The sequence below is a fragment of the Hylobates moloch genome, unplaced genomic scaffold (assembly GCF_009828535.3).
Source record: "Hylobates moloch isolate HMO894 unplaced genomic scaffold, HMol_V3 SCAFFOLD_13, whole genome shotgun sequence".
NCBI lineage: Eukaryota > Metazoa > Chordata > Mammalia > Primates > Hylobatidae > Hylobates > Hylobates moloch.
The window spans coordinates 40,715,336-40,787,424 of NW_026652288.1; the positions used below are offsets into that span (position 1 = coordinate 40,715,336).

At 44.6% G+C, this 72,089-nt stretch overlaps 1 non-coding gene across 1 annotated transcript; it reads right to left on the bottom strand.

Annotated features, from left to right (window-relative positions):
- Window positions 1-15,216: 15,216 nt before the first annotated feature.
- LOC116481324 (small nucleolar RNA SNORD83) lies at window positions 15,217-15,293 on the bottom strand. Its single transcript, XR_004251491.1, has one exon. It is a non-coding gene; the product is annotated as a small nucleolar RNA SNORD83 (small nucleolar RNA).
- Window positions 15,294-72,089: the final 56,796 nt, after the last annotated feature.

Sequence of the window (72,089 nt, forward strand, 5' to 3'; positions counted from 1 at the left end):
TGCAGGGGTTTGTTATATCATTCTCTCTCAGGTTAACTTTTTTTTTTATTTTTTTTTTTAGACGAAGTCTCATACTGTCGCCTGGGCCTGGAGTGCAGTGGCGGGATCTCGGCTCACTGCAACCTCCGCCTCCCAGGGTCATGCAATTCTCCTGCCTCAGCCTCCCGAGTAGCTGGGATTACTGGTGCACACCACCACACCTGGCTAATTTTTTGTATTTTTAGTAGAGACGAAGTTTCACTATGTTGGCCAGACTGGTCTCAAACTCCTGACCTCGTGATCCGCCTGCCTCAGCCTCCCAAAGTGCTGGGATTACAGGTGTGAGCCACCGCGCCCGGCCAGGTTGCCTTCTATAATAAGAGGTTTTAAAAGAAGTAGCTGCCCACTTTTAATAACTCCACCAGAACACAATCACCATCCCTCATGTCATTTAACACAAAATCAGGTGGGACCAGAATTAATGTGAAGAAACCTCTTAGCATCCTTTCATCTTCAAAGCTCTTCAAAAACTCTTAAAGATAAGGTTTCACTGTGTCATTGAGAAGAGTTTCAGTTAATAGCTGTATTTCTACAGGGAGAATTAGATAACCGGAGTACAATAATAATAGTTTGCTGTGTCTTAGTTGATGCTCTTTTAAATGCTCACAGCACTTTCTCACCTAGTTATCTCACTGTTAACCTAAAGGGTCTGTAATTACTGCCACGTCACAGATGAGAAACTGAGTCTTGGTGAAGTTAAGTGATGGGTCCATGCTCACAGCTGACCTGCTACTGAGACCGGGGTTTCCTATCAGCCAACTGGCTATCAGATACTAGTGGATGGTTGGTAGTCAACTACCAACTATCATATACAGACCACAGAGGAAGTTAACATCAAGAGATGAGATTAGAATTCATATTTTAGCTTTTACTCCAGCACTCCAGTTAAATAGTATACATATTAGAAAGATCACCGTTAAACCCTAAATTTCACATGTAATAAATAGTCTAAAACTACTTAAAAATGTTTGCGTGCACATATGTGTGTTGTGTGTATATGTGTTCATCTCTCTCCCTTGTCAACACTACAATAAAATGAAGAGTGTCTCTTCCCCTTTATTTGAAAGTCAGGTTCATGGGCTCATGTCTACAAAGTAATCATGGTAGAACACAGTGGTTATTGAATGTTTTTACTGTTTACTGTCTTGGCCTCATTCCTTCCTATAGAGAAGGATTGAGCTTATAAGTTAATGTTTATTTAATAGTTACAAAACACATTGTTACAGGGCAAGCCTGTCTTGAACATCATTCTTTTTTTTGTGTGTGACAGGGTCTTTTGTCACCCAGGCCAGAGTGCAGTGGCTCCATCTCAGCTCATTATAGCCTTGACCTCCCAGGCTCAAGCGATCCTCCCACCTGAACCTCCAGAATAGCTGGGACTACAGGTGCACACCGTCATACCTGGCTAATTTTTTTTTTTGAGATAAGAGTCCTGCCATGTTGCTCATGCTGGTCTCAGACTCATTTTTTTTTTTTTTTTTTTTTTCTGAGACCAAGTCTTGCTCTGTCGCCTAGGCTAGAGTGCAGTGGCATGATCTTGGCTCACTGCAACCTCCGACTTCCGGGTTCAAGCGATTCTCCTGCCTCAGCATCCCCAGTAGCTGGGGTTACAGGCATCTGTCACCATGCCCAGCTAATTTTAGTATTTTAGTAGAGATGGGGTTTCACCATGTTGGCCAGGCTGGCCTCAAACTCCTGACCTCAAGTGATCCACTCATTTTGGCCTCCCAAAGTGCTAGGATTACAGGCATGAGCTACCACACCCAGCCAGGTCTCAAACTCAAGCTCAAGTGATCCTCCTGTCTTGGCCTCAGAAGTACTGGGATTACAGGTATGAGCCACTGCACTTGGCCAAACACCTTTTCTTTATGGAAAAAAAAAAGCTGTTGATTTTGAACAACACAGCTAAGTGTTTTAAAATTATGCTCAAGCTTATGGAAGCAATACTGGCATGTGGAAGGCTATCTTTAGTCTTTAATTGTGGAGTGTCATCTTTAACTATTTGATTATGCTGACATTTTTATTTTATTTTATTTTATCTTATTATATTTTATTTTATTTTTTGAGACAGAGTCTCACTCTGTTGCCCAGGCTGGAGTGCGGTGGCACAATCTTGGCTCACTGCAGCCTCCGCCTCTGAATTTCAAGCAGTTCTCTTGCCTCAGCCTCCGCAGTAGCTGGGATTACGCGCGTGTGCCACCACACCCGGTTAATTTTTGTATTTTTAGGAGAGATGGGGTTTCACCATGTTGGCCAGGCTGGTCTCGAACTCCTGACCTCAAGTGATCTACCCGCCTGGGCCTCCCAAAGTGCTGGGATTACAGGCGTGAGCCACTGCGCCTGGCCTATGCTGACATTTTTTTTTTCTTATGCTGACATTTTTAATGTGAAAAAGAGAGTTGGCTTCCATATTAAATTCCCAGGTGGTTCTTAGTTCTTTAATTTATGTAGCATATTTGGTTTTATTTGAATACTTTGTTTTATTTTTCAAAAGGCAATGTTTCCTTCAGGTTTTCTTATAATTTGGGTCATGACAGCTTTTGCGAATTAGAAACAAAAAGAAGTCATGTGGGCTGGGCGCGGTGGCTCACGCTTGTAATCCCAGCACTTTGGGAGGCTGAGGCGGGCGAATCACGAGGTCAGGAGATCGAGACCACGGTGAAACCCTGTCTCTACTAAAAATACAAAAAATTAGCCGGGTGAAACCCTCTCACTAAAAAACAAAAATTACTGGTGTGGTGGCGGGCACCTGTATCCCACTACTCTGGAGGCTGAGGCAGAAAAGGCTGCAGTGAGCTGAGATCGCGCCACTGCACTCCAGCCTGGGCGACAGAGTAAGACTCCATCTCAAAAAAATAAAATAAAATAAAATATAAAAAGAAGTCATGTGAAAAATTATAGGAATTTGAAGATATGCATTTTGACTCCATTAAAAAGATTCAATCACATTAAAAGTTACATAAAGAGGGTCTTTATATGTTTATATTATATAGACATTAAAGTCATCTTTAAAAAAAATGCCCACTCAAGGGGATGGAAAAAGTCAACTTATCTAAAACCATTTAATACCATGGAGAAATGCTCATTATTTAATATTAAGCCAAAAAGCAGAATATAAAACTAAATATACGGTGTGATTCCAATTTTATTTAAAGATAACTAATGCAAAGAAAAAAGGCCAGATGGAAACACACCATATTGTTTATGAATATAATTTTAGCCTAGTGGGAGTATGTGTTGTTTAAACATTTAAAAAATGCTTTTCTACATTTAATGAATTTTTAATAATAGATATATTTTATTTATTATATACATTTATCATAAGAAAAATGATATTTTTTTTTTCCTTTTTGTGTAGAACAGAGTCTTGCTATATTCCCCAGGTGGGTTTGGCTTAAGCTATCCTCCCATCTCTACCTCTGTAAATGCTGGGATTACAGGCGTGAGCCACCGTGCCCAGCAGAAAAACAGGTATTTTAAAGGCTTCTATGCCAGTTTTTAATCTGTAATAATGAATATTATTAATAGTGTTTTTGTATAGCCCTCAGCAATTCTGTATCATGCAGAAATGGCCTACAAAATGTACAGTTGACTAGACAATTCAAGAATTCACTTTTCTAATCTTTCATTCATCCCCACAGCAAAAGGCAAAATGTATTACTCAGGAGGCTGAGGTGGGAGGATCGCTTAAGCCAAGTAGGTGGAGGTTGCAGTGAGCTGAGATGGTGCCACTGCACTCCAGCCTGGGTGACAGAGACCCTGTCTCAAAAAAAAGGTTGGGGAGGGATGTAAAGAATGATTCCCTATGATATTATTCCTTCTTATTCTCAGTAACCATTTGAGCAAAATTTGGAATAACTTGCTCTTTCCTGATAAACTAATTTAGTGCATAAATGTACTTTGGTAAATATAGAAACTTAAAGGTGCAGCTAGGGAGTGGTGTTCATTTAGTTAACACTATGGAACTACCAAATAGTATAATCTTGGAAAAAATCGTGGGTTGAGATATCATTGTCTATGTTGCAGTATTTTAAGCTAGGACAAAAATAGAAGTCCTACAGTTTCTATTTTCTTCAAACAGTTACTCGCTGGAAGTGGTGGGAATCATAAAAAACAACCAGGACCTTGCATTCTAGTATAGAAGCCACAACTGTGGAAGCTCAACAGCTGGGCAAATGCCCACAAAACACCACCCTCTGCAATGGATGCATATGTTCCTGACCTCACAAGTGAAAAAGAGAGGAAGACTGCGGCACCTCCAGGCTTCAGACACATTAATCCTGTGAATGGTGACCCACTCTTAAAACCAAGGTCTTTTAAATTAAATGATGTATTTTACATTCCACTTGGAAATACTCTGGCCAGGCAGCATAACAGTCTTGTAGATGAAACAGCCAAATTAGGTTGTTCTCAAACTCTTAGCATTTTTTCTTAGGGAAAAGAAGAATTTAAGAACCACATACACATGCAACTACTACCACTTCACAAATTAAAAAGTGAAGAGAGGAGGCCGGGCACAGTGGCTCACGCCTGTAATCCCAGCACTTTGGGAGGCTGAGGCAGGTGGACTGCCTGAGGTTGGGAGTTCAAGACCAGCCTGACCAACATGGAGAAACCCTGTCTCTATTTAAAAAATACAAAAATTAGCCGGGCGTGGTGGCGCATGCCTGTAATCCCAGCTACTCGGGAGGCTGAGGCAGGAGAATCGCTTGAACCCAGGAGGCGGAGGTTGCAGTGAGCCGAGATCGCACCATTGCACTCCAGCCTGGGTAACAAGAGCGAAACTCCGTCTCAAAAAAAAAAAAGGTGAGGAGAGGAATATGGAAAATAGATTTTAAAGAACATATCAACTTGGAGATAGAGCATTTGACTTATGAGCTGAGTAGTAGTTTGGGGTAAATTATTTTACTTTTCTTTTTTCTTTTTTTTGAGATGGAGTTTTGCTCTGTCGCCCAAGCTGGAGCGCAGTGCCACGATCTCCGCTTACTGCAATCTCCACCTCCCGGGTTCAAGCGATTCTCCTGCCTCAGCCTCCCAAGTAGCTGGGATTACAGGCACATGCCACCACATCCGGCTAAACTTTGTATTTTTAGTAGGGAAGGGGTTTCGCCATATTGGCCAGGCTGGTCTTGTATTCCTGACCTCAAGTGATCTGCCTGCCTCGGCCTCCCAAAGTGCTGGGAATACAGGCATGAGCCGTCATGCCTGGCCTATTTTACTTTTCTTGAACTTACTTTCTTACTTTTCTCGATCTTACTTTCTTACTTTTCTCATCTGCAAAATGAGGATAATAATAATAATACTTATAAATCAGCGACTATCTCTGGAGAATGAATTTATGGGGGATTTTTACTTTTTAGTCTTTTTTTTTTTTTTTTTTGACACAGAGTCTCACTCTGTCGCCCAGGCTGGAGTGCAGAGGTGCGATCTCGGCTCACTGTCACCTCCATCTTCTGGGTTCAAGCAATTCTCCTGCCTCAGCCTCCCAAGTAGCTGGGATCACAGGCACCTGCCACCGTGCCCAGCTGATTTTTGTATTTTTAGTGAGACAGGGTTTCGCCATGTTGGCCAGGCTGGTCTCGAACTCCTGACTTCAGATGATCCACCCCCTCCCTCGCCCTCCCAAAGTGCTGAGATTACAGGTGTGAGCCACTGTGCCTGGCCCACCATGCATGGTCTCCTTTCTAGTTTTTTAAGAGAATGAAAATGCTTAGTTCAGGAGATTCTAAAGAGAACCAAGTGACACTATGAATGTAAATGTTTTTGTAGAGACTCTACGATAACAATTGTTAAAGACTTGGCCAGGTGCGCCGGCTCATGCCTATAATCCCAGTACTTTGGGAGGCTGAGGCGGGAGGATCGCTTGAGCCCAGGCGTTTGACACCAGCCTGGACAACATGGTGAGACCTTGTCTCTACAAAAAAATTAAACAATTAAGCAGGCTTGCTGGCACATGCCTATAGTCCCAGCAACTTGGGAAGCTGAGGGAGGAGGATTGTGTGAGCCTGGGAGATCAAGGCTGGAATGAGCCGTGATTATGCCACTGCACTGCAGCCTGGGTGACAGAACAAGACCCTGTCTCAAAAAAAAAAAAAAAAAAAAAAAAGAAAAAAAAAGAATCCTTCTGTGCTTTTCCAGGGTGATCCTGAGAACAACATTGAACAGGTATAACGTGAGTTGCTGCGCTTCAGCCAACCAAACCTCCCTCTCCCCAGAAATTTGCTAAGGGTTGGATGCTTCCCATCAGAAATCTATTCTCTGTGAGGCCTCTCCCTAACCACTCCTCACCTCCACCTCCCAAGGGTGACCGTTATGTCTTTCTTAGACACTTTGGCTGAATGTATTTGTTTGCGTGCATTTCCTTTGGAATTCATAGGAAAGGTCACAGTCATGAAGATGTAGGATATCTGAAGGGAGAGAAAGGAGATCAGAAATAGAGCACTGACTTTCTTTAGCTTTTTTTTTTCTTCGCCTGGACCTCTTTTGTAGAAGGCAGCAAGGCATTTAAGGGTATGAAAAGTGGATGAGAGAGACAAAGAGGGAGGTATGGAAAACAAGGGTGATAGGAGATCTCCAGGACAAACTACCTCATTGTTTTGCCTGACTCTGGCGCTGTAAATGAAAGGTCCCTCTTCCCCTCTGGGCAAAAGAGAGAATCAGCATAATTAAATGTTCAAGGTTTGTTAGATGTTAGGTGCCTGCATTTCAGCTGAGGAAGGAGCTGTTCCATAAAGTGGAGATTTCTCTGTTTAGAACTGCCCTGCAGAAATCAAGCTGGCATCAAAGCCTGGTCTTTTTAATTCTGTTTCTTTCTGAGTTTTGCTGCAGCTCATAAGTTATAATCAGAGGAAGGAAACGCCTGAGAGATCTGAAGGTTTTAATTGTTGTTGAGTGCAGATGGTTTGGATTACCGCACAGGAATGGAGCTCAAGGTCAGTGTCTGTAATCAGCTGCCTGAATGTATGATTTCAGTTGGACGGCACCATTTCTGGGTAAGAGCTGTGCAGCTACATTTAAGCAGCATTAGTGCCTGGAACACTGGCTGACAGATTAAAATGTACGTTTATCAGAAATTGATAGCACAGATCAACCGACCATATTTGTCACGTAAAATAAGATCTTGTCAGTGAGCTTTAAAAGAAAACAGGAAGTGGACGTGATTGGAGGACAAGAAGTCAAGCAAATTCCACCACCAAGATCCTTGGTTTCTTTTAGTTGAATACAGTAAGGATTGTTAGGGTGGAGGAGTTGGATGGAAACCGAGGCAGAGAGGTTGCAATGTGTACCTGGTGCCAGCAAAAATCATGCGGATGACTGAAACACTGGTGTTTTGTTTTGTTTTGTTTTTGAGACGGAGTCTCACTCTGTCACCCAGGCTGGAGTGCAATGGCGCAATCTTGGCTCACTATAACCTCCACCTCCCGGGTTCAAGCAATTCTCCTGCCTTAGCCTCCCAAGTAGCTGGAACTACAGGCGTGCGCTACCATGCCTGGCTAATTTTTGTATTTTTAATACAGATGGAGTTTTACCATGTTGGCCAGGCTGGTCTCCAACTCCTGATCTCAGGTGATCCACCCCCATCGGCCTCCGAAAGTGCTGGGATTATAGGCGTGAGCCACTGCGTCGAGCTTGAAACTTTGGTTTTGTATGAAACACAAATCTGATTTCCCCTGTGTGACATGGAACACTTGAGGTTTTCACCCCATTAACAGTGAGTAAAAAGAGAGATTCTTTTTAATTTCAGAAATAGCCTAAACAAAGCAGCTGCATTAACTGCCTCAGAGGGTGGAGATCATTTTGTTCCTATTCTGGAACACAGACTCAATACTTCGTGTCATGTGAAGGGTCCTCAGGTACCTCCCATTGCCTTGAGTAGAAAGTGGGGCGGAGGTGGGGTAGAGGAGATCTCTCCGGGGGAGAGAATGGCTTGTCTTGCAAGAGAACAAAAGGTACAGGGCTCTCTTTGAAATACGCACTTCTAGGTCCAGGGTTTATGCTGCTATGCACAAAGATTGATCAAGCACTTCAAAATGAGTAAGTAGTGTCTCGAAGATCTTTCTACACTTCCAGGCTGCTCATGTGAGAAATGAGAAAATAAATGGACATACACGCTGGCCAAAAGTGTGGGAAAATCAATAGTAGTGCCAAATCAGAAGGCTGGCTCAACCTTCAGTGTCTTTCTTGAAGTAGAAAGCCCCAAACAGCTAGAAGCTATGAAAGACTCCAGGTCTGATTCTTCCCTCTAAGAAGCACACCGCAGGGTACTTGTTCCTAAGCCACCTCAAGGGTGGGTGTTGAGAGGGAGATTGCTTCAGAATGAATCTTTTTCTAATTCCACAACTTCTTTCCTTCATTCTGAGGTGCACCCCTCACCTACCCCTCAAAGTCCCATATCCAGGAGTCTCTGTGCCAAAATGGGTTGTAACTGACGAGACTTTGTTTCCAATCTGAATGTCTTGAAGACAGAAAAAGATTCGGTTACCTAAAGTGTCCTTCAGGCTCTAAATTACCGTCTATGATGAAAATAGTAAAGCTTTTCAAAGTAAAATAGGCACAATGATTTATGAAATTACCTAAAGAAAAATGAGTGTAGTTAATCTTTTTGGCAGGAGGCATTTTCACTAGCTGAGCAGGCTGGTGCTGTCAGCAAAGTTTCTGAGTAGACAAGGAAGACTTTGGCAAATTTCAGAGAGCTGGGCGGGGTGGTGGCGATGTGCCGAAAGATCTACAAGGGCAAGCCTTCATGATTTTACAATAGACCCTAATCTTTTGGTTAGGGGTTCTTTGACCTAGTTCATTTTTCTGTCTCCTACAATAAAAAATGGCATGGTCAGCTGGGCACAGTGGCTCTCTCCTGTAATCCCAGCACTTTGGGAGGCCGAGGAGAGAGGATCACTTGTGACCAGGAATTTGAGACCCCCGCCTGGGCAACCACATCTCTACAAAAAACACAAAAATTGGCTGAGTGTGGTGGGGCATGCCTATAGTCCCAGCTACTCAGGAGACTGAGGTGGAAGGATCTGCTTAAGCCTGGAAGGTGAAGGCTGAAGGGAGCCAAGATCGTGCCACTGCACTCCAGCCTGAACACCAGAGCGAGACCTTGTCTCGAAAAACAAAAAGAAAAACAAAAAAAGATCAATCTCTTTTGAAAGGTTTTCAGATTTAAAAAGAAGAAACATCCTTCTTTGGGCTTTGGCAATGAGGTCTTCATTATATGTAACCCTTCAAATTTGCCTGTAACTTTAAAAACATTCTAATTTTCATCACTACTTTTTCCCCAGGCTCAAGCAATCCTCCCACCTCATCCTCCCTAGTAGCTGGAACCACAGGCATACACCACCATACCTGGCTAATTTTTATTTATTTTTTATTTTTTTGTAGAGACGGGGTTTCACCATGTTGCCCAACCTGGTCTCAAACTCCTGGCTCAAGTGAGCTGCCTGCCTTGGCCTCCCAGGCTGGGCTTACAGGCTTGAAAAGCATGACTACTTTCAAGTTGTATTATATTTTGTTTCAAAAGAGCACTTTACTTGTAACCACTGCTGCTAAAAACTAACCTGATATTTTAAGGTGCTCAGTTAGGTCCCTTATAAGCTACATTTACAGTTCTAATAAATTCTTCTCTGATAGCCCTGCCAACAGTCAGAATTGTCCAAACTCTGGGGAATCTACAGAGATAGTCACCTTTCAGTGGGCTCAGTGTAGGCAGAGCTACTATTGTCAAGTTATTACCAAAAGAAATGAAGAACTGGATGAGTGCTTAGATTAAATCAGTGTTTATAAGCTCTCTCTCTCTTTTTTTTTTTTACCACAAGTAATATTAAACATATTTTTGCATTGTGATTTAATACATAGATTTTACACATATATGTAAATATATATGATGTATAAGTGTGTAAGTAGATACATGTAAAAAAAAAAAAAATATATATATATATATATATGTTACAGGTTGAATGAGTTAAATCCCTACTCCCAAAACATATGAAGTCCTAACCCCTGGTACCTGTGGTTGTGACTTACTTGGAAATAGGATCTTTGCAGATATAAACAAGTTAAGATGAGGTCAGTAGGATGGGCCCTAATCTAGTACAACTGATACCCTTATAGGAAGAGGGAAGTTTGGACACAGACACACACAGACAAGAGAATACCATGTGACAAAGGCAGAGATTGGAATGATACAGCTGCAAGCCAGGGATGCCAAGGATTGCAGGTGAAGAGTCAAGGAAGGATTCTACCCAGAGTTGCACGGCCTTACTGACACCTTGATTTGGGCTTCTAGACTCCAGAATCATGACAGAATAAATTTATCTGTGTGGATGTGTGTGTGTGTGCGTGCGTGTGTGTGTGTGTGTTTTCCTAAAAAAGAGACAAGGTCTCATTCTATCCCCCAGGATGGAGTGCAGTGTCATGATCATAGCTCACTGCAGCCTCAACCTCCTGGACTCAAGGCACCTTCCCACCCCAGCCTCCCAGGAAGCTGGGACTACAGGTGTGAACCACTGTGCCGGCTCTGTTGTTTTAAGCCACCGAGTTTGTGGAACTTTGTTATGGCAATTCTAGAAAATGAATATAATAATTAAAACGAAAGTTTTGCTAACTGCTACCTTTACCTTTACCATGTGCAATTTTATTTTATTCTTTTTTTAAGCTTGTCATAACTCACTTCACTGGTTTCATAATCTACTAATGGGATGTAATCCAAAGTGTGAATAATATACCGGAAATAACCTTGAAGGTTCTTTCCAAACTTGAGAGTTTGTGATTCTATGGGACCTAAGTGGGGCACAGATCAGAAGAATCAAAACACAAAAAAGGCCGTGCGCAGTGGCTCATGCCTATAATCCCAGCACTTCAGGAGGCCAAGGTGGGCAGATCACTTGAAGTCAGGAGTTCAAGACCAGCCTGGCCAACATGGTGAAACCCCATCTCTAATGAAAAAACAAAAATTAGCCAGGCATGGTGGCGCATGCCTGTAATCCCAGCTACTAGGGAGGCTGAGGCAGGAGAATCTCTTGAACCCAGGAGGCAGAGGTTGCAGTGAGCCAAGATTGCACCACTGCACTCCACTCCAGCCTGGGCAACAGAGCGATACTCTGTCTTAAACTCAAAAAAACACCTAGTTTTGTACCCTACTCAGCATAGTCAATCTTCACCCTATAATCTCTTATAGTTTCTGGAAAAAGACAGAAATATTTTAATATTAGACAACACAAAGCAATAGCATTAATAAAAAGTTGTTTATTAAAGAATTTGGCTATTGCTGGCCGGGCGTGGTGGCTCACGCCTGTAATCCCAGCACTTTGGGAGGCGAAGGCGGGTGGATCACAAGGTCAGGAGATCGAGGCCATCCTGGCTAACACGGTGAAACCCAGTCTCTACTAAAAATACAAAAAAATAGCCGGGCATGTTGGCAGGCGCCTGTAGCCCCAACTGCTGGAGAAGCTGAGGCAGGAGAATCGCTTGAACTGGGAGGCGGAGGTGGCAGTGAGCCGAGATTGTGCCACTGCTTTCCAGCCTAGGCGACAGACAGAGAGAGACTCCGTCTCAAAAAAAAAAAAAAAAAAGAACTTGGCTATTGCTAATAATTCCCTTCCCCCAAATAATAGATATTAAAACATTTAATTATAACTTAAATACGATTATTTCCATGCCTTGATTACTTGACAATTCCCACTCTATTAGAAACTCTTTTGAAGCTGAATAAAGGTGCAGACTTTCTAACATGGTTGTGTCATTAGTAGGTTCAGCTGGTACCCCATCAAAAAGGCATTTTTTTTTTTTTTTTGAGACAGAGTTTAGCTCTTGTTGCCCAGGCTGGAGTGCAATGGCTCAATCTCGGCTCACTGCAGCCTCTGCCTCCTGAGTTCAAGCGATTCTCCTGCCTCGGCTTCCCAAGTAGCTGGGATTACAGGCATGCGCCACCACACCCAGCTAATTTTTTTGTATTTAGTAGAGACGGGGTTTCACCTTGTTGGTCAGGCCAGGCTGGAACTCCTGACTTCAGGTGATCCACCCGCCTCTGCTTCCTAAAGTGCTGGGATTACAGGCGTGAGCCACCACGCCCAGCCAAAAAGGCATGATTTTATAGAGTTTATGAATTGCAGGCTGGCTGAGGGAGGCAGTTGCTTCCCAGTGTGGCTGATGCCTGGGCAACAGTGTAGGTGAGTAGTCAAGAGCATTGACTTTCCTGCCAGGCAGCCCATCAGGGTCAGGTGGATTTAGTTTCACGACCTTGGGTATTTATTTAGCCTCTCTTGCCATCAATTTAATCATCTATTGCTCTCTTTTTTTCTTTTTTTGTAAAGACAGGGATCTCACTATGTTGCCTGGGCTGGTTTCAAACTCTTGGCCTCAAGCAATCCTCCCACCTCAGTGTCCAGAGGAGTAGGGACTCCAGGCTTGCCCTATCATGCCTGACTAATTTTTTCATTTTTTGTAGACACAGGGTTTTGCTATATTGCCTAGGCTGGTCTTGAACTCCTGGCCTCAAGCAGTCCTCCCACCTTGGCCTTCCAAAGCACTAGGATTACAGGAGGGGCCACCTACACCTGGCCTAATTATCTCTTAAAATGATAACAGACCTCAGCCTCCCTGGGGTGTTGTTGGAATTAAATAAATTCATGTACATAAAGCATTTAGCATAGTTCCTGTCACATTGTAAACCCTCAGTAACTTTTAGGTTTTTGTTTTTTTTTCTTTGTGACAGAGTCTCACTCTGTTGCCCAGGCTGGAGTGCAGTGGCGTGATCTTGGCTCACTGCAACCTTCACCTCCCTGGTTCAAGTGATTCTCCTGCCTCAGCCTCCCGAGTAGCTGGGATTACAGGCATCTGTCACCATGCCCAGCTAATTTTTGTATTTTTAGTAGAGATGGGGTTTCACCATGTTGGCCAGGCTGGTCTCAAACTCCTGACCTCAAGTGATCCGCTCACCTCCCAAAGTGCTGGGATTATAGGCATGAGTCATCGTGCCTGGCAATTTTAGGTATTTTTGTCATTACCCTACTGTAAGTTCCTTGAAGGCAGAAACCATGATTTAGACATCTTTGCATATAATCATAACTCTGAACACAGTCTCTTGTCCACAACAGGTGCCCAATAACAAATGTTGGTTGCAGGAATTCAATGTCTGACAACATAACAGCACTCCTACTTTTTTTTGTTTTTGTTTTTGATTTTGATTTTATTTTGAGACAGAGTCTTGCTCTGTCACCCAGGCTGAAGTGCAGTGGCGTGATCTTGGCTCGCTGCCACCTCTGCCTCCTGGGTTCAAGAGATTCTTGTGCCTCAGCCTCATCAGTAGTTGGGACTACAGGAGCCTGCCACTACGCCCAGCTAATTTTTGTATTTCTAGTAGAGACGGGGATTCCCCCATGTTGGCCAGGCTGGTCTCCAACTCCTGACCCCAGGTGATCCACCTGCCTTGGCCTACCAAAGTGCTGGGATTATAGGCATGAGCCACCAAACCCAGCCACGCCTACTGTTTATCTTCTTCACAGACAACACCAATTTCTCCAGGAAAGCCGATCACCTGAACATCCTGGGCAGTAAATGCACCTCATTAATTTTTAAAACACTGTAGCGCTAAATGGCAGCAGCAAGTGGAATTGCTCCCAGCTTCAAAGAGAGGAAAAGCTTAAAGGGCTTGCATGAGTTTCATCATCAGTCTGTCAACAGGGCTAGAAATAGAAGCCAGAATTCCTGCCATCACAACCCTTACGGGGCAGGCTAATCTCTTTTTAAGAACCTCAGCAGCGTAGCATTTAACAACCTATAATACATTTTTGGGAAAAATGGGATTTCTCAAAGAAAAAAAGTCATTCCCTTCTTTCTTAGTTTGTCATTCATAGAAAGACTATGCAACAATTTTAGGAATCATTTTGAGAAAACTTGCTACCCTAGACAACTATTTTTTATTTTTTGTAAAACACCCTTTCTTCCTTGGCCTGATGCACTCATATTTTCCATAGTTGTTATTATAGCATGCATGCCACCGTGCCTCCTGCTTCCTTTACTTTGTATAATATCATACTCTTCCATGTTCCTATACTTCATCATCAATATATATTTTTTTTTTTTTGAGACAGGGTCTCACTACATTGCCCAGGCTGGAGTGCAGTGGCCCAGTCATGGCTCACTATAGCCTCGACCGCCCAGGCTCAGGCTCCCCTCAGCCTCCTGGGTAGCTGGGCCTACAGGCATGTGCCACCATACCCTGATAATTTTTGTATTTTTTGTAGGGCAAGATTTCTCCACATTGCCCAGGCTGGTCTCAAACTCCTGGGCTCAACTGACCTGCCCTCCTCGGCCACCCAAAGTGCTGGGATAACAAAAACAGGTGGCCAGATTTGACCTGAGGGCTGTAGTTTGCCAATCCCTGGTCTATGTATCAGTTACTTCCTTTGTAATTAGTGGTTTTTGTGTCCTGTTTAATAAATCTTTTCCTACCCCCAAGATCTTAGAGATATTATCTTGTGATATCCTCTAGAATCTTTATTGTTTTAGTTTTCACATTTAGATTTACATATAATTCAACTGGAGTTGATTTTTTATGTATACAGTAAGATAAGGGTCAAGATCCTTCCTTCCTTCCATAGATACTCAACCGTTCCAGAAGCATTTATTAAAAAGACCATTCAAGGGCACCACGTTTGTCATAAATTAAACATCCATAAATGTGTCAGTCTGTTTCTAGGCTCTCAGTTCTGCTCCTTTGGTTTATTTGTTTATTTTTGAGCCAAAATCACAGCCTTAATTATATTGGTTTAATTTTTCTGTGAAAAAAATCCTCCCATTTTTGTCTTCTCCAAGATTGCTTTAATTATTCTTGCTTTAACATGGAGAAACCCTGTCTCTACTAAAAATACAAAATTAGCTGGGCATGGTGGTGCACGCCTGTAATCCCAGCTACTCGGGAGGCTGAGGTAGGAGAATTGCTTGAACCTGGGAGGGGGAGGTTGTGGTGAGCCGAGGTCGCGCTATTGCACTCTAGCCCGGGCAACTAGAGCAAAACTCCGTCTCAAAAAAAACAAAAATCTGTTGAGAATTTTCAGAATGTACCAAGGAGATAAATTTGGGGACAACTGACATATTTACAGTTCACAATCGAATATTGACATATGGAGTCTTCCAATCATGAATATGATGTAACTCCTGTTTTTTTTTCTTTTCCAAGGCCATCAATCATGAGTGACAGATTATGAATCATCCTTACACTGAAGTGCACCACAGTCAAATAAGCATCATTTGGCTTTCTCTCTCTTTTAAAAAAATCTTTAGTTTTTCATAATAGTCTTCTATATGGAGATGTTGAAAATCTTTCATTTGTTTTACTCCTAGATATTTGATTGAAAAACCAAACAAACAGAGGTGAGGTTGCCCAGGCTGGAGTGCAGTGGCCATCCTTAGGCATGCTTATACTGCATTACAGCCTTGAACTCCTGGCATTAAGTGATCCTCCTACCTCAGCCTCCCGAGTAGCTGGGACTACAGGTGCCCACCACCACGCCTGGCTAATTTTTTGTATTTTTAGTAGAGACAGGGTTTGACTGTGTTAGCCAGGATGGTTTCAATCTCCTGACCTCGTGATCTGCCCACCTTGGCCTCCCAAAGCGCTGGGATTATAGGTGTGAGCCACCACGCCCAGCCAGATGTTATATTTAAACATTTCAGTTTACAATTATTTTTGTTACTGGTATATAGAACATACAATTGGTTTATGTGTGTTGATTTGAATTCAGTGACCTAGATAAAATTCCAAAACTTGATCTGAAGGTTCTTTAGGATTGTCTATGTACATAATGACAGCTTTCTTTCTTTTTTTCCATCCTTATTTCTGTTATTTCTTTTTCTTGCCATGTTGCATTGGCTAAGGTATCCATTCAAGGTCAAATAGAAGTGGTAGCAGGCAAACTTAGCAAGTTTCCAGTCTCAAAGGAAAGCTTTTAGCATTTCATCATTAAGTTGATACTTGCTGAGGTATTTTTGTAGATAACCTGTATCAATTAGCTTTTGTTGGATAACAAAAGAACCACAAAGAAAGTGACATGTAACAATAGATACTTATGTCTTACACATATGTGGCAATCAGGTGATCTGGGCTATGCTTAGCTAGATCACTCTGCTGGTCTTGGCTGAGCTCATGCATGCATCTGCAGCGCAGCTAGGAGCTCTGTTCTCAGCTGGGCTTGACTGAGTACCTTAGCTGGAGAACTTGTGTTCTATGCATTTCATATCTTCTTCCTGGAACCAGAAGGAGCAGCTTAGGCAGGTTCTTTTCATGGTAAAGAGTAGAAGAACAAAAGAGCAAACCCCAGTAGGCGAGCTCATTTCAAATTTTTACTTGCATCACATCTGCCAATATCCCATTGGCCAAAGCAAGCCATAGGCCTGAGTCCAGAGTCAAGGGTAACTTTGCCCACGATTGAGGGCATTGCAAAATTATATAGCAAAAGGTGCGAAACAGGAGGGGTGAAGAAGTGCAATCTACTATATGTTATTTTATATCTTATTTCCAGAATAAGAACAATTGCTCCCATTTCTAGTTTGCTAAGGATTTTTATCATCAGTGGATATTAAATTTTATCAAATATTTCTTTTTTTTTTTGAGACAGAGTCTCGCTTTGTCGCCCAGGCTGGAGTGCAACAGTGTGATCTTGGCTTACTGCAACCTCTGTCTCCCAGGTTCAAGCCATTCTCCTGCCTCAGGCTCCCAAGTAGCTGGGACTACAGGCCCCAGCCACCACGCCCGGCTAATTTTTGTATTTTTTTTTTTAGCAGAGGCAGGGTTTCACCATGTGGGCCAGGTTAGTCTTGAACTCCCGACCTCAAGTGATCCGCCCACCTCGGCCTCCCAAACTGCTAAGATTACAGGAATAAGCCACTGTGCCTGGCCCAGATTTTTTTTAATCTATTGAGGTGATCATATTTTTCTCCTTTGTACTATTAATATGACAAATTACACAGATTGATTTTGAATTATTAAAGTAACCTTGCTGTGGTGGGCAGCCTGTGGGGTGACCTGTGATCCCTGACTCCTGCTGTTGACACCCTGTCTAATCCCTACTTTTGAGTGGGGGCTGGATCTAGTGACTTGCTGCTAATGAATATAAAATGGCCATGGTGATATGAAAAGTCATTGCTGAGGTTAGGTTACAAAGATTTAAACTTCGACTCAGCCCTTCCTCCAGGGAAAGCAAGCTGCCATGTTGTGAAGGCTGCTTTGGAGAGGCTCACATAGCAAGGAACTGTCTCTGTCCAACAGCCAATGAGGACCTGAGTCCAACAAATGCACATGACTGAGTCTGGAAGTGGATCCTTCCCTAGTGAAGCCTGGGGCATTAAATGAATTTATAAATGGAGGTAAAACATGTAGAACAATTTTGGCACCTAGTAAAAGCTTAATACAATTCAGCAACACTATCTCTGAGTTTGCCTTTTCATATTTGTTAAATGGGGATAATATGATCTATTCCATAGGATTGTTGTAAACATGAAATAAAATAATGTATTAGTAAGCACTTAATGAACAGTCACTATTGTTTATCTTAACTGGCTAAACTGCTGTTTAGATGAAAGGTGTTTTTGTTTATTTTTAAGACAGAGCCTCACTCTGTCACCCAGGCTGGAGTGCAGTGGTGTGACAACAGCTCACTGCAGCCTTGACCTCCCAGGCTCCAGTGATCCTCCCACCTCAGCCTCAACTAGGACTACAGAGGCACGACACCATGCCCAGCTAACTGGGTCTCACTAAGTTGCTCAAACTGGTCTGGAGTGATCCTCCCACCTCATCCTTCCAAAGTGGTAAAATTACAGGCATGAGCCACCATACCTGGCAAGACGAAAGCTTTTTAAAAATAGGAATTGCATTTTGGGCTGGGTACAGTGGTTCATGCTTATAATCCCAGTGCTTTGGGAGGCCGAGGCAAGAGGATCACTTGAGGTCAGGAGCTTGAGACCAGCCTAGGTGACAGAGGGAAACACTGTCCCTTGAAAAAATTTTAAAAAGAAATTGCATTTTATTGACCTTTGAATTCTCTAACATAACAAAAATAGATGTTCAATTAATGGTTTGGAATTGACACATTCAATCTGTCCTTATATATGTGAAACAAAAAAACAAGCTTCATAGACTTGGACAAGTTGGAAATGTAACCTCGTTTGTTCATCTATTAGGTGAAGGCACTAGACTTACTTTCTGTGATTTCTTCAAGCTTCGTTTGTACATTTATTCACTCTTTCATTCATTTAGTAAATATTTATTGGGCCCCACCATATGCCAAGCTCTGTGCTTGGTGCTGGGGTTCAGTGATGTGCAGAACAGATGTGGCTTGTGTTCTCATAAAGTTTACTGTCTGTATTCATCTGCTCAGGCTGCCATAACAAAATACCATACACTGGTGGCTTAAAGAACAGAAAGTTGCTGGGCGCGGTGGCTCACGCTTGTAATCCCAGCACTTTGGGAGGCCGAGGCGGGCGGATCACGAGGTCAGGAGATCGAGACCATGGTGAAACTCCGTCTCTACTAAAAAATACAAAAAATTAGCCGGGCGTGGTGGCGGGCGCCTGTAGTCCCAGCTACTCGGAGAGGCTGAGGCAGGAGAATGGCGTGAACCCGGGAGGCGGAGCTTGCAGTGAGCCGAGATTGCGCCACTGCACTCCAGCCTGGGCGACAGCGCGAGACTCCATTTCAAAAAAAGAAAAAAAAAAAAAAAAGAGCAGAAAGTTATTGTCTCCCAGCTCTGTAGGCTGAAAGTCCAAGATCAGGGTACCAGCATGATCAAGTTCTGGTAAGGGCTTTCCTCCTGGCTTGCAGAAGGCAACCTTCTCACTGTGTCTTTATATGGCAGACAAAGAGGGAGACAGAGCATGCCAGTGACAGCAAGCTGTCTGGTGTCTCATCTTACAAGGGCACTAATCCTATCATGAAGTTCCCCAGCCTCATGGGCTCATCTAAATCGAATTATCTCCCAAAGATTTCTCTCCTGAATTATCTACATTGGGTGTTAGGATTTCAACATATAAATTTTGGGGAACACGATTCAGCTCATAGCATAGTCTAATAAGAAGACATAAATAATCACCCACACACACACAAATCTACAATTACAAACTGTTAACAGTGCCATGAAGGCAAAGTTCATGGAGCCATGGGAGGAATTAACCAGGTAACCAGGCCTAATCCCAGGTAAGGAGTAGCTTATGAACGTCATAACCTATGAATTCTAGGATTGGTGGAAGGCCCTTTGTCCTCCAGCTATCAGAAAGAAGAGAATAAAGTAAGTGATTCTGGCACCAGCAGAATCCCAAAATCACTGCTTGTCCCCAGTGTCTATACCAGCAAGCCTTACTTTGTGTATGCAGCCACTCATAGCTGGGCATGGCCAAGCACTTGGGAACCTGGGAAGAGAGAGGAGACACCATATGGACAGAATTTGTTCCCCGTTTAAATGTATGCATTGGAACAGCACAAAAAAAAAGTGTCACGAATCTCTCCACAGAACTTTTACGATAGGGAGATAATTGCTGGAAATTACTGTATGGTGCTGTTAACACCAGATCAGAAGAGGCTGCCAAGCTTGGCTTCCTCCCACCCCCATGGCAGCCAAAAAACACAGGTGTCTTAAAGAAAAAAAAGTACAAAGGAGAATGCTGAATGATCAGGAAGCTTATGTGTGCTGAAGCCTCAGCCCAGCCCAGCGCATCTGCAGACAGATCTCACTGAACCCACTTTCTCCTTTGCTGCCCAGTCATAACAAGGCTTCCTGATTGTGCTCACTGGTGTGGGTTTGAGGATCATGTTCTCGTTTCCTGTGGCCAGGTAGCCTCACGATTCTCTGAAGTCCATGTCCTGAAAAAGCGACAGCCCCTCTTCTTTGTCTAAGGATTGCAGGGCCTGGCATCTGCAGTGTGTCATTATAATGCACCAACCTGGACAAGCTTGGAGACAAACTGTCATTCTTTTATTTTTATTTTTTTGAGATGGAGTTTTGCTCTTGTTGCCCAGGTTGGAGTGCAATGGCGCGATCTTGGCTTTCTGTAACCTCCACCTCCCAAGCAATTCTCCCGCCTCAGCCTCCCAAGGCGCCCGTGACCACGCCCGGCTAATTTTTGTATTTTTAGTAGAGATGGGGTTTCACCATGTTGGCCAGGCTAGTCTCGAACTCCTGACCTCAGGTGGTCCGCCCATCTTGGCTTCCCAAAGTTCTGGGATTACAGGCATGAGCCACCGCGTCTGGCCTCTAGACACTTTTTATCCCAAAATCTGGCTTGCCAGATGACTTGAGTCCCGCAAGGTTAAGAAGCGTCTCCAATTCGTCCTCTGGAGCAGGGTAGGACACTTCATGGAGCCACGCTGAGATGACAGAACCCTCACGTTTTCAGTGCTACCCAAGAAACTCGTGAGAAATTCTGCAACTGACATTAATCCAAAAGCAGCTTCGATTCTTGTGGGGATTGTTCATATACAATAGGAGGGATGGGGTGGGGGAAACGCAGGCAGCTAAACAGCTCTTAGAAAGACAATTTTTCCCTTTGTTTTTGGCTGCTGGATAGAAGTATATTTCAATTTTCTAGTCAGCAAGTTAAGCCAGCTGCACACACAGTGGCTTGACAAAGAAGGAGGCTAGTATGAAAAAATATTAAAATGCAAAACACATTTCAGAGGCAGCCTTCTCCTCAAACTGCGTGGTCACAGGGAGAATTCATAAATCAGAAATGAGGTCAAGTGTTGGTGTTGAGTTCAGCTCTGTTTGTCTCTTGATATTATTATTATGATGCCCAGATGAGAAATATAAAGGAGAGAAGGCCAAGCGAAAACATCTGTCCTCCTAATCCATCAGCTGCAAAACATCAGTTTTAGGACAGCACCAAAATAAGCATTCCAAGAGAAGAAATCTGTATAATCAGCATGGGCCCATTTTTTAATTAAATCAGTCATTTACAAAGACACACCCTTGGCTTGGGGTTCAGGTTTCAAAGAAAATAGTACATCCAGAAATCTATTCTCTAAAGCTTGTGAACTTTATAGGCCAAAGTCTGAGTGAGCCAACGTCAAATCTGAATCAGCCAAGGTGGAAGGTAGAGTGAGCCACAGTTGTTCACAAGCTTAAGGGGTGAGGAGAAGAAAGTCAAATACATTATAGGCAGATCTGGTATTTTTAGTGGGCAGTTTGTCTCCTAAAGATGTTGTTGTTGGTGTTTCGAGACAGAGTTTCACTCTTGCTACCCAGGCTGGAGTGCAGCGGCACGGTCTCGGCTCACTGCAACCTCCGCCTCCGTGGGTCAAGCAGTTCTCCTGCTCAGCCTCCCAAGTAGCTGGGATTACAGGCACGCACCACCACGCCTGGCTGATTTTGTATTTTTAGTAGAAACAGGGTTTCTTCATGTTGGTCAGGCTGATCTTGAACTCCCAAACTCAGGTGATCTGCCCGCCCCGGCCTCCCAAAGTGCTGGGATTACAGGCGTGAGCCACTGCGCCCAGCCTAAAGATGTATTTTTAAGTTGCTTACTTGAAAAGACCTAGGAATACATTTCCTCATAAGAACAATGACTTTAAGATACTTGTATTTTTGGATCAGCCCACAGAATTCCGTTTAGGACAGTGTAACTAAAAATCACCTCTGGTCACCCTAAGATCCCCAAGGGTGACAGTGATGAGATGGAGCTGGGAGGAACTGGTTGTAACTCATGGCAACGTTTGGGAGAGATTTTTAGCAGCCAGGTGGGAAGGGGCCAACACCACAGGTGTGGAGTTTGTGCGCTGCACAAAGCAGCTGGCTGAAGGTCAAGAAGAGGCTGAAATCCAGCCTGCCCTCTACCAGCCAAGCTGAGGCTGCAGGGCAGGGCTGTGTCAGCCGGAGCAGGGGCTTTTTTCTAACTTGTGCAAAGAGCTCTGGCCCAGATAAGCTCTAGAGGTTCCAATAGTTACAGCAAAGCATGGCTTTTCTAGAAGAGAGTATCAGTCGGGGAGAGGCAAGAGAGAAGCTGCCATTAACACACGCATTTGTATGTCTGGGTCACTGAGCACTTGAGTGGGTTTACACTTGGCCCAACCAAAACCTCTTCTTGCAGCCAAGCTTAGTCCTCTCCAAATTTCCTCATACTACTTTGAGACTCCCTAGTTGACCTGGCTACTTCAGTGAGAGGATGGCAATTAAAAGTGAACTCATGGCCAGGCACGGTGGCTCACGCCTGTAATCCCAACACTTTGGGAGCCTGCAGCAGGTGGATCACAAGGTCAGGAGTTCGAGACCAGCCTGGCTAACATGGTGAAACCCTGTCTCTACTAAAATAATACAAAAATTAGCTGGGCATGATGACATGTGCCTGTAATCTCAGCTACTTGGGAGGCTGAGGCAGGAGAATTGCTTGAATCAGGGAGGCGGAGGTTGCAGTGAGCCAAGATCGCGCCACTGCACTCCAGCCTGGGTGACAGAGTGAGACTCTGTCTCAAAAAAAAAAAAGGTGAACTCAGAAAAGGCTTATTACACCTTCCGGCTGGGGTTGCTGGGTGAATAAGAAGATACCTCTGGAAATTTTCAGTAGAACAGAACCCCACCAAACAGACTGGGGAGTGCCTGACTGCAGCTCCTGCTGTGGTGGAATCCAGAGACTGTTCTGGAGATGGAGGAAGGGGAAGAAGGAATTGCCACCACATGGTATGTTGGGGATGTGAGGAAAGGGAGCTGCAGGAAATGGCCCCACACAACTGGAATGAGGATGAATGATCCTTATCAAGGCCTCTGTTGTAATAGAAGAAAAGCAAGAAAATGGTTCAAATAAACAATTTTCTGATGTACATGTGTTTTACCACACACTCTCACAAGTTTAAAAAACCAAACAAGCGGCCAGAAGTAGTGGCTCACACCTGTAATCCCAGCTCTTTGGGAGGCCAAGGCAGGTGGATCACCTGCGGTCAGGAGTTCAAGACCAGCCTGGCCAACATGGTGAAACCCCTGTCTCTACTAAAAATACAAAATTTAGCTGGGTGTGGTGGCCCATGCCTGTAATCCCAGCTTCTCGGAGGGCTGAGGCAGGAAAATCACTTGAACCCAGGAGGCAGAGGTTGCAGTGAGCCAAGATCGCGCCATTGTACTCCAGCCTGGGCAACAGAGCAAGACTCCATCTCAAAAAAACAAAAAACAGACAAATAAAAACCAACCAAGCAAACACAGACACCACGGACACATGCGTGCCTCAGGATGTAAGGAGAAAGACGTGGGGGTCTATGCAAACACTCTCTTCTATCCAGCCTCCAACTCGAGTTAGAGCAACAGCAGTAGCTTCACCCTGCCTGATGGAAAGGCTGTATCTCCCATTATGCCTGCCTGGGCAGCAGGGACAGATGTGGACACCCCACAGCCCAGCAGTGCACGCTCTGCAGAGGCAGCTCTGGTGTGTGGAGCCACATCTCCCAGGCCTGTAATTCCATCAGTGGGACTTGTGAGACTCTATCAGGCAACGGGACGTTAGCAGTTGCAGTTCCAAAGTGTATTATTCAGGGCATGTCAACTGTTGTAGGGAATCCCCAAATCCTAGCCTTCATGCTGTAGCCCACTGTGGCTGAGCCGTCACTCAGGGCCAGGCTCTTTCCACCCCATGGCTGCATCACTGTTAGCTTCCCAAAGATGTCTCTGTTCCGCCAGTGGAGAGGAGAGAGAGTAACGATTGTGCATGAGAGGTTTGAGGCACCAGGGCTGAGCGTGGCCAGCAGCATTTCCAGTCGCATTTCATTGGCTGGAACACAGTCACTGGCCACACTTAACACAAGGGAGGCTGGGGAAGAGAATGTAGCTGTGTGCCCAGGAAGCAGAGGAGATGATGGGTATGGTATTTGTTTGTGACCCCCAGGTAGGAGATTCCTTCCATTTCTTTGTATCTGCACTTGTTCAGGCAAGAGAGTTGCTGCTGTAACTGTGACTGATAAAGGCAGCGCCAGGAACCAGGGTGTAACTATCATCCTCTTATGTTCAGGCAAAATGTCACCGAGGTCTTCCCATGGGGCATCGCTGTGGTCACCCACGCCTTTGTCTCCCAGCCTGGCTCCTGCAACAGGTTTCCTATAACCAGGCCTCTTTTGAAATTGATCTGCCCCAACAGTTGCAAACCCCAGCTGCTCCTTTACTTCCTCCACCAGTAGCAAGAGAATCAATTATCCCTGCTCTCAGTGAACCGCCGCGTTTGCTGATCTGCCAAAGGATAGGATTCAAGGTCTCAGCCTTGCCCATAAAGCTATACTTAATCTGGACCTAATCGCTTCAACAATTGTTTTTTGCCCTTGGTCCCCACCTGGCAACAACAAAAACACCACCTCAGAGTTTTAGGAATCTAGAAACCCTACCCCTCAGGGGAGACGGGGACAGGCATGCATAATAACTTCCATTTGTGTAGAATGGTGAGGAAAGTAAATGCTCACCATCGTTAAGGCTGAGTCTCACTGTGGGCTTCTCACAGTAATAGCCTGTGGTTGCTTCATCTCTAGCTATGAAAATTCCTGAGCATCTCTGTGTGGAGCCCTCAATTCATATTCATTTTAGACTTAGTGTTGCCATTTTAGGATTTATTCATTACCGTCTCTATCCTCTACTTTTTCACCTCTACTCTTGGTAATTTTGACAATGAGCCTCATGACTGAGCAGAACTGAGGCTCTGTCTCTCCTTTCAGGACCTTTTCAGGCATCCAGGTCTGTTTGATATACTTGCCGAGTTCCCACCAGGTGCAAAGCCCGACTGGACACTAAATTTTGAGGCCAGTGGCTTTGCTTCCAATGAGTTCTGCTTTGGAATGTGTTTTTCAAATGCTTTGTAACAGTGCCATGCAAATGGATTCAATGGTAAAATTAAGATGTAAAACAAGATGGTTTGCATTCCTTGGGGAATAAAAGCAGAAATGTCTAGGATGGCAAGCATTCTTAGAAAAGCTTCTGTCCTCTCTTATTCTAAATACAGTTCTGTCAGCAAGACTTTTTTTTTTGAGACAGAGTCTCACTCTGTCTCCCAGGCTGGAGTGCAGTGGCGCAATCTCGGCTCACTGCAACCTCTGCCTCCCGGGTTCAAACGATTCTCCTGCCTCAGCCTCCTGAGTAGCTGGGACTACAGGCACCCACCACCACACCCAGTTCATTTTTGTATTTTTAGTAGAGATGGTGTTTCACCATGTTGGCCAGGCTGGTCTCGAACTCCCGACCTCAGGTGATCCACCCACCTTGGCTTCCCAAAGTGCTGTGATTATAGGCATGAGCCATCGCGCCTGGCTGTAAGACTCTTCTATCTTTTTTTTTTTTTTTTTTTTGAGACGAAGTCTCGCTCTGTTGCCCAGGCTGGAGGGCAGTGGTGAGATCTCACTTCACTGCAACCTCCACCTCCGGGTTCAAGCAGTTCTCCTGCCTCAGCACTCCCATAGTAGCTGGGATTATAGGCTCATGCTACCACATCCAGCTAATTGTTTTTGTTTGTTTTTTTGAGAGGGAGTCTTGCTCTTGTCCCCCAGGCTGGAGTGCAATGGCGTGATCTCGGCTCACTGCAACCTCCGCCTCCCAGGTTCAAGCAATTCTTCTGCCCCAGAAACCCCTAGTAGCTGGGATTACAGGCGCATGCCACTGCAGCCATCTAATTTAACTATTTTTAGTAGAGACAGGGTTTCACCATGTTGGCCAGGCTGGTCTCAAACTCCTGACCTCAGGTGATCCACCTCCCTCAGTCTCCCAAAGTGCTGGGATTACAGGCATGAGCCACCGTACCCGGCCTAATTTTTGTATTTTTAGTAGAGATGAGGTTTCGCCCTGTTGGCATGGCTGGTCTTGAACTCCTGACCTCAGGTGATCCACCCGCCTCAGCCTCCCAAAGTGCTGGGATTACAGGCATGAGCCACCACGCCTGGCCAGCTCTTTTATCCTTTAGGTATCAGTAATTGGTGCAAAAAGACATCCTCCCCTCAGTGCCCTCCTAACAGTCTCCAAGTTGGACAGAAATTTTTCTCTATTCATGGACCAGCCTTTTTTTTTTTTTTCTGGTTCTCAAGATATTTGTAGTTTACCTTCTACTACTTAAGTGTGCCAGTTTAGTTTGAGGTTGTTAAAAATATACCCAAAAAGTAGGCCAGGTGTGGTGGCTGACGCCTGCAATCTTAGCATTTTGGGAGGCTGAGGCGGGAGGATCACTTGAGGTCAGGAGTTCGAGACCATCCTGGCAACATGGTAAAACCCTGTCTCTACTGAAAATACAAACACTAGCTGGGCATGGTGGTGCATGCCTGTTGTCCCAGCTACTGGGGAGGCTGAGGCAGGAGAATCACTTGAATCCAGGAGTTGGAGGTTGCAGTGAGCTGAGATTGCACCATTGCACTCCAGCCTGGGCAACAGAGCGAGACTCCCTCTCAAAAAAACAAAACAAAACAAACAAACAAAAAACACCTAAAAAGTGTTGAGATATAACCACATTGTTTTCTTGAATAACGCATTTCTCTGTTGGAGATGGCAGCTTGTAGAAATGTGTTAGGGAGGGCCAGGCGCGGTGGCTCACACCTGTAATCCCAGCATTTTGGGAGGCCGAGGCAGGCAGATCACCTGAGTCGGAAGTTTGAGACCAGCCTGACCAACATGGAGAAACCCCGTCTCTACTAAAAATACAAAATTAGCTGGGCATGGTGGCGCATACCTGTAATCCCAGCTACTCGGGAGGCTGAGGCAGGAGAATAGCTTGAACCTGGGAGGCGGAGGTTGTGGTGAGCTGAGATCATGCCATTGCACTCCAGCCTGGACAACAAGAGTGAAACTCCATTTCAAAAAAAAAAAAAAGAAAGAAAGAAAAGAAATGTGTTAGGGAGAGGAGGCCTTTACTGAATTTAGGGGGCTAACAAAGAAGAATCAGTTCCCAATCCAATAAAGTTAGTATAGTAGTTTTCAGAGGGCAAGGAACCCTTGGCTTCATGTTTATAAAGATTCTCTTTAGAAATTATGCAGACTCCATTGTCTATCAGTTGACAGTTGACAGCAAATATTGTCTATCAGTTGACAGTTGAAGTCAATACTTACAACTGGCAGTGTATAGAACAACAAACCCCAACATTTGGGATACTGTATATTGAAAGCCAAAAGCTTGATGTCAATGATCAAAATCCGCAATGACATTAGCTATAAGGGGACCATGTACTTCAAAGGTACTATTCATTCATGTAACACACACAATGTTGAGAACCCACTCCATGCCCAGCTAAGGTGGGTGCTAGGGATGCAGCCATGAGGAAAACAGACAGAGCCCCTTCACTGATGAAACTTACATTCTAGATGGGGGAGGGAAGAAATAAATAAAATGATGTTGCATAGTGGTAAGTCGTATGAAGAAACTAACAGAGTATGTAATATGCTAGAGGATGTGGTAGTGTGGAGGCTGCTTTAGTATGGGTGGCCAAGGAAGGCCTCATTGAGAGATGACCTTTGAACTGAGACCTGAATCAAGGAGCCAGTTGAGAGAGGATGTGGGAGAATATTCCAGGCAGAATGAACGGCGATGGACCTCAGGACTGAGCTTGGTGTGTTTAATGGACAGAACAAGAGTCAGCAGAGCTGGCAGTGTATAGTGAATGAGCAGGGCAGGGGCATGAGCCAAGATCAGCAAGGTAGGCAGGGGCTAGATCATGAGGGCCTTATAAGGCTTGGTAAAGCATGTGGATTTTACTTTAGGGAAGTAAGGATTTTAACATCAGATGTAATCTGATTTATATTTAAGAAAATATTCTGGCCAGGTGCGGTGGCTCATGCCTGTAATCCCAGCACTTTGGGAGGCCGAGGTGGGCGGATCACCTGAGGTCAGGAGATCAAGACCAGCCTGGCCATCATGGTGAAACCCTGTCTCTACTAAAAATACAAAAAAATTTAGCCGGGCCTGGTGGCAGGTGCCTGTAATCCCAGCTACTTGGGAGGCTGAGGGAGGATAATAGCTTGAACCTGGGAGGCAGAGGTCGCAGTAAGCTGAGATCACGCCATTGCACTCCAGCCTGGGCAACAAGAACGAAGCTCCATCTCAAAAAAAAAAAAACAAAAAAAAACAAAAGACACAGACAAAAAGAAAAAAAAGAAAAATACATTATATTATGTGGCTGCTATATTGTAAAGGAAGCAGAGAACAAAGATAGGAGGCTGTTATATTGGTATGAGTGAGATGATGGTGGCTTGGATATGCAGTAGCTGTGGGCATAGAGAGAAGCAGATAGACATTGGTTAGATTTTGGAGACAGAGACAATTGAATTTGCTCATGGATTGGATTTGGGGTGTAAGAAAGAGAAGAATTGGGTTGGGCACAGTGGCTCATGCCCGTAATCCCAGCACTTTGTGAGGCAAGGGTAGGAGGATCACTTGAGCCCGGGAGTTCAAGACCAGCATGGGGAACAAAGTGAGATCCTGTCTCTACAAAATATATTTTTAAAAAACATTAGCCAGGTGTGGTGGCATACACCTGTGGTCCTAGCTACTTGGGAGGCTGATGTGGGGGGGTGACTTGAGCCCAGGAGGTCGAGGCTGCAGTGAGCCGTGATCGTGCCATTGCACTCCAGCCTGAGCAACAGAGAGAGACCCTGCCTCAAAAATAAAATAAAATAAAATAAATAAAATTTAAACACCCAGGAGAATAGAGGAAGTTTCCCCAGTTTTTAGCTTGAACAACTAGCTGCAGAGGAGCATCATTTATTTAGAAGAGAAAGATGGGGGTAGAGACATGGAAGAGCAGTTTCGGAAAGGATGGGAAAGCAACGGTTTGATGCTGAAGTGCATTTCATTCACTCATATGAAGATACTAGGAAGTCAGTTTGAACTATGACCAAATTGCCTACCATGGGTCTCCTAACCAGGATGTCTAAGGAGCTTATATATGCAAGATAAATGCTATGGGTACTCAGGTGCAGTGGCCCACACCTGTAATCCCGGCACTTTGGGAGGCCGAGGCGGGTGGATAACTTGAGGTCAGGAGTTTGAGACCAGGCTGGCCAACATGGCGAAACCCTGCCTCTACCAAAAATACTAAAATTAGCCGGGTGTGGTGGTGCACGCCTGTAGTTCCAGCTACCCAGGAGGCTGAGGCAGAAGAATCTCTTGAACCGGGGAGGCAGAGGTTGCAGTGAGTCAAGATCGCACCACTGCATTCCAGTCTGGGCAACCACTGCATTCCAGCCTGGGCAACAGAGCAAGACTCTGTCTCAAAAAAATATACAAATAAAAATAAATAAATACTATGGGCCATGCACAGTGGCTCATGCCTGTAATCTCAGCAATTTGGGAGGCTGAGGTGGGTGGATCACTTGAGGTCAAGACTTTGAGACCAACCTGGCCAACATTATATTTGTATACAAATACAAAAATTAGCCAGGCGTGGTAGTGCTCACCTGTAATCCCAGCTACTCGGGAGGCTGAGACACAAGAATCGTTTGAACCCAGGAGGTGGAGGTTGCGGTGAGCTGAGATCACGCAACTGCACTCCAGCCTGGGTGACGCAGTGAGACTCCATCTCAAAAAAAAAAAAAAAAAAAAAAAAGATAAATGCTAAAGAGGTGCAGAGTACTCTCTGAAGCAGGAATGGTTGTGACTCCCTCAGGCATTTTTTGTTTTAGTGGCGCTCTTGATGTTATGGAAGTGCATTATACAGGGGTCTTGTTTGGATATTAATTCTGACTCTGAGATCAATGAGCTGTTCAGTGGTACTACTTGGGACTTTATTGCCTCTAGGGAGCTTTTAGAAATGAGGTGGTGGGGGAGCAATTTTGTTTGTCATGATGCAGGAGGTCGGGGAGACTACTGGCATCTAGTCCCTGGGGCCAGAAATGCCAAATGTGCGGCAATGCGTGGAATATCTGACACAAAATAAAATGGTCCAATCTGAAATGCATGTGCCTTGGGAAAGTTTATTTTAAATTTTCAAGTCTCTCTTCCTTCATCATTAAAATGAAGACATCACATGAAATCATCTCTGAGGTTAGATTTGGCTTCCTTATTCTATGACTCACAAGATACACAAACAATAGTGATATAAGTAGCCTTCAAGGGACCTGGTGGGAGGCTGTGGCCATGAAAATGCATCCCTCAGCTCTCCGGCTGCAGGGAGCATAATTGACTAATGGCTACAGCTGCAGACCTCTGGACCCACCCCCATCTCATTTATAGAACACCCTTTCTACAAGCTGCTGCTAGCCAATGACTGAGCAAGCAGGGCACAACTAATACAGACTCATTCTGTACTAATACAGACTCATTCTTTACTAATACAGACTCTTTTAATGACGGACTTTGGCTCAAGGATGCCCCATCAACCAGGCTGAGCAGCTTTTGTGACTGCAGCCTGAGAGTCTCCTATCAGATCCCCCTTCCTTCCCCGTCTCTCACAGAGGTCAGACCTGCATTGCGTCTGAAGGCTCTTCTTGCCTATTTCGGCTCCCTCTCCTTTATCCTGCACAAGTATTCCCTAAGGAGTTTCCTGCACATCCAATCCCATCTTAGCTTCTGCTTCTCAAAGAACTCAAACTAACCCAAATAATGGCAGCAGTGGTCTGAGAAACTAAGAGTAAGATGGGGTTTGGAGACTGGCTCCCTCATTGCCCAATAGGCTAAGAGGATGCTACCCTGAATGATATGTGGGGCATGGATAGTCCCTCGCACAAGGTGGTGGCACAACTGCTGAAGATTTCATCAGTGGTGATTTGGGAAGATGTCCTGGTGGAGGAGAATGCAGTGCAGGTGCAGAGATCCAGGCACTGGAGTGCTATGGTGGTGGGGGAATGACAGCTACAGGGAGAGCAGAGTTGACTGATTACTACCAAGTTGACATCCTACCAAGTGATAACAAGCAATAGAGACTGTGAGAGCTAGAGAACCTGTTTGGTAGCTTTAAAAAGGGTCCTCCTGGCCGGGTGCGGTGGCTCACGCTTGTAATCCCAGCACTTTGGGAGGCCGAGGCGGGTGGATCACGAGGTCAGGAGATCGAGACCATGGTGAAACTCTGCCTCTACTAAAAAAAATACAAAAAAAAAAATTAGCCAGGTGTGGTGGTGGGCACCTGTAGTCCCAGCTACTCGGAGAGGCTGAGGCAGGAGAATGGTGTGAACCCGGGAGGCGGAGCTTGCAGTGAGCTGAGATTGCACCACTGCACTTCAGCCTGGGCGACAGAGCGAGACTCCGTCTCAAAAAAAAAAAAAAAAAAAAAGGGTCCTCCTCTCCTGCAGTGGGAGAACTGCCACAGCTGAGCAACAGACTGAGGATCTGATAGTCCTAGAGCTCTAGAGATGCCTAAATGCTCAGCTAAAGCAAGTCAGTTACGCTAAGGTCAGGGCCCTGTTTGGAGGAATCTGGGACTCTGAAACATGGGATGGGGGCATCTGAATGCATGCCTCTCAGGATGTTGGCTTGGCAGAGCCCTCTGAACCCTCCAGGTCTGCCGGGCTGGCCCATCATTTCATAGTAAGAACTACCACTTTCACAGGCTGGCTTCAGGGGACCTGGTGGGAGGTTGTGGCCATGAAAATGCATCCCTCTCCAGCAAGGCAACAGGTTGCCCTCTCAGGAGCTGCCCCCAATTCCTCTACAGTCTCCCAAGCCAATAAACAAATGCAGTATATTCAAGACAGGGAAGTGCTGGGCCTGATAGGGAGAAAAGAGATTATATATCAAAGGACCTATAAGAATTAGCGAGCAGGAACCAGTGGAAAACTTTGGAATCAGATTTGAGAGTACTTGTTTAAGGAGACCAGAAAATAAGACTAGAAAAGCAAGACTTCCTTGACTAGGGGACAATTCTCGGGGAGGGGGGGACACAGGCCCCTGATAAGGACCCCAGAGGATGAGTGAAACTCACTGCTGAAGTGGCTCTTAGAAGCCTGCTGCAATATTAGGCCATGCTGAGCGAAGTGGAAATGCTTGAGTTGCCCTGGCAGATGGCAGAGAAAAGGATAAAGAAGCTAAGGAAAATGGACCCACAAGGGGCCGGGTGCGGTGGCTCACGCCTGTAATCCCAGCACTTTGGGAGGCTGAGGCGGGCAGATCATGAGGTTAGGAGATCAAGACCATCCTGGCTAACATGGTGAAACCCCGTCTCTACTAAAAATACAAAAAAAAAAAAAAAATTAGCTGGGTTTGGTGGCAGGCGCCCGTAGTCCCAGCTACTCGGGAGGCTGAGGCAGGAGAATGGCGTGAACCCGGGAGGCGGAGGTTGCAGTGAACCGAGATTGTGCCACTGCACTCCAGCCTGGGCGACAGAGTGAGACTCCGCCTCAGAAAAAAAAAAAAAAAAGAAAAAAAAAGAAAAGGAAATGGATCCACAAGACCCAGAGGACATGCCGTTCACCAATGCCTTCAGGACTTGAGAGGGCCACCAGTATCTCTAAGCAGTGGTGGCCCTCTTCTGCAGGACAGCGCTGATGGCAGAAGTGACAGTAGCAGAGCTGGACTCATTAATATCCATGGGAATATGAGGCTCCAGAGTGTCAGGAGCCAGGCAGCCACAATCACCAGTATGACTAGCAAGGTCAGGCTGCAGCCAGAGGGCTGGACCTGAAGGGAGCTGTGAGACAGTAGAGCATGCTGTCCCTAGGGGTAAAAGTGATGGGGAGCCAGGAGGGTGCAGCATCATGTTGACACTAGAAAAAGGCAGGAAAGGAGGGGCAGGAGGCTGAGGGAGATCACTCCAGTCAGAAGCCACATTCCTTCAACGTTCCCACACTTCATCCAGTTTTCAGATCTGCAACCCATTGACTGAAGGGGTGGCTGGGTCCCTAGGGAGAAGGAGCCTGCCATACCACAGCAAATATCTACTGTAATAATCCTTGCAGCCACTCCTCAGAAAGACCTCTGGCCATTTACTTAGGTGACTATAAAATAGAGAAAGGGGAATCCTCAGTCATTTCAAGGATTATTGGACATAGGGTCTAAATTGACTTGATTCCAAGAGTTACACCAGCCCTTTTCTCACATTGTACTGGGCTCCGACAAAGAGAATGCTTGACTATGGTTATAAGTAACCACACCCCCAGAGCTGCCCACTACGAACTGGCTTCTGTCAGATCCACCAAGGCATAAAGCAGGAATAGAGGCATGTGGCTGGACGTATAGGAATTGCCACAGAGTATGAAAATTTTTGTGTCACATATTAACAACCACCAGAAAGCACCTCCCATGGAAAAGGTACCGATCAACCAAGTAGTCAAAATGACTTAGCCAGGTGACATTAGCCAATCTTCATCATCAGCCACTCCACAACAGGCACCATGGGCACCTGAATGGAGCAGCTATGGTGGCGTAAATGGAGCCCAGGCATCATCCCAATGCATGAACTCTCAGGTATCAAGGCTGATTTAGCTACTGCTGACTTTGAATGTCCAACTGTCAGCAAAACAGACTAACAACATGCCCTCAGTATGGCACTATTCCTTGAGCAAGCGAACTGGTCGCTTTTTGGCAAGCCTACTATATTGGGCACCCTCCATCCTGGAGGGCCAGTGGTTGACCCTTAAAGGGATAGATATATATTCTGAGTATGTGTTTGGCTTTCTGCCCAAAAAGCCTCAGCCAGCATCACTGTCTGGGGTCTTATACAATGCCTGATCCATAGGTATGAAATCACTTATGACGTAGCATCTGACCAGGGGACCCAATTATAATAAAGGAGGTAAGGAGTGGACCCATGACCATGGGATCCACTGGTCATGTCGTGCATTATACCATCCAGAAGCAGCTGGATGCAACAGCATGGCTTCTAAAGATAACTAAAGTACCAGCTCAGAGGCAACACTATGCAAATATAGAGTGCCATCTTCAGGATGAGGAATATGCATTAAATCAGAGATGTCCCTGTGGTGCCGTGTTCCCCATAGAAAGAATAAACGGATCTGGGAACCAAGGGATGGAAGCAGGAGCGACCTTACCTACCATCACTCCCAGTGACCCACTGGGAGACTCCGTGCTTCCCATCCCTACAACTCTAGGCTCTGCAGAATTGGAGGTCCAAAGGGGGTACACTTTTGCCAGGGAACACTGAACTGCAAGCTGCAGTTATCGCCAGGGTACTATGAACTCCTGTGAGACCAGCAGGTGAGAAGAGTCACCATTGTGGCAGGAGTAATTGACTCTAGTCAATTACCAGCAGGAAGAGGTAGGGCTGTGCTTACACATGGGGTCAGGGAATAATTTATTTAGAACCCATGTGACCCAGCTGGGCACCTCCCGGTACTTCCTTGCCCCACTGTAACTGTGTATGGACATACAAAGCAACCCCCAGTCTCAAAACAGCATGATTGCCAGGAACTCAGGCTCTTAGGAGTGACAGTTTGGGTCACATAACAAGGTAAGCACTGAGAACTGCCAAGGTGAGAGCCTAAGGTGAAGGAAATTTAAGATGGGCAGGGAAAGCTGGGCACGGTGGCTCATACCTGTAATCCTAGCACTTTGGGAGGCCGAGGTAGGAGGATCACCTGAGGTCAGGAGGTCGAGATCAGCCTGGCCAACATGGGGAAACCCCATCTGTACTAAAAATACAAAAATTAGCCAGGCATGGTGGTGCACGCCTGTAATCCCAGCTACTTGGGAGGCTGAGGCAGGAGAATCGCTTGAACCTGGGAGGCGGAGGTTGCAGTGAGCTGAGATGGCACCACTGCACTCCAGCCTGGGTGAGAGAGCAAGACTTGTCTCAAAAAAAAAAAAAAAAAAAAAAAAAAAACAAAAAAAAAAAGAAAAGAAAAGAAGGGGGGGGGCAGGGAGGGAAGGAGGAAATGAATACCAATTGTGCCCCTGAGACCAACTGCAGCTATAGGGCTTTCCCCTCGGGAAGAGAAGAGGAGCTGCTCCCCAATCTGCATAGAAAAGTAGATCTGTGATACAGGGGTGAACTGGAGCAGCCGTGAGTCCCCACTGCTCAGCTCTTCTGCTGTGGGGAGCATAACTGACTGATGGCCCCCGCTGCAGACCCCTGGACCCACTTTCTTGAAGACCACACTTCCTACAGGCTGCCCCCAGCCTGACGGAGCAAGGAGAGGGTACTCACGTAGACCCATTCCTGCAAAAGGCAGCACTTCTTTAATGGGCAGGGGCAGGCTTTTTTATAGAAGAACTCCCCACTCGGCCAGATGCAGGATTACACCCTTGTAATCCCAGCACTTTGAGAGGCCAAGGTGGAAGGATCTCTTGAGCCCAGGAATTCGAGACCAGCCTGGGCAACATGGCGAGACCCCATCTCTACAAAAAAAATACCAAAAAATTAGCTGGGTATGGCGTGCATGCCTGCAGTCCCAGGTACTGAAGAGGCTGAGGTGGGACCTGAGCACCAGAGGCTGAGGCTGCAGTGAGCCATGATCACGGCCACTGTACTCCAGCCTGGGCGACAGAGTGAGATCCTTTCCACTCCTCCAGCCATAGAAAGAACTCCCCACTCAAGGATTTTTTAGAACTGTGCGGCACCCTCAGACTCTTCCCACCCAATCTCTTACCTTCCCCTCTCTCTTCACAGGTGTCAGCTCTGTGTTGCTGTGGGAAGGTTTTTCTCTTTCTCTGGCTCCCTCCCCTTTATCCATCACAGACATTCCCGTGGTAAATCTCTCTCCTGTGCAATCCCATCTTGGCTTCTGCTTCTTTGATGACCCAAACTATGCAGAGGTGTATCCTGAAGCCTCATTAATCTATTTTAAGGGGGAGACTTTTTCTTTTTTTTTTTCTTTAAATAAATCTCTCTATGTTGCCCAGGCTGGTCTCAAACTCCTACTTCAAGTGATCCTCCTACCTTGGCTTCCCAAAGTTCTGGGATTACAGGCATGAGCCACCACACCTGGCCAAGGTAGAGACTTTTTTTTCTTTTTTTGAGATGGAATCTTGCTCTGTTGCCCAGGCTGGACTGCAGTGGCGCGATCTCAGCTCACTGCAAGCTCCGCTTCCTGGCTTCACACCATTCTCCTGCCTCAGTCTCCCGAGTAGCTGGGACTATAAGTGCCCGCCACCACACCCGGCTAATTTTTTGCATTTTTAGTAGAGACAGGGTTTCACCGTGTTAGCCAGGATGGTCTCGATCTCCTGACCTTGTGATCCGCCTGCCTCGGCCTCCCAAAGGGCTAGGATTACAGGCGTGAGCCATCGCGCCCGGCTGGTAGAGGCTTTCTATGGTAAAACAAAAATACTGTTCCATCAGAGTTTCTTAAGAGGTATACATTTCTTGTTTAAGACATTAAGATTCTAGCTGGGCACAGTGGTCTACACCTGTAGTCATAACTACTCAGAAGGCTGGGGTAAGAGGATCCCTTAAGCCCAGGAGTTTAAGTCCAGCCTGGACAACATAGCAAGACTACATTTCTAGAATCAATTTTTTTTTTTTTGACAGAGTCTGACTCTGTCACCCACTGGAGTGCAGTGGTGCGATCTCGGCTCACTGTAACCTCCGTCTCCCGGGTTCAAGGGATTCCCCCAGCTCAGCCTCCCGAGTAGCTGGGATTACAGGTGTGCACCACCACACCCAGCTGGTTTTTGTATTTTTAGTAAAGACGGGGTTTCACCATGTTGGCCAGGCTGGTCTTAGACTCCTGACCTCAGGTGATCTGCCTGCCTTGGCCTCCCAAAGTGCTGGCATTACAGGCATGAGCCACTGTAAGTGTCCTAAAAAAATTTTTTTTCAAACAATAAAACTGTAAGATCCAGAATCTTCCAGTTTTCAAAATGCATTATTCATTTATCTGACAAATATTAATTGAGCCTCCACTGTATGCCAGGAACTGAGAATACAATGGTGAAGGCAGCAAAGTCCTGCTGCCAGAGCTTATATTCTAGTGGGAGTAGACAATAAACAAGTACAAAATACACAAAAATCATTTCAAACATGTTGTAATTGTCATGGGAGTTGGGATCACTGTCATCCCATTTCTAGCTCCCCTTAGGAGCAAAAATTCCTTGGAAGAATTGTCTGTACTCTCAGTCTCTGATTCTTTTCCCCTTTCTATTTAAAACACATTTTGGGCCAGGCATGGTGGCTCATGCCTGTAATCCCAGCAGTTTAGGAGGCCAAGGTGGGTGGATCACCTGAGGTCAGGAGTTTGAGACCAGCCTGGCCAACATGGCGAAACCCTGCCTCTACTAAAAATACAAAAATTAGCCAGGCGTGATGGTGCGTGCCTATAATCCCAGCTACTCAGGAGGCTGAGGCAGGAGAATCTCTTGAACCTAGGAGGCGAAGGTTGCAGTGAGCCAAGATCGCGCCACTGCACTCCAGTCTGGGCGACAAGAGTGAAACTCCATCTCAAAAACAAACAAACAAACAAACAAACAAAAAACCACACACACATTTCAATCTACTGAATTTGCTCTTGTCAGGATTAATCTCTCCATTTGCTAAGCCCAGTGCTCATCTGAATTTCGACAGCATTGACCCTGAACCTTTGCTTTCATCACATTTTATGAGGGACAGTGACCCAGAGAAGAGAAAGATAGTCATAGGTCTGAAAAGAGAAGAATGTGTTCTGTTTTGTTCTTCAAATCAGAAACTGGGCCAATGGGCTAAAACTACAGAGAGACAAATGTATTCTTAATCCAAAAGTGCATAGTCCTAACCATGCCTCAGACAACTTTTTTTTTTTTTGAGACAGGATCTCACTCTGTCACCCAGGCTGGAATGCAGTAGCGTAATCACAGCTCACTTCAGCCTTGACCTCCCGGGCTCAGGGAATCCTCCCACCTCAGCCTCTCGAGTTGCTAAGATTACAAGTACATGCCACCATGCCTGGCTAATTTTTGTATTTCTTGTAGAGACAGGTTTTTGCCATGTTGGCCAGGTTGGTCTTGAACTCCCGGGCTCAAGTGATTCACCCACCTCCACCTCCCAAAATGCTGGGATTACAGGTGTAAGCCACTGCACTTAGTCCAGACAACTTCTTAAATTAAGAAACTTCCCTACTGGGGAAATGCTTACGTAGAGGCTGGATGGTCACCCTGTTGGATTATAAGCCTGATCGGAAAGGAAGTCAGGTTGCCTGACATCCAAGGTCTCATCTCCTTCTGAGATTTGGTGATTTCTGTGACCTGGACAGTGCATCAAATGTTTTTTGACCCCAAATGGCATACTTCTCTTTGCAAAAGACGTATTATTCTGAAGCATCTATCTTCTTGTAATTCTTAATAACACTTCCAAATTTCTTTGCAGTAGTTTACCAGTACCACAATTGGCAAACTTTCAACTCTCCCTGGCCCAATGTCAGGAATATTTAACCCCCCGGTCCACCCTCACTGGTCAGTAGTTCTGCACTTAGACATATAGCTGTTTGTTTCCTATTTAAACTGAACCTAGTGTAATTATTGAACTGGACTTCTAATAATGATATTAACAAAGTTACCGAAAAGAAAAAGCTAACAACTTGCAGACCTCTAAAGTTGGTACTGAGCATATAAAATATCATGTGATATCAAAAAGAGATTGTGTGGAAAGTGCCACAGAAGGAGGGCAGACAGAAAATGTTTATAGACTCACAGGTCTTTGGTGTGTGCCACCACACCCGGCTAATTTTTGTATTTTTAGTGGAGATGGGGTTTTGCCACGTTGATCAGGCTGGTCTCGATCTCCTGATCTCGTGATCCACCCGCCTTGGCCTCCCAAAGTACTGGAATTATAGGTGTGAGCCACTGAGCCCGGCCCCAAGTTGCTACTTTTGAAAATAAGGTTGGAGGCCAGGCGCTGTGGCTCAGGCCTGTAATCGCAGCACTTTGGGAGGCTGAGGCAGGTGGATCACGAGGTCAGGAGTTCGAGACCAGCCTGACCAACATGGTGAAACCCTGTCTCTACTAAAAATACAAAAATTAGCCAGGCATGGTCGCAGGCGCCTGTAATCCCAGCTACCTGGGAGGCTGAGGCAGGAGAATCGTTTGAACCTGGGAAGTGGAGGTTGCAGTGAGCCAAGATCACGCCACTGCACTCCAGCCTGGGCAACAGGGTAAGACTCCATCTCAAAAAAAAAAAAAAAAAAAAAATTAGCTGGCCTTGGTGGCGGGCGCTTGTAGTCCCAGCTACTTCGGAGGCTGAGGCAGGAGAATGGCATGAACCCGGGAGGCGGAGCTTGCAGTGAGCAGAGATTTCACCACTACACTCCAGCCTGGGTGACAGAGCGAGACTCCATCTCAGAAAAAAAAAAATGGGCGGGTGTGGTGGCTCACGCCTGTAATCCCAGCACTCTGGGAGGCCGAAGCGGGTGGATCACAAGGTCAGGAGTTCAAGACCAGCCTGACTAACATGGTGAAACCCCGTCTCTACTAAAAATACAAAAAGCTGGACGTAGTGGTGCGCGCCTGTAATCCCAGCTACTCGGGAGGCTGAGGCAGAAGAATCGCTTGAACATGGGAGGCGGAGGTTGCAGTGAGCCGAGATTGCGCCACGGCACTCCAGCCTCATCTCAAAAATAAAAAGAAAGAAAAGAAGGATGGAATTGGCTGGGCATGGTGGCTCACACCTGTAATCCCAGCACTTTGGGAGGCTGAAGCGGGTGGATCACCTGAGGTCAGGAGTTTGAGACCAGCCCGGCCAACATGGTGAAACCCCTTACCTACTAAAAATACAAAAATTGGCCAGGCAAGTTGGTGGATGCCTATAATCCCAGCCATTCAGGACCCAGCTACTCGGGAGGCTGAGGCAAGAGAATCTCTTGAATCCAGGAGATGGAGGTTGCAGTGAGCAGAGATTGCGCCACTGCACTCCAGCCTGGGTCACAAGAGCAAAACTCCATCAAAAAAAAAAAAAAAAAGAAAGAAAGAAAGAGAAAGAAAGAAAAAGAAAATAAGGATGGAATCAATCCAAATGCCCATCAACGATAGACTGGATAAAGGAAATGTGGTACATATACACTGTGGAATACTATGCAGCCATATAAAGGAAGAAGATCATGTCCTTTGCAGGGACATGGATGGAGCTGGAAGTCATTTTTCTCAGCAAACTAACTCGGGAACAGAAATCCAAACACGGCATGTTCTCACTTATAAGTGGGAGCTGAACAATGAGAACACATGGACACAGGGAGGGGAACAACGCACACTGGGGCCTGTCGGGAGGTGGGGTTGGGGGAGGGAGAGCCTTAGGAAAAATAGTTAATGGATGTTGGGCTTAATACCTAGGTGATGGGTTGATAGGTGCAGCAAACCGCCACAGCACACATTACCTATGTAACAAATCTGCACATTTTGCACATGTACCGCAGAACTAAAAATAAAAATTAAATTTAAATAATAAAAAAAAAGAAAATAACGACAGTGGAACCCAGGGTTCAAATCTCTTGCCCGAGGTCTCCTGGGTCTCAGGTGTCAGCTTTCCCTCTACCCTTTCCTTTCTCTCTTTCCTCCTTCCCCTTCTAGCCAAGCGCCCTGGCTCCCCAAAGTAAATTTTCCCAAGGCCTTTAAAAAACAAAGCATAAAGAAAATGTTGCTTGCTCAGAGTCACATTACAATATTTAAATAAAACCAACTCTAAGGCCCCCCCTAAATTTAGGGTCTGGGTGTGACTGCATTGTTTCTGTTCTTGGACCAACAAACCCCAGGGGTTTTCTGATGGCTGTTGGAAAGCTGTTCGCTCTTGTGTAAGGCGGGTGGACATTGCTGCCCACATCTCATAATCTATTTGAAGATAATATCTCTCAGTCTCACAGAAAAACTGAAAATATTTTGGAAAACATTTGCTAGTTGTAAAACTAGCTGTGGACCTTTGGCAAGTTGGTTCGCCTCTCTTTAATTGAAGACTGCTGTTAACCACAAACACGCTTACAAACCATGTGTCTATGCCAAGTTCTATGCTAAATGGACAAATATGATTGTTGTGAATATTAAAGAAAACAATAATATTAGTTAACATTAATTGAAGTTTCCCACCAAACACCAGGCTAAGTACTTTTCTATGCATTGTCTAATTAAATCTCCACAGCAATGCTAAGTAGACATGATTACATTTACTACATGCATATTTTTTTTGAGACAAGGTCTTACTCTGTTTCCCAGATTGGAGTGCAGTGGCATGATCATGGCTCACTGCGGCCTCAACCTCCGAGGTTCAAGTGATCCTCCCACCTCACCCTTCTAAGTAGCTGGGACTACAGGCGTGCACCACCATGCCCGGCTAATTTTTGGCACTTTTTGTAGAGCCAGGGTTTCGCCATGTTGCCCAGCCTGGTCTCAAACTCCTGGGCTCAAGTGATCCACTCGCCTCGGCCTCCCCAAGTGCTGGGATTACAGGAGTGAGCCTGTTATATACATTTTGTATGTTATAGTGCCCGCCTATTACATACATTTTATGGATGAGACTAAGTGACTTAACCAGTCCAGCCAGCAAATATGCAGCTGTATACCTTGACCCTCCTTGCTCTTAATCTGTGCATAGGTACTTTGTACATGTCTGATACTGTAAAGTGCTGTAGAAGTAAGTCTAGTGGCCATCTTTGGGGGCTATGGATATTCCTAACATCTTCCTCTGGTCTCTGCCTCTACTTCTGAATTTGAATAAGGGTGAAACCAAGATCAAACAGCCATCTTGGGCAAGCTTGAGGAGGGTAAAGGAGCCATAGAAACAGTAGCCTAAGGAATGTGTGGGTGGAGGTGGGGTGCTGTGGGATGAAGTATTCCCTTAGCAGTGAGCCAGCAGGATTGGAACATTTTCGGACTTTATGGACATGAGCATCAGCTCTTTCTCTTTCTTTCTTTCTTTCTTTTTTTTTTTTTTTTTTTTTGAGATGGAGTCTCTCTCCCTCTCCCAGGCTGGATTGCAGTGGCTAGATCCTGGCTCACTGCAACCTCATCCTGGGCTCAAGCAATTCTCCCACTTCAGCCTCCTAAGTAGCTGGGGTTACAGGCGCCCACCACCACTCCTGGCCTCCTTTTTCTTTTCTTTTTGTTTTTTGGAGACAGAGTCTTGCTCTGTTGCCCAGGCTGGAGTGCAGTGCCACAATCTGGGCTCACTGCAACCTTGCCTCCCGGGTTCAAGTGAATCTCCTGCCTCAGCCTCTGGGATTACAGGCGTGCACCACCACACCTGGCTAATTTTTGTATTTTTAGTAGAGATGGGTTTTCGCCATGTTGGCCAGGCTGGTCTCGAACTCCTGACCTCAGGTGATCCACTTGATCCTTGGCCTCCCGAAGTGCTAGGATTACAGGCATGGGGTGCTGTGCCTGGCTATTTCTCTTCTCTTTTCTTTCTCTTCTCTTCTCCTTTTCTTTCTCCTCTCCTCCCCTCCTTTACCCTCTCCTCTTCTTTCTTCTTTTCTCCCTTTCTTTTTCCCTCTCCTCTCATTTCCTTTCCCTTTCTTTTTTGTTTTCCCCTTACATGTTAAATATATTGAAGAATAATTTACACAAAATAAAACGCATTCTTCTTTCTTTATTTCCTTAGTTTTAAAGCAAGGATTTATCTCCTTTAGATTCCCAGTAGGAAAAGAGAAAAGAGAGGGCAGGAAGAACTTTAATGGAGGGGGGAAGGGGGTGGGGGGCGCTGAGACTGTAGATAAAAATCTCTGTGCTATTTCTTCTTTCGTAAAATCACTTAACAGAAGTAAAACTTAATCTCCTCCCTCATCAATAAAAGTGGGAATAATAATATCTTGATAGACTTGTGGTAAGCATGAAATGAAAGAATATCTGACAGACACAAAGAAGCTTAATTCATGTTAACAATGAAATGATATTGATATGATGATGTCTAAACCTTAGGACTGTGCTCAAAAACACAAGCAATCATTAGATACTTATTGTTTTTCTTTGAATCCGTGGCTCACACACAAACATATAGGAGTCAATGCTAGAGCTCCCTCTGGTGGCTTTGCTGTCACAAACACACTAACTACTGTATCCCTACCTCCGCTTATGGGCCTCAGGAGAGAAAGGCTGTGCTGGCTGCTGGCCGCCATGTCGACACCCCCCACAGGAGGGGAGCTCGGTGGAGGCCTTGCTACAGGTGTTTTCATCAGAAGGTTTTACCATTGACTCCTAATGATTAAGAATAATTAATTCCCCAGGTGTGAAATTGAACTGTGTGAAATTAGCTGTATTGAATCTTTACTGACAGAAATGGTTAACTTTATGTCATTGAATCTAGTAATTGCTGCTATAATTAAAAATCTGAATGTGTAAACTGGTAAATCAGTTACAAAGCAAACAAACATACGACAAAGGAAGCAAAGTGCACAATGACTTTAAGAATGAAATTGTGGCCTCTGGGACCTTTTTATTAGCTTTCAACATTTAAAAATTCTTTTTAGAGATAGGGTCTCACTATGTTGTCCAGGCACTTCTCAGATTTCTGGGCTCAAGTGATCCCCCCAAAGTGTTGGGATTACAGGCCGGAACCACTGCATCCAGTCTTCTGTAGGATTTAGAACTGGCAGAAGAACGGTCTGTCTCTCCACATTTAGTCAAACCCCTCAGGGATTTTAATAACTAGGACTGGTTTCCTTATTTCCAGTATCTCTTCTAACACCTTCACCCTTATGTCCCCACCTTACCCCAGTTAGAAATTCAACTGTTGTTGGGCTATCGTACCCCACTTTTCTGGGATTCACTCAGACCTTCCCTTTCCTTTCCCACTTGGGAAAGGATCCGCTCTCAGGTCCTTGAAGACAATTGATTGTGAAGTCCACATCCTCTAAGAAAGACCAGATCAAGGGCTCACAAAAATTACTAACCTCTGAGTCTTAACTTCATTAATTACAATTTGAAAATTGGAACAGATCAAACCACTCGATCATTCCCTCACCCTGCCCACCAAATCTTAAGGTACTAAGCCCTTTAAAATGGAATTTTAAAATGGACTTAAAATTTAAAGATTTTAGGTGGAATACATTACTCAGCAGACTATGGATGAATTTATAGTGAGGTAAGTTTGTCTGTGAACTGCTGGAAAGGGTGTAAACTGGTATGAAGTTCCTATTAAGAATTTGGCAGTATGTATCAAGGGCTATTAAAACTCTTGACATAAATCCTCCTTCAGAATCTGTATTAAGGAAACAAGAAGAAATGTAGGAAAAGATTTTCATACAAAGATGTTGTTGCAGCTTCATGTTCAACAGTAAGAAAAGCACCAAAAGAAGTAAAATTGTTGGCCAGGTGCTGTGGCTCATGCCTATAATCCTGGCACTTTGGGAGGCCAAGGCAGGAGGATAGCTTGAGCCCAGGAGTTCGAGACCAGCCTGACCAAGATGGTGAGACCTCTTCTCTACAAAAAAAAAAAAAACAAATAAAAATTAAAAAAACTAGCTGGGCATGATGGTGCCTGCCCATGGTCCCAGCTACTTGGGAGGCTGAGGATACCTTGAGCCCAGGAGATCAAGACTGCAGTGAGCTGTGATTGCGCCACTGCACTCCAGCCTGGGCGACAGAATGAGACCCTGTCTCAAAATAAATAAATAAAATACAATAAAAAATTTAAAAAGATAAGAAGTAGAATTGTTAAATCAATATGAAAGATTCATAAATATTACACCTTAGAGCTCACTTTTTCAGAGAATATAGAGCGACACGAAACATGGTCACATTGTAAGGAAGGGTGAAGACATATCTATGTCTGTATCTATCCAAATACTGATTTCCAGTTTTACAAAGAAATACATATAGACAATGGACACTGAAAAAAGAGAGGAATGAAGGACACTAAAATACTAAGGGCAATTATCTCTGGGTGGTGGGATTATAGGCAATTTTAATGTTTTTCTTAACCTTTTTACATTTTCCACAGTTTCTTTAATAATCATGCATTATTTTTATAATCACGAAAATATATGCAATACAACAGGAATTTGATCCTGAATCAAGGTTGTGGGCGGCAAGCAATTTGATTTGAAAAATCGATCAAATTTGAGTTTCATCTTCTTCATGGTATTGAATTTAGAAACTGAATACCAGGTTTCATCAAACTCTAAAGCTGATAAATAAATATGTTTTAAAATATTTTATAGTTGAAAAGTTCCTTCCTTCCTTGCTTCCTTCCTTTCTTTCTTTTTTCTTTCTCTTTCTTTTGAGACGGAGTCTCACTCTGTTGTCAGGCTGGAATGCAGTGGCGCAATCTCAGCTCACTGCAACCTCCGCCTCCCAGGTTCAAGCGATTCTCCTGCCTCAGCCTCCTGAGTAGCTGGGACTACAGGTGTGTCCCACCACGCCCAGTTAATTTTTGTATTTTTAGTAGAGATGGAGTTTCACCATGTTGGCCAGGATGGTCTCAATCTCTTGACCTTGTGATCTGCCCGCCTCAGCCACCCAAAGTGCTGGGATTACAGGCGTGAGTCACCGTGCCCAGCTTTTTTTTTTTTTAGACCAAGTCTTGCTCTGTCACCCAGGCTGGAGTATACTGGTGCGATCTCGGCTCACTGCAACTTCCACCTCCTGGGTTCAAGCAATTCTCGTGCCTCAGCCACCTGAGTAGCAGGGATTACAGGTGTGTGCCACCACACTCGGCTCATTTTTTTATATTTAGTAGAGATGGGGTTCACCATGTTGGCCAGGCTCGTCTCGAATTCCCGGGCTCAAGCAATCCACATGCCTCGGCTTCCCAAAGTGTTGGGATTACAGGTGTGAGCCACCATGCCTGGCCCCAACAATCTTTCAATGTCCTCTCCATATCAAAAAGTGGGAGCAAAATAAGAATGAGGGAATGGTTTTTGTGGTTCTTGGCCAAATTCTATAGCTTCTAGGAGTTTCTGCTTAAACAGTTCTTTTCAAGGACCAAATTGAAACCATTCTGAAGTTTATCGCTCTATCAGTACTTGAAGTCAACAACACTGGGGATTATAATTGGGTTGAGAGATCTCCTAACAGAATCAGCTGACACACATATCCAAAAGGCTAAAATCCTGGGTCTTGAGATACTGACAAGATTTAGAATTCTGTTAATGACTTGAGAACCATTGCATTTATCATTCAGCACCTTTAAAGCCAATAAGAAAAAAAGTTAAGTGCAGTATCAAATCAATTCACAAGAGTAGACTGATTTGATAGACTATTAAAACAATGTATTGGCTGGGCGCGGTGGCTCACACCTTTTATCCCAACACTTTGGGAGGCCTAGGCAGGCATATCACGAGGTCAGGAGATCGAGACCATCCTGGCTAACACGGTGAAACCCTGTCTCTACTAAAAATACAAAAAATTAGCTGGGTGTGGTGGCAGGTGCCTGTAGTACCAGTTACTCGGGAGGCTGAGGCAGGAGAATGGCATGAACCCAGGAGGTGGAGCTTGCAGTGAGCCAAGATCGTGCCACTGCACTTCAGCCTGGGCAACAAAGTGAGACTCCGTCTCAAAATAAATAAATAAATAAAACAATGTATTATAGCACCACATTTTGGGTATGCAAAAATATTTGGGAAATAATCTAATACTTATGATCCCTTATGAAGTACATATCATTATCACCTACATGTATATACAGAAAATTATGTGCTAGAGTGGCATTTTTGGCATTTTTTTTTTTTTTGAGACAGAGTCTAGCTCTGTTGCCCAGGCTGGAGTGCAGTGGTGCAATCTCAGCTCACTACAAGCTCTGCCTCCCTGGTTCACGCCATTCTCTTGCCTCAGCCTCCAGAGTAGCTGGTACTACAAGCGCCTGACGCCACGTCTGGCTAATTTTTTTGTATTTTTAATAGAGATGGGGTTTCACCGTCTTAGCCAGGATGGTCTCTCTCTCTTTTTTTTTCTTCTTTTTTTTGAGGCAGGGTCTCACTCTGTCACCCAGGCAGGAACGTAGTGGTGTGATCATGGCTCACTGCAACCTCAACCTGCAGGGCTCAAGCGATCTTCCTGCCTCATTTTAAAATTTTTTGTAGAGATGAGGTCTCACTATATTGCCGAGGCTGGTCGCGAACTCCTGGGCTTCAGTGATCTTCCCGGCTTGGCCTCCCAAAGTGCTGGGATTACAAGCATGAGCCACTGCGGCCCGCCAAGAGGAGCTTTCTTAAATGAGGGGATTCTCATCCTAATCTAGAATAATTTTATGCTCAACCTGTTGGGAAGCCTTCTTTCACGTGATCTTTATAAACCTGTCTATCAAATCAAAGCTGGTGCTCCCTAAGACATCTTCTGAATCTTATAGTCTGTAATTTTATAAGAATTGAACTAAAATAAATTAAATATCAAAATACTTTATCATTTTCTAAAATTTTTAGAGCCACATCAGAGAGCTCAGTATTACTTTTTCAAAATCAATATAAGAAAATAACGTGAGTTACTCAAGTGTCAGTAGTTCAGGTACCTTTTGAGAAACTTTGCAAAGCTTTTGTTTAAACCTTACACTTGAACACTACATTTTTTTCCAAGCCAAACAAGCATATATTTGTTCTCCCTAGAGCTTCTCATAATACCTCTATTATCCTCGCTGCTCTCTCCAAAGTCATCCTATTAAATTACAAGCTGCATCCCCAATCCACGCTTTTCTTCCTGACATGAAGGCATTTTCTGAAGTTAATTTAAAGGCTAGTACAACTTTGCAGAAACTCCAATCAGCACCATTTGTAAACTTCACATCAGATACTACATAAAACGAAGCCATCAATCTGCCAGAAAAGCTATTGTTCATGCCCTTTACAGATTCCTCATTAGCTTTCTGCTTCCCTGCCAAATGTAATTGAGTTGAATGGGAATTTAGCATATGTAAACCACACACGCTGAACACACTTTTCTAAACAGCTATTACTGTTCTGATCAAGAGTTAACTTTGTTAGGAAAAAACAAGTGGCAAACTCATGTATTTGGTCTTTTGTACTCAGCATTGGTCAGGGGGCAGTGGAGAATCAGCCTCTTGGCCTAAACTGAAAAATAGTTTCATTCCCGTATGCAGGAAGGATAAACATTGCTGCCTAATTTCAGTAATTCTATCCAGACATGCCCGTGAGCTCCCAGAAACTGACAAGACACTCAGATAATTTAATGCAAGTGCCCCCAAGCCTTTGAAAAAATCGCCTACATTTTTTTTTCTTTTGAGAGAGGGTCTCACTCTTTTGCCCATGCTGAAGTGCAGTGGTGCGATCACAGCTCACTGCAGCCTTAACCTTGCCAGCTCAAGTGATCCTCCCACCTCAGCCTCCCAGGTAGTTGGGACCACAGGCGCGAACCACTGTGTCTGGAATTGGTGGGTTCTTGGTCTCACCGACTTCAAGAATGAAGCCGCGGACCTTTGCGGTGAATATTACAGTTCTTAAGGGCAGCGTGTTCGGAGTCTCTTCCTCCTGGTGGGTATGTGGTCTCCACGGCTTCAGGAGTGAACCTGCAGACCTTCGCAGTGACTGTCAACAGCTCATAAGCGCAGTGCGGACTCAAAGAGTGAGCAGTAGCAAGATTTACTACAAAGTGTCAAACAACAGCGCAGAACGTGACCCCACCAACTTACACTGCTTCCGCGGCAGCCTGCTTTTATTCTCTTATCTGGCCCCACCCACATCCTGCTGATTGGTCCATTTTACAGAGAGCCAATTGGTCTGTTTTACAGAGAGCTGATTGGTCCATTTTGACAGGCTGCTGATTGGTGTGTTTACAATCCCTGAGCTAGACACAAACGTTCTCCACGTCCCCGCTAGATTAGCTAGATACAGAGTGCTGATTGGTGTATTTACAAACCCTGAGCTAGACACAGAGTGCTGATTGGTGCATTTACAAACCTTGAGCTAGATACAGAGTGCCGATTAGTGTATTCACAATCCCTTAGCTAGACATAAAGGTCCTCCAGGTCCTCACTAGACTCAAGAGCCCAGCTGGCTTCACCCAGCGGATACCCCACCGGGGCCGCAGGTGGAGCTGCCTGCCAGTCCTGCGCCGTGCGCCCGCACTCCTCAGCCCTTGGCCGGTCGATGGGACCGAGTGCCGTGGAGCAGGGGGCTGCTTGTCGGGGAGGCTCCAGCAGCACAGGAGCCCACCGCTGGGGGCGGGGAGCGGGGTGGGGGGTGTAGCGGGGAGGGAAGCTCAGGCATGGAGGGCTGCAGGTCCCAAGCCCTGGCCCACGGGGAGGCAGCTAAGGCCCGCGAGAAATCGAGCACAGCGCTGGTGGGCTGGCACTGCTGGGGGACCCGGTGCACCCTCCGTAGCTGCTGGCCCGGGTGCTAAGCCCCTCACCGCCCGGGGCCGGCGGTGCCGTCCGGCTGCTCCAAGTGTGGGGCCCGCCAAGCCCATGCTCACTTGGAACTCTAGCTGGCCCGCAAGCGGCGCTTGCCCTCCCAAAGTGCTGGGGTTACAGGCATGAGCCACAGCGCCCGGCCAATGTTGTCTTAATTTAAAACTTGCAAAAAGAAAAAAAAAATGTATTGTAGCCTAATCTCCTGTCTTTGTGAAAGATATTCAGTGATATCATGATTGAATTTCAGAGGAGGCCAAGATAGTCTAGATTTAAATGGCTCTGCCTTGTGAACAGATGGGCCCCACACAAACTCATTTTTATTACTCCAGGTTGGATGCTGGCTTTTTGAGCAGGGGAGGGGATTCAATTTCCCTTGACCTGTTGGATGAATAAAGAACGACATAGACCTAACTGGGAACCTAATGTGCTGGTGCCTCTCCCTCCACACCTCCCTGCAGACTGAGGGAGCCGGCTCCGGCCTCGACCATCCCAGGAAGGGGCTCCTACAGTGCAGCGGTGGGCTGAAGGGCTCCTCAAGTGCGGCCAGAGTGGGCGCCGAGGCCGAGGAGGTGCCAAGAGTGAGCGAGGGCTGCCAGCATGCTGTCACCTCTCACCACCATGCCCCATTAATTTTTGTTGTTTTTGTAGAGATGAGGTTTTGCCATGTTGCCCAGGCTGGTCTTGAATTCCTGGCCTTAAGTAATCTACCCACCTCGGCCTCCCAAAGTGTTGGGATTACAGGCGTGAGTCACTGTGCTTGGCCAAAAAAATAGCCTACCTTTTAAGAAGAACCTTGATGTGTCAGGAGAGGGGATGCTATAGTTGAGTCTGCAGAGGATCAGGCATCACTGCCAGCTGTACCCCTTCCCTTCTGGTCTCTCAGCAAACCAGGAGAACAAAGTGAGAATGAATGTGCTGGCTGAAACCAGGTTGAGGATCTACTAGGAAGCAGATCATGATCTACTAGTTCTACTAGTTGAAGATCTTTGCTTTAATCAGTAAAAACTGACGGATTTCCCCAGCACAGTGTTCATGCTCAGGCTCTTTTTTTTTTTTTTTTTTTTGAGGTGGGATCTTACTCTGTCACTTAGGCTGGAGTACAGTGGCAGAATCTCAGCTTAATGCAACCTCCACCTCTGGGGCTTATGTGATCCTCCTGCCTCAGCCTCCTGAGTAGCTGGATTAAGTAGCTGGGACCACAGGCACATGCCACCACACCCAGCTAATTTATTTTTATTTTTATTTTTTGTAGAGATGCGGGTCTCACCATGTTGCCCAGGTTGGTCTCAAACTCCTACACGCTCAGGCTCTTCATCGGATTAAAAAAACAATCAACACACACATTTACATTTCATGTCCTATTTTCCGCAGCAGGAAGTATGTCTGTTAACAAGATTGCATTCTCAATGTGACAAGTAATCAAGCAGATGAAAGCCTCATATCTTATGACAAATCTGTTGGATAAAACTACTGATATGCTCTATCTTATTGTTTCTAAAATTATAACCCAAGATTAAGCTTCAGATGCAACAGGCGGCAAGGAGAGAAGCAATGGCAATGCATGAACCTGAGCTCGATCCTCTGAAGATACATACGTAAGCCATGGAGATAAAAAGACCATTCTTTGGGGTATGAGTGATGGGAGTGACCGAAACGCACGATGTCCACAAGCACCAATAGTGCCTACCTGACTGTTCTTTTTGTTTGAATATCTTACTTCAGAAGTCGGCATGCAGCTTGATACTTTCCCATTTTGTGGATAATCCAGATGTACCAGGTCTCGGCAGTGAGCATGACATATATATTTACCCTCTGAAAGAGAAAGCACATTAGGTTCCCAGTTAGGTCTATGTCATTCTTTATTCATCCAACAGGTCAAGGGAAATTGAATCCCCTCCCCTGCTCAAAAAGCCAGCATCCAACCTGGAGTAATAAAAATGAGTTTGTGTGGGGCCCATCTGTTCACAAGGCAGAGCCATTTAAACCTAGACTATCTTGGCCTCCTCTGAAATTCAATCATGATATCACTGAATATCTTTCACAAAGACAGGAGATTAGGCTACAATACATTTTTTTTTTCTTTTTGCAAGTTTTAAATTAAGACAACATTGGCCGGGCGCTGTGGCTCATGCCTGTAACCCCAGCACTTTGGGAGGGCAAGGCGGGTGGATCTATTGAGCCCAGGAGTTCAAGACCAGCCTGGGCAACATGGTGAAACCCCATCTCTGTTAAAAATACAAAAATAAGCCAGATGTGGTGGTGGGTGCCTATAGTCCCAGCTACTTGGGAGGTTGAGGTAGGAGAATCGCTTGAACCTGGGAGGTGGAGGTTCCCAAGTGTAATCCCAAAGTGCTAGGATTACAGGCATGAGCCACCACACTGGCCTTACTTAGAAAAAAAAAATTCCAGCCTGAGCAACATGGCAAGACCCTATCTCTACAAAAAAATACAAAAATTAGCCAGGTGTGGTGGCACACACCTGTAGTCCCAGCTACTCGGGAGGTTGAGTTGAGAGGATCGCTTGAGCCCAGAAGGTCGAGGCTGCAGTGAGCTGTGTTCAACCACTGCACTCCAGCCTGGGCAACAGACTGAGACCCTGTCACCAAACGCAGTGGTGCAGTCACAGCTTACTGCAGCCTCGACCTCCTAGGCTCAAGCGATCCTCCTGACTTGGCCTCCCAAAGTGTTGAGATTACAGGCATAAGCCACCAGCACAGCCTCACCTATCAAATATTCAAAATTCATACATGTTGTAGCATATATCAGTTCTTCATTTCTTTTTACAGCTGAATAATATTCCTTTATATGAATGTAACACATTTTGTTTATTCATTCATCTGTTGATGGCCATTTAGGCTGTTTCCCCTCTTTGGCTGTTATAAATAATAGCCAAACATTCATGGACAAGTTTTTGTGTGAACATAATGTTTTCCATTTTCTTGGGTATATACCTTGGAGTTGGATTGCTGGGTCATATAGTAATTCTAACTTTTTGAGGAACTATCAAACTGTTTCCAAAGTAAATATTTTAAAAACATTTACCTTAGCCACATTAAGACACATAAATAAGAGCTGCCACAATTTTATTCACCAGCAAATAGATTTCTCTCATCAAGAGTCTAGTAATGTAACCCACTCAAGACAGTTCTAACATATTGAAATTTTTAAGGAGCCGTCTTAAGAAAGAACTCCAGTTGGCTTCAGTTGTAAACTTCACATCAGATACTACTTAAAATGAAGCCATTAGTCTGCCAACTATCTCATTGTTTCTAAAATTATAACACAGGGTTAAGCTTCAGATAAAACAGGCAGTAAGGAGAGAAGCAATGGCAATGAATGAATCTGAACTCAGTTCTCTGAAGATACGTATGTAAGCCATCGAGATAAAAAGACCATTCTATGGGCTATGAGTGATGGGACTGCCTGAAACCCACATGTCCACAATATTCCATCATACAGATAGACTATATTAACAGATTTAATAATAAATTATATTAACTGATTTAATAATAAGTTTATTATTGGTCTATCTGTTTGATGGAATATTGTGAAGTGATCAGTAAATAATGTTGGAGAATAATAATATTTAATGGTATGAGAAATTTTTTTTTCTCTTTTGAGACAAGGTCTCACTCATTGCCCAGGGTGGAGTGCAGTGGGTGATCACAGCTCACTGCAGCCTCAACCACCTGGGTTTAAGCAGTCCTCTCACCTCAGCCTCCGAAGTAGTTGTGACTACAGGCATATACTACCATGCTTGCCTAATTTTTGTATTTTTTGTAGAGATAGGGTTTCACCATGTTGCCTAGGCTGGTCTTGAACTCCTAGGCTCAAGTGATCCGCCCCCTTGGCCTCCCAAGGTGCTGGGACTACAGGTATAAGCCACCGCACACAGGCAAGAAATTGTTAATGGGAACAATCAAATTACAAAAGAGAAGATATGTTATGATTCTGCTATGGTTTGAATGTGTCCCCCAAATTTCATGTGTTGGAAACTTAATTCCCAAATTCATGTGTTGATAGTATTTGAAGGTGAGGCCTTTGGGAAGTAATTAGGATTAGGTGAGGCCATCAGGGTAGGGCCCCCATAATGAGACCGGTGGCTTTATAAGAAGAGTAAGAGATGCCTGAGCTCACACACATGCTCTTGCCCCCTTGCCATGTGATGCCCTTTGCCATGTTATGATGCAGCAAGAAGGACTTCACCAGATGCCCCTTGACCTAGAACTTACCAGCTTGAAGAACTGTAAGAAATAAATTCCTTTTATTTTTTAATTACCCATTCTGTGGTATTCTGTTATAGCAATGCAAAACATACTAAGACAATTCCAATCTTTATTTTTATTGAGATGGAGTCTCGTTCTGTCACCCAGGCTGGAGTGCAGTGGCATGATCTCGGCTCACTGCAACCTCCGCCTCCCAGGTTCAAGTGATTCTCCTGACTCAGCCTCTTGAGTAGCGGAGATTATAGGCATGCACCACCAGGCCTGGCAAATTTCTTGGTATTTTTTAGTAGAGACAGAGTTTCACCATTGGCCCAGGCTGGTCTCAAACTCCTGACTTCAAGCGATCCTCCCGTCTCAGCCTCCCAAAGTGCTAGGATTACAGGCATGAGCCATGGCGCCTGGCCCCAATTTTTAAAAATATATACATAGAAAAAAAGATAAGGGTATATGCCAATGATCAATTCTAATTATGTTTGGTTGTTGAGATTACAGAGATTTTATGTTTTGTGTTTTTTGTGTGTGTTTTCTACAGAGCTCATGTAATTATTTTATAATCAGAACAATATTATTTATAAAGCATAATAGTCATGATGGTGAGAATATTATAATTGTGAGAAATGGCACAGTTCTCAACTAAAAGGGTGGCAATTAGAGCTGAAGATGGGAAGTCAAATTTGACAGTTGCCTGAAAACTAGTGTTATGGGCTGAGTCGTGTGCCTCCAAATTTCAGAAGTTGAAGTCCTAACCACTAGCACATCAACAGGTGACTGTATTTGGAGACAGGGCATTTAAAGAGGTAGTTAAGATGTAATGAGGTCATGTGGATGAGCCCTAATCCAATATGACTAGTGCTCTTACAAGAAGAGGAAACTAAGGCCGGGCACCGTGGCTCATGCCTGCAATCTCAACCCTTTGGGAAGCTGACACGGGAGAATCGCTTGAGGCCAGGAGTTTGAGACCAGCCTGGGCAACATAGGGAGAGATCCCATCTCTACAAAAAATAGAAAAATATTAGCTTAGCATGAGGTCACGCACCTGTAGTCCCGGCTACTTGGGAGGCTGAGATGGGAGGATTGCTTGTGCCTGGGAGATTGAGGCTGCTGTGAGCTGTGATTATGCCACTGTACTCTAGCCTGGGTGACAGAGCGATCTTGTCTCAAAAAAAAAAAAAAAAAAAAAAAAAGAGGAGGAGAGTAGGACATAGATAACACACAGGCCAAGACGAAGAGGAGGCCATGTGAGGATGCAGCAAGAAGGTGGCCATCTGTAAGCCAAGAGGAGAGGTCTCAGAAGACACCAAACCTGCAGACATGTTGATCTTGGATTTCCAGCCTCCAGAACTAGGAGAAGAAGATTTTCTGTTGTTTAAACAACCCAGTCTGTGGTATTTTGTTATGGCAGCCCTAGAAAATGAAGACAGCCAGTATTGTCAGGATTTTGATATGGGAAGAGAGGACTCTAAAGTGACTTCCCGGTTGCCTTTCTTAAGGTAAAGACACTGATTGAGTTCTGGGTAAAGATTGAGTTCTGGGCAGTTTAAGCTTCAGATGCCAGTGGAACTAAGCAGAGATGTTGAGTAAGAAGTTGGACGTGTGAATCTTCAGGAGAGAGAGCTGAGATGGGGTTGGGAGATTGGGAGTCGTTTAGCTTATTAAGTTGTATGGGAAGTCAAGGGTGTGACTGAGAGCAGTCTGAGAGAGGGTGACCTATTTTTGGAAAGAGCACAGTTTCTGTGTCAGCAGACTGGCTTTGAATTCTGTCTCTACCTCTTTTTAGCTGTGAGACTTTGCACCCATTACTATCCTACTCAGAACCTCAACTTACTGTTTGTGAGACAGAGGGGATAGCAGGGGCCTCACGGGGTCTTATGAGCCTTAAATGATGTACCATGTTAAGTTCTAGAATGTTCTAGAGTTGGAGTCTACACAAACTGGCAGCTATTTCTATTTTAGTAAGAACTAGGGCAAGGAGAGAATACTGCTTCTGAAGAGGTGCTCAGAGGAAGGTGAGCATTGAGGGGGACTGAGAAGGAAAAGTCAGAGAGATAGGGTGAGAAATAGGCAAGAGTGTGGGATAAGGAAGTCAACATCCAAGAAGGCTTCAAGAAAACAATTGGTCAGCAATGTGATGTGCCGTAGAGAAGTCAAGAAGATGAGCACGGAATCCAGCACAGGCGATCTGGCCGTCAGGAAGTCTGGGGCAAAGAGACCTCGCCTTGAAGTAAATGAGAGGTAAGGGAGTGGGTTTGTAGGCGTAGGCCATTTCTTCAAGAAGTTTAACTGTGTTCTGCCAGGCAGTGGGGGGAGTAATAGGACTGGATCTTGCCTGCAAAGAACAGAGATGTGACCACCAGCTATGTATTTTATTATTCAGTAAAACATAGACATGATATTGAAGGGAAAGGGGCACTGAATCCCTCACCTGCCTGCTTATCTTCTGTTTTCTACCCAAAATGGAACTAGAACTGAAATCCTATATAATTCCTTATTTAAATTCAAAATAGAATGGGATATATGATTCATTTCAATTCCTTATACCATGTGCTTCTCCTTTGAAGACTATGCACCATTTTTTTTAAGTCCCCGGGCTCTCCTTTCTTAGTTGAGAAATAGAATAAAGTTATTATGTTATTATTTATGTGTGTCTATGTGGTAATAAAACCAACACAGACAAATTGAATTAGAGAGCTGTGTGCTGGTCAACAGTATTCTAAGAGGGAATTCACTAACAACACAGGAAACATTTATTCTTTTGATGCATTTTTGTTTCTCCATCATAATTATTTTTAACTTTTATCTCTACAATGTCAGCCTACAGCAGACCCACTATTTTCTTCCATTAAAAACCTACTTTAAAAAAGTGAAAACAGGCTGGGCACGATGGTTCACGCCTGTAATCCCAGCACTTTGGGAGGCCGAGGCGGGCAGATCATGAGGTCAGGAGATGGAGACCATCCTGGCTAACAAGTCGCTACTGAGGTGAAACCCCATCTCTACTAAAAATACAAAAAAATTGGCTGGGCGTGGTGGCGTGCGCCTGTAGTCCCAGCTACTCGGGTGGCTGAGGCAGGAGAATGGTGTGAACCCAGGAGGCGGAGCTTGCAGTGAGCTGCGATTGCGCCACTGCACTCCAGCCTGGGCGACAGAGCGAGACTCCGTCTCAAAAAAAAAAAAAAAAAAAAAAAAAGAACACATGCTGGGCGCAGTGGTTCACGCCTGTAATCCCAGCTCTTTGGGAGGCCGGGGTGGGTGGATCACCTGAAGCTGGGAGTTTGAGACCAGCTTGACCAACATGGAGAAACTCTGTCTCTACTAAAAATACAAAATTAGGTGGGTGTGGTGGTGCATGCCTGTAATCCCAGCTACTCAGGAGGCTGGGGCAGGAGAATCACTGGAACCCTGAAGGCAAAGTTTGCAGTGACCCGAGATCACGCCATTGCACTCCTGCCGGGCAATAAGAGCAAAACTCCGTCTAAAAAAAAAAAAAAAGTGAAAACAAAACCTATGCCTGTCCACACAGTGGCTCATGCCTGTAATCCCAGCACTTTGGGAGGTCAAGGTGAGAGGATTGCTTGAGCCCAGGAGTTCGAGACCAGCCTGGGCAACATGGAGGGACCCTGTCTCTACAAAAAAAATACAAAAAATTAGCTGATGTGGTGGCGTGTGCCTGTAGTTTCAGCTACTCAGGAGGCTGAAGTGGGAGGATCACTTGAGCCTGGGAAGTTGAGGCTGCAGTGCACCATGATTGCACCACTGCACTCCAGCCGGGCAACACAGCAAGACTGTGTCTCCAAAAAAGAAAAAAGGGGAGCTACTTATACCGTATTGTAAATGTTGTTTATTTTGTTTTTTTTTTTTTTTTAGAGACAGAGTCTCACTCCATCAATTAAGCTGGAGTGCAGTGGCATGATTGCAGCCCTGAACTCCTAGCATGAGCCACAATGCTTGGCCATAAATGTAATTTTAATAGAATGGAATGCTCTTATACAGTCCACCGATTTACGGTATTAGCACTGACTTATAAGACTCAAAGGAACTTTGGACTGCCATCTACTGAATTTCATCTATATTAAAAGGTACTTTTCTTTTTTTTTTTTTACATGTAAATGTCTCTGAAATGAGCATCCATTTTATCATCAATGACATGACGTGCTGAAATTGACTGCATTTATCTTTCTTAGTGGTACATAAAGTGACGGTGTACGTCGCAATAGACGGTGCCTTAGAGATGAGGAAATATGGTAATGCTGTGCCTTACTACCAGGCAAGCTATTCTAGAAATACAACTACTTACTGGTGTTGTAAGGGCCTCTAGATAATGGTAGTCAGATGGTCACATGGCAAACACACAACCTGGCAACATTTTCTATAGCTTTGCGTGAAGACAGGCATCTCGCTACCCACAAACAAGCAGGTCATGGCTTAAGATCCGGTAGAATTCCTCTCCAAGTCCATTCCACCCCTTCCCACCCTAAAAATACACATTGTCTCTCTCTGTCTCTCTCTTCTCTCTTTCTCTCTCACACACACACATACACCTGCTCCTTGTGAGCTCCCTCCTTCCTACTACCAGCCTTGCAGAGGTCCTTACTAGCCTTGGGGTTGGTCATTTATCAGCCACTGGTGAGAGTAAAGTGGGAAATCCCCTCTTTTACTTAATATTTAATTTATTTTCTTTTATTATTCTATTTTATTTTTGAGACAGGATCTCACTCTGTCGCCCAGGCTAGAGTGCAGTGGCACGATCATAGCTCACTGCAGCCTCAAATTCCCGGGCTCAAGCGATCTTCTCACCTCAGCCTCCCAAGTAGCTGGGACCTTAAGCACACACCACCATGCCTGGCTAGGTTTTTTGTTGTTGTTGCTGCTGTTGTTGTAGAAATGGGGTCTCCCTATGTTGCCCAGGCTGTCTTTTCTTTTATTTTTTTAGAGTCAGAGTTTTGCTCTGTTGCCCAGGCTGGTTGTGCAGTGATGCAATGATAGCTCACCACAGTCTTGAACTCCTGGGCTCAAGCAATCTTCCTGCCTCAGTCTTCCAAGTGGCTGAGACTACAGGTGCCTGCCACCACACCCAGCTAATTAAAACAAAATTTTTTTAGAGTTGGGGTCTTGCTGTGTTCCCCAGGCTGGTCTCAAACTCCTGGGCTCAAGCAATCCTCCTACGTTGGCCTCCCAAAGTGCTAGGATTACAGGCATGAGCCACATTGCCCCGCCTTGATATTTAATTTCTGTTAAAGCTTTATTTAGATTTTGTTAATAATAAAGATCTACCCATTTCCTGAAGCCGCAGGAAGCCCCAAGCTCTACCAAGCATTTTATAGGTGCACTGCTATCACCTGGGCACCTCCCACAATTCTCCTTCCAGGACTGCAAACCTGCATGCATTTTCTGTTGCTTCCTGAGAAAGACCTGGGAGCCATGGCTTTAGCCTGAAAGTTCTTGAGTCTTTTTAGGAAGAATCTGAACTGCAAAACACTTGTCCTTTATATTTATAACTGGTCAAAATAACGCTGGAGTTAATGTTACATCTGTTATGGCAAATGAAACCTCCTGAGCTGTCTGGTAATAGAAAGAAGCTGCAGAACCCTGTTGTCTTCATCTTTTGTTTAACTCATGCAACATTTGAAAGCACATTTGCCTACAAGAAATAAAACTTACTTGTGAAATGGCTTATAAATGAACTCAGATGACAAGAAACCAAAACAGCGGGCCTGGCTGAAGCATTCATCCCTAGCCCTGAAAGCCAGCTGAGTCTTTCTGTAACATCAAAGGCACAAACAACTGAACCAACATGGGGACTTATTCTGTCCAGCAGCCCGGGTGCCCTCAGACCATCCGAAGCAAGGGTAACCTACCAGGCATGTGAGTTTTCTTCACCTGAAAGTTGACTTTGCCCGAGAGCTTATAAATCGCAGTTCCCATCTTCGAGCCCAGCCCTGCTGTGCAGCGGAGTACAGAGACAGCTGATGGTGACAGGCTGAGCCGGCCAGGCCTGGCTGACCTGCGTGACTCAGAGCCCACCAGGGAGCAGGCCCTCGGCCTCTCTTCACTCCCTGGCTTCATGTATTTTTCCAAGTGGTCACCAGCATGCTCAGCAACTCTGCTCACAGGGAGCGTCAAATGTTCACACCTGTCTCTGAGACGTCTCTGAGACGGCAGTGTTGATTGGAGGTGCCTGTGGAGGTGGTTAAGGCCTCTGGACTCAGACACTTTAGGTGAGCTGTGTGACCTTTGGCAATGTATTTAACCTCTCTGTGCCTCCATTTCTTCTCTAAAATGAGAAAAATAATAGTTCCCATCTCACTGAGTTCGCTGTTGCTGTTGTTTTTGAGATAGGGTCTCCCTCTGTTGCCCAGGCTGCAGTACAGTGGCGTGACTCAGCTCACTGCAGTCTTGATCTCCTAGCTGAAGCAATCCTCCTACCTCAGCCTCCCAAGTAGCTGGGAACATAGGCAAGTGCCACCACGCCTGCCTAATTAAAAAAAAAATTTTTTTTTTTGGGTAGAAATCGGGTCTCCCTATGTTGCCCAGGCTGGTCTTGAATCCCTGGACTTAAGCAATCTTCCCACCTCGGCCTCCCATAGTGCTGGAATTACAGACATGAGCCACCATGTCTAGCCCTCACTGAGTTGCGATACATATGAAAAGTGCTTAGTAAGTGCTCTGAAAGGGTGAGCCATTGAAAGAAACTCTGGATGTTTCTTGTTCAGAAAATTTGCATTTATGAGCAGGGCTGCTGATTGATTGGGGTACTGCTTTCTAAATATTTCCAAGAATACTAGGAAACTCCACTTCACATGATAGGTTAGATCACAATTCCCAGTGTTTGGAGGGAAAGGCCCACTATAATAATAGTCAAGAATTAAGAGGAGAGGAGAGACTGCTCAGCAGCATTCTTCAACCAGGCCTGTAAATAGGGCTGCTTTCTATTTGAACCCGCAGTCGGCAATCCATCCTGAGGAGGGGCAGAGCTGCTCAGTGTTGCCGTTGACTTGTGCTCAAGCTCTTTTGAAGCGTTCTCTCCCAAATGGCTGCCTTTTTAATGGTTAGAAACCTACGGGTAGCTGAGCTTTTCTCTCCCTGATCTCCCACTTTTGTTGATGATGAGGCATTTTTACCCCTTGGTGAAACCCTCTGAGGAAGATTGCATTGCTTTACTTTTCTGGTGTCCTGAGGCAGAGGAGAGCTGATTTCACCAAAGCCAGATCACATAGAGGGGAGGCCATCAGGATTGGGTGCAAACCCTCCAGCTGCCCCAAAATAGCATTTCTTATTTCTCAGCTGGCTCTGTCACTTACCAGCCCTGTGATCTGGGTTCTCACTTTTCACATCTCTAAAACAAAGGGGCGTTCCTAGAAGACCTCCAAGGTCCCTGTAAATTCTCTGCTTTCTTTTGAGGTTCTGCAATGGGTGTTTACACACCCTAGGGAAGGAGGGAGGCTGTGGAATCACACAAAGCTACAGGCTAAACATAGCTCATCTTTCTAGAAAGGCAACATTATTTTTTATATTAAAACAAAACTGGGAGTTATTATGGAATACAATTCAAAGTTCCCAAGATTTTTAAAGAAAAAAGTGAGGTTAAAAAAATGTTCATTTTGGAAAAAATAGTGGTGACGGTTGCATAACACTGTGATTAACATTAATGCCACTGAATTGTAAAATTAAGAGTGGCTAACATGGCAAATTTTATGTTATATATATTTTTCACCATAATAAAAAAATTAAAAAGCAATGTTCAGGTAGACTAGAGAGTTCAGAAATAAACTCACACATACTTGGTCAACTGATTTTCAACAAAGGTAAAAAGGTACTTCAGTGGAAAAAGGATAATTCCCTTAAAAAATGGTGCTGAGACAATTAGATATTCATATCTTTGTTGCATATTATTTAATCAACTTTGATCCATACCTTGCACCATATATAAGAATTAATTCAAAGTAGATCATAAGGCTAAATGTAAAACCTAAAGCTATACAATTTCTAGAAGAAAACATAGGAGGGAATCATTGTGACTTTGAGTTAGGCAAAGAGTTTCCAGGTAAGATGACAAAAGCACAATTCATAGAAGAAAAAATTGATAAGCTAGACTTCATCAAAATTAGGAACTACTCGCCAAAAGATTCAATTAAGAGAAGGAAAAGATGAGAGACTGAAAGTAAATATTTGCAAATCACATGTCTGATATAGGAATATATAAAGAATCTAAAGACTTAACTAGAAACCAAGTAAACCAGTTAACAAATGGGCAAAATACATAAACAGACTTCACAAAAAAAGATATACAGATGGCAAATAAGTACATGAAAAGATGCTCAATATTATTAGTCACTAGAGAAATGCAAATTCAAACCACAATGAGATGCTACCACACACCTATTGGAAAGGTTGAAATGAAGATGTGACAACACCACATTTTGGTGAGGATGTGGAGCAACTGAAACTTTTTCTTATAGGCTGCGGGTGAGAATGTAAAGTGATACAACTACTTTGGAAAAACAGTTTGTTAAAAAGTTAAATATACATCTACCATATGACACAGCCATTCTACTCCTACGTATTTAACCAAGAGAATGGGACGCATATGCCCGTACAAAGGCTTGTACACAAATATTTATAGTAGCTTTATTTTCAATAACCTGAAAGTGGAAACAACTCAAATGTCCATCAACAGGAAAATAGATACATTGTTGTGCAATGGGCCAGGCACGGTGGCTCAGGTGGCTCACATATGTAAATCCCGGCACTTTAGGAGGGTGAGCTGGGTGGATCACTTGAGCCCAGGAGTTCAAGACCAGCCTAGGCAGCATGATGAGACCATGTCTCCATGAAAGAAAAAAAAAATTGTTGTGCACTGGAATACTATTCAGCAATTAAAAATGAATTATTGATGTACATACAATATGGATAATTATACTGAGTGAAAGAAGCCAGACAAAAAGAATATATAGTATCACTCCATTTATATAATGCCCCAAAAGATGCAAACTAATCTATAATGACAAAAAGCAGATCAGAGGTTACTTAGAGGTGAGAGGGATGGAGGAGTGAACAAGAAGGATTACAAAGGGACATGGGGACACTTCTGGAGTGATGGATTTGTTCATTATCTTCATGTGGTGACTTCCAGGGTTACAAAGTCAAGCTCTTCTGAGATGGGAGTAGGTTGGTAGAAAAGTTTGCAGGGTCTCAGTTAGCAGAATAAAAGCATAGTACTAGCAAGAAAATCTCTCACCAAGATGGATTGTCACCAAATATGATGACTGAGTCCTCTGAAACCTCTCTCTCCTCTTTGTTTGTCATAGGAATACTTCGGGTGAACAACATGTTCGTTAAGTTTCTCTGTATTTTTCCAAAAATGTTTTCCAAATCATATTGCCTATTTTATTGATGAGAGTATTTTGATTGTAAGTAATAAGAAATCTATCTCAATATATAAGCCAATAAGGGAATTTATTGGCTCACATACTGATAAGTATAGTGATAGATGACATTCAGGTATGGCTGGGTCCAGGAACTCAAACAAGTTCATCGATTCTTGATCTATTTACATCTTTCTGCTCTCCTTTCCTCTTGACGGTGCCATTGCCAGGAAAGTCTTCTCTGATGGTTGCAGGATGGCTCTCAGCAGCTCTAGGCCCACAGCTAGAAGACAGAGTGCTTACTTTCCTCAGAGTCCAGGATTGGCTCTGACCGAATGGACTTACAGCAAATGTCTATGTCTAGGTGTTAGAAAATGCTGATTGGTCAGGCTTGGGTATGTGTCCACTCATGGATCAGCTGCAAGTAAGGCATAAATGTCTCTCCAAGGAAAATCAGATATCTACTACATCTTCAATATTATACCCTTAAAAAACAGTAATAATTAGCTTAATGTGGGGCTCAGTTTTATTTCCTGAAGACTTGACTTTTGGAAAGTAATTACATTTGTATTAAAGATACTTAGAATTGTGGACTCACATGATTAGAAAAGACATTTAAGGTCTAAGTATTCAGTTTTAACAAGTTTCCTATCTCCTAATACATTGAAGCTGTGGTTAAAAGCTACTTGTATTTCATGGCATATGATCATTCAATCTAGGGAAATGCACCATGAAGTAAAAATAAAAGCTACCTCTGTTGTATTAAGCATTTTCTCTAGCTAGTACTTAATTTTTTCAGCAACCTGTGAGGATGTTACAGATGAGGGAACTGAGGTTCCAAAAGGCTGAGTAAGCTGCCCAAGGTCAAGCTTTCGAGTGGTGAGGCGGGTTAGAACCCAGGCCCATCTGACGCTAAAACTCGTGCTCCCAGCTGCTGTCATCCTTGGCAGACTCCTGTCTCCAGCATCATCGGTCATTGCGAGTCACAGCTGCTGGGGGCCTGGCACGTGGCACTGCTAGGGCTGGGCCTCTTCAGCCTCACCTGCCCTGTGCACCGTTATCCAGCGCCCACCCTGGGTCTGGAAGGGGTGAAATGAGGTGAACCTATGCTTTCAACGTCCTCTTCTGCTTAATGCTAAAGGGAGGTTTCCTTTGTAGCCTATTTAATACATAAGGTTTCTTTCAGTTTCCTAATGTCAGGCTAACAAAAGGATGTAACTTTTTCAGTACTTTCCAATGTGCCTTTGAAGACCGCAGTAAAACCAGCAGGTTGATGTGGAATAAAGAGCCCTGGCCTAGTTAGAAAGAAATCTGAATTCCTGTATTTCTGGCTTTTCCAGCAACTCCCTGCGTGACCTTTGAAAATCCACTTAACCACTCTGAGCCTCAGTTGCCGGAACTGAAGTTGGATGAGATCGATGTTTCCTGACAGTGGTTGACATACCATGGTGGTACCTAAAATCAACATTTTGAAATTTTAGTAGTTATGTATCAATATCTTTTCTTTCTTTTTTAAGATTCTTTTTTGAGACAGGGTCTTATGTTCTGTTTCCCAGGCTGGTATGCAGTGGTGGGATCACGGCTCACTGCAGTCTCCAACTCCTGGGCTCAAGCAATCCTCTCACCTCAGCTTCCCAAGTAGCTGGGACTACAGGTGTGCACCACCATGCCCCACTAATTTTTTTAACATTTGTGTGTGTGTGTGTGTGTGTGTGTGTGTTTGTGTGTGTGTGGAGAGACAAGATCTCACTATGCTGCCTAGGCTGGTCTCAAAATCCTGGATGCGAGCAGTTCTCCTGCCTTGGCCTCCCAAATTGCTGGGATTACAGGCGTGAGCCACCACACCTGGTCTGTATCAATTTTTTTAAATTTAAATTTATTTATTTATTTTTTGAGACAGAGTCTCGCTTTGTCACCCAGGCTGGAGTGCAGTGGCTTGATCTCAGCTCAGTGTTAACTCTGCCTCCCGGGTTCAAGCGATACTTGTGCTTCAGCCTCCCAAGTAGCTGGGATTACAGCCATGTGCCACCATGCTCAGCTAATATTTGTATTTTTAGCATAGATGGGATTTCACCATGTTGGCCAGGCTGGTCTCGAACTCTTGGCTTCAAGTGATCTGCCCACCTTGGCCTCCCAAAATGCTGGGATTACAGGCGTGAGCCACCACACTCAGTTGCTGGTATCAATTTTAATGTTTTAAAAATATAATCGTATATCAAATAATTCCCCAGGCATCACTTTTTAGGATGATGCTAAAAAAGGGGGTAAGGTACTTAGTAAAAATACTAGTAGAGAGTTATGCAAGTATGGCAAAAATTGTGAAGATAGCCTATGAATGACATTTGGGAAACACTGGATTGGGCAGGAAATGAGAGCTATCATTTATTGTGCACTTACTGTGTGCCGTATTAGTGTACTTTATATGCATTAATTTATTTAATTCTTAAAACATCCCCAAGGAATAGGTACTGTCGTTATCTTCTGTTTTTATAGAAGAGGACACTGGGGTACTGAAGGGTTAAGCTGCTTTCTTACAGTCATCTGCCAACACACGGCAGGACCAGGTTCTAACCTCAAGCCCTGTTCTTAGTCCGGTTCTCTGCGGGAGACCTTGATTGAGTGCGAAGGACTCACTGAGACTCAATGATACGATTCTGCAAGTCAGCAGTTCTCAGAGGAGGACAGCATGAGCTTCAGCTGGGTAGCTTGTTAAGATGCACATTCACTGAATCCCCACGTTCATTGCACCACAATTCACAGTAGCCAAGATAATCGACTTAGCTGTCCACGGACAGATGAATTAATCAAGAACATGTGAATTAATCAAGAACATGTGGTATACGTACCTGGTGGAACACCATTCAGCCTTTAAAAAAAAGAAGGATTCTGCCATTTGTAGATAAATGTGGAGAAGTTCAGTGCAATAAGCCAGGCACAGAAAGACAATTACCACGTTCTCACTTCTATGTGGAATTTAACAAAGTTGAACTCAGGGCCAGGCACAGTGGCTCACGCCTATAATCCTAGCACTTTGGGAGGCTAAGGCAAGAGGATCACTTGAGGCCAGGAGTTCAAGACCAGCCTGTGCAACATAGACTCTGTCTCTACCAAAACTTTTAAAAAGTTATCCAAGCAACGTGGCATGTGCCTATAGTCCCAGTTACTCAGTAGGCTGAGGTGGGAGAATTGCTTGAGCCCAGGAGTTTGAGGCTGCAGTGAGCTATGATCACACCACTACACTACAGCTTGGGTGACAAAGCAAGACCCTGTCTCTAAAAAATTAAAAAAAAAAAAACCCATTTTAAAAAAAGTTTTGTACTCACAGAGGCAGAAAGTAGAATAGTGGTTACCAAAGGCTGGGGGTTGGTAGGCGTTAGGGGAGATATTGGTCAAAGGACACAAAATTTCACCTAGACAGAAGGAATAAGTTTGAGAGATTATTGTACAACATAGAGACTATAGTTAGTAACAACGTATCCTATACTTGAAAATTGCCAAGTAGATTTTAAGTGTTCTCACCACAAAAAAATAAGTATATGAGATAATGCATATATTAATGAGGCTGATTTAGCCATTCCACAATAAATACATATTTCAAAACTTCATGCTGTATACCATAAATACATATGTACATAATTTTTATCTGTCAATTAAAAATAAGAAGTAAATAAAAATGTAGATACGTAGTCCCTTCTCCAGAAATCCTGGCCCTTACATTGTCCGGGTGTGGAAAAGCAGTATGAATAATCACCCCAGATAGTTCTGAGGTGGGTGGACCTGCAGTCTCATGGTGAGAAATGAAGGCAATTCTAGGAATCGTTAGAATAATGAGTTCTGTTTGGGAGATGAGCTCACTACAGACACCTCTCCCTGTTCACCTGGCTTGTCACTCCCACTTGTGACTCTTTGCAGCCTCTGGGATGGAGGTAATGTGCTAATGATGTGCCTTTTTCAATACTGTCTTTCACACGCATCACAGCAGCAGTGAGGAATCAAATGGCCTTTATTCTCATCTATTCTGACAGTAGATCTATATGCTTCTGATCACACTACAGTAATATAAGAAACTCCAAAGCAGAAAGCAAGAAAAAAAGTAGACTTTGAAAATGAAATGTTGAAGCAAACAAATTCTGGGTCTGCAGGAATTTCGCCCACGCTCACCACTGCCACCTGCCAGCCCATTTTCCCATTCCGCAGCCGAGGCTCATTATGATCTTAAGTAGGCCAATGAGATGGAACTGAAAAAGGCTGAAAATGAAGTAGGAGAATGTGTATGACTGTTCATATGAGACAATGAGGAGAAGAGCTGCCTGACCCAGGCATGGCTTTGCCAGTCAGGCCTGCTAAAAGGAGATGCGGGGAAAACAAAAGGAAAAATAAGTGAGGATGCTTTCATAGCATCTAAAAAGAAGGAAGCAGTCTTCTAGTTATAGTCCCCCTCAGACCCACAATCTTGAAACCAGATTTTAAAACATACACAAATACCTGCAATTCAGAGTAGAAAATGGCAATGAGCATCACAAAAGTAGTTCAAATATTTTCTTTTTTATTTTTCTTGACACAGAGTCTCGCTCTATCGCCCAGATGGAGTACAACGGTGCAATCTTGGCTCACTGCAACCGCGGCTTCCCAGGTTCAAGTGATTCTCCTGCCTCAGCCTCCAGAGTAGCTGGGATGGCAGGCACACGCCACCACTCCCGGCTAATTTTTGTGTTTGTAGTAGAGATGGGGTTTCACCATGTTGGCTATGCTGGTCTCAAACTCCTGACCTCGGGTGATCCACCTGCCTCGGCCTCCCAAAGTGCTGGGAGTACAGGCACGAGCCACTGTGTCCGGCCACTACAAATATTTTCAAAGAGGTGTAGAGCAAGTTTGATGAGCAAATGAAAGAAAATATTTTCACGACTCTAAGACCTGATGCCTAACAACTGGATAAAGAGGATGAAGCTGGAACATGAACTCTTCAGCTTGCCATAGTTTTCACCATTTCTGATTTTTCTTTTACTCAACTCCTTTTATTCATTTAAGTTATGCTGGGATTCCTACGAGCATAAGAGTTTGCAGTCCTTGGTTCCGAGCATGATATGGATGCTAATGCACTTGCTGCAGAGGATGTGATGAGACTGGCCGTGTGGGCCAGACTGGCATGGGCCTTGAATCTATGCAAAGGAGTTTGCACATTAAAAGTCAGTGGTTCTCAACTGGAAGGTGGGCCCCTTTTTAGGCCCGGGCACCTTGACATCACTGAGAGTATAATAAGAGGTCTTCTTCTGGGGGTGTGTTGTATGTGAAAATGTCGTGGAGGTAGAACAACAGCTGAGAATCAAAGCTGTAGGCAGTAGGGAGCCACAAAACAGTGTGACTTGGGAATGACGTGAGCATACTTGAACTTTAGAAACGCCACTCTGGGGAAGCTTGGAGGACAGAGGGAAGAGGGATGATTAAGAACAAGTACAGGCTGGGCGTGGTGGCTCATGCCTGTAATCCTAGCACTTTGGGAGGCCAAGACGGGTAGATCGCTTGAGGTCAGGAGTTCGAGATCAGCCTGGCCAACGTGGTGAAATCCTGATTCTACAAAAAAAAAATAAAATTGCCAGGCATGGTGGCACACCCCTGTAGTCCCAGCTACCCGGGAGGCTGAGGCAGAAGAATCACTTGAACCCAGGAGGAGGAGGCTGCAGTGAGCTGAGATTGTGCCACTGCACTCCAGCCTGGGCAACAGGGCAAGACTCTCTCCAAAAAAAAAAAAAAAAAAAGAGCAAGTACAGCTAGCAAGTGGTGATGGCAATCTGGGTGGGATTTGGGAGCCTTCTCTCTACCACCAGCTTCCCCATTCCTCCCTGAATTAGTCACCCTGATGAGCTCAGGAACTGGGCCGTGGGGCAGGAGATCAAACTGAGGTGATGAAGTCCTCTTTATTGAAAACATTTGTCCCTTGGCGGGTGCAGTGGCGTGTTCTTGTAATCCCAGCTATTTGGGAAGCTGAGGTGGGAGGATTGCTTGAGCCCAGAAATGTGAGGCCGCAGGGCACTGTGAATCACACCTGTGAATAGCCACCACACCCCAGCCTGGGCAACATAGCAAGACTCTGTCTCAAAAAAAAAAATTAAATTGAAAACATTTGTTCTTCTTGCATTTTTTTGCCCTTTTCCTCCAGTTACAGGAGGAGGAAGGGTAGGACAAAGGGTTTAAAGAGTCCTGGTTTCTGGTCTTAGTCTGCAAACGACTCTGGATCATATGCAAATTCGGGAGCTGGTCTTCACAGAGAGCTCGCACTGAAGGCTGCTCGACCTGAGGGGGTCAGGAGGGAGCTTTTTGGAATCTCAGGTGACATCTTTATCCACAAAGTAATGCCTGTACAAAGAAGCTTATTTTTTCTTTTTTATTTTATTATTATTTTTTGAGACAGAGTCTTACTCTGTCGCCCAGGCTGGAGTGCAGTAGTGTGATCTTGGCTCACTGCAGCCTCTTCCTCCCGGGTTCAAGAGATTCTCCTGTCTCAGCCTCCCAAGTAGGTGGGATTACAGGTGCCCAACACCATGCCTGGCTATTTTTTGTATTTTTCATAGAGATGGGGTTTTACCATGTTGGCCAGGCTGGTCTTGAACTCCTGACCTCAGGTGATCTGCCTGCCTCAGTCTCCCAAAGTGCTGGGATTACAGGGTTGAGCCACCATGCCTGGCCAGAAGCTTATTTTTTCAAGCAAATCAACAGAGAAAGCATTCCAGAAAAAGAACAGGGCAGCAGTTTTAAAAAATATGGGCATCTTCTTTTGCCCTGGCATGAGTCAGCACTCTTTCCCACCGAGGCGGCTCTGTGCCTGATGACTTGGGCTTGGGGGATGTCATTGGTGGAGAAGCAACACTCTTTTTCTGGATTTCCAAAGGGTCCCAGCAGCCCGGAGGAGTGGCAGAGGAATGGAAATGAAGATACACTTTTCCCCACCTTTCCCCCAGGAGCCTATTAGTTCTATATATGTTTTGTTGCATCTTAACCCCCTACTGGGACAGAGAAATTTCTGTCCTCCCAGCCTCTTTAGCTGAAACCAAGTAGCTGAATGGCTATGACAATAGCCAAAAGGATAATTTAGGTGGGTGAGACTTGCAGTTTTTTAAATTTCTTGCGCGGAGACTCGTGGCACACAAGTTTCATAGTCCTTGTGTGAATCAACTCTCAATCCTCTTGGCAAAAAAATCTAAGAAGGCAGATCATTCAAACAATCTGGTAGCTGTAATCCTAAAATGGCTTTTGACAAGAGACTTGGTAGGTGCTTGTGTTTGTGTGTGGGTAACATTTGTGCTCTTTTGTGCATGTGCTGGGCTGAGTGGGAGGAGGAGGGAGGGTAGGACAAAGGGTTAAACATTTTTAACCACATATTTCATCATCAGCATTGAGCATGCCCTAGCGTGCTAAAGGACAGTGAAAAGGGGTCCCTGCTGATTTCTCCCCACATCCCCCCAGCAGCAGCTGGGAGGAAAATAATAGATTTGACATCTGGAGAACAGAAGTTCTTTTGCAGTTTGTTTTTTATTTTATATGCCCTCAATAAAAAGAAAGAAATGAATAGTTTTGAGCCCGGAGAAGATCCACCCTGTAACATAGACTTTTTGATATTTTCAAAGATGTTCATTCTCCTTTGACTGAGCTTCCCAGATCTGTCTGGAAAACCATGTCATAGAAAACAGTTCATTTCCAGAGGCATCTGCTTTCATGCCTCATGGTGTTCCAAAAAAGTTTGCCGTGCCTAAAGAACTTCAAGTGTGAAACTCAAAATGTGAAGCTTCACAAGTTGAGCGTTGTATAATTTCACAGACTCCCTTCTCCAATTGAGATGAATCAACCAAGCCAGCAGAAGGGCTGTGTTCCCAGCATTTGGGAGAAGAGACCCCAGAGGGTTCTGAAGGTGGGAGGAGAGCTCAGACTCAGGCACTGCTGAAACTAAAATTTACTTCTTCTGACTATGCCTCTTTAAAGCTGTGTGACCTGGGCAAATTATTTACCCTCTTTGAGCTCCTGAAACCTCTCCTTTGGTCAAAATAAAGAGGGGTGGGGAGTAATAATACAATGTTTCAGTGTAGAATACAGACATAGAGCAGCCATCCAATAAATGGCACTGACAGGCACGATGGAGCTTTGGAAAACAGTCACATAGACTCATGGAAGAAGGGAAACATTACCCACAATCTTGATACCTGTGGAAACGATTCTTTCTTCCTTGTGCATAGGTGATACAACCCACGTGTCATTTTCAGCATCAGATTATCCAGTGAGGACTTTTGAAATTAAAAGACAGACTTCTCTGACTTTAGTTTTGGCCCAGGGAGATTTACCTACTTTTAGAGTTGATGTCTTCTTTGTGTCTCTGACACCAAGGACATACTCATGAAGGGATGTGGTCCAGAGCAGGAGGGGATGAAAGAACAGAAACTCTGACATTGGGATCTTAATCTCAGCCTCACAAGAGGAACTTTGGGCCTCTTTCTCCTGCCACTGCCCAAGGAGTGGGGATGGATTTCTCCATCAAAGAATATCACCTACCTGTCCACTTTAGGAGCACACCTGCTACAGGGGAAAAACTGAGCATCACTACAGGGAAGGGCTGAGGAGGGTAGTCCCAAACATCAGAGGCATTGCTTGGGTGGGTCAGCTCGGGGAGCGGCACTGGGCCCAGGTCTGGATGAGGTGGGGTCACGAGTCTCTGCACCCTTTCAGACCATAACAGGGAGCTTGTGCACTAGTTGAGGTACCCCAGTCTCCACATCCTTCTACAGATGATCCGACAACCATTTCCAGCTCAGTGCCGTAAATGTGGCTTAGTCCATTCACCTTCTCTGCCTGTAGATCTCTTTCATCAGAAGGCTACATCTGGAGCCCTTCGGGATGCTGTTTAGCCACTTGACATCACTTTCAGTTACTCTAAAGAAAGGTCATCTCTAGCTCCTTTGGGGTCATAGATGTTTAAAGTCCATCTATTTTAAGACTTTAATGTAGACTCCTCAGGAGCTGTACCAACACCTCTAATCTCAATCGGTCGTCTTGGTTTTTGGTCCTTCTGTTTTTTTTTCCAATGTCCTTCTTTCCATTATGACCTCAATACTTTTTTTTAGCTAGCAGGAATAGTAACAGAAATCCAAAGCACTGAAACACTAAATTCATATTTAATACATATTTCTAGGTTTCCAGTCTGGGAACGTACAACATATATGTGTTTATATATGTATGTGTGTATCTGTGTGTGTAGACACACACATATGTATGTATACACACACATATGCACACACGAGTGCACACACACACACACACACATATATATATATTTGGTTTAAAGAATCAGAAATTAGCCAGGCACGGTGGCTCACACCTGTAATCCCAGCACTTTGGGAGGCCGAGGCAGGCGGATCATGA